At 40.1% G+C, this 72,089-nt stretch overlaps 3 protein-coding genes across 3 annotated transcripts; 1 reads left to right on the top strand and 2 right to left on the bottom strand.

The window, feature by feature from the left end:
- Positions 1-24,821: 24,821 nt before the first annotated feature.
- On the top strand, positions 24,822-25,637 carry LOC132651016 (zinc finger protein ZFP2-like; the record flags this gene model as incomplete). The annotated part of the gene is made up of 1 exon (XM_060376337.1): positions 24,822-25,637. A coding segment is annotated over one exon (816 nt), but the record flags the coding sequence as incomplete, so codon positions are not given.
- A 17,617-nt stretch (positions 25,638-43,254) lies between these two features.
- Positions 43,255-44,860, bottom strand: LOC132650944 (NEDD4-binding protein 1-like). Its single transcript, XM_060376267.1, has 3 exons — positions 44,458-44,860; positions 43,680-44,385; positions 43,255-43,609 (listed from the first exon to the last, which is right to left on the bottom strand). Exons 1-3 carry the CDS (start codon positions 44,858-44,860, stop codon positions 43,255-43,257), a joined length of 1,464 nt encoding a protein of 487 aa, XP_060232250.1.
- A 21,881-nt stretch (positions 44,861-66,741) lies between these two features.
- LOC132650973 (zinc finger protein 431-like) lies at positions 66,742-67,109 on the bottom strand (the record flags this gene model as incomplete). The annotated part of the gene is made up of 2 exons (XM_060376286.1): positions 66,742-66,806; positions 66,995-67,109. Coding segments are annotated over 2 exons (180 nt in total), but the record flags the coding sequence as incomplete, so codon positions are not given.
- Positions 67,110-72,089: the final 4,980 nt, after the last annotated feature.

Raw genomic sequence — 72,089 nt, 5'->3', positions numbered from 1 at the left:
GAAATATTACATCAGTAAAATATTGTCTTCTATCCAGATTATAAACCTGTTGTCATATAAGGATGGAAAAACATGAAATTAATAATAATAATAATAATAATTACTATGTACAAATTAAAATGATATAATACTGTCATTTTTTTGGGATGTGTTAGTTCATTCTTAGGAGTAAGGACTTGCTCATAACACTGTCTCAGATCTACAAGTGAATGTCAGAGAATTGTCTCAGTGGGAATAGTTGGTTGTTTCTAAGCCTGATGATTTGAGCTCAATTTCTAGATAGCTAATATTACTCCTATAGAATTTTTCTAATATTTCTATACTTGGGCCTTTATATATATAAATTCACACACTAGTACATACATAAATAATTTTTAAACCTAAATAAGGGCCAGTTTTTTCACTGGCCAAAACATTCTTTGGGTTTCATGTCAAAAACTCATATATGGGATGTAAACAGATAGTAAACAGCAATAAGTTGTCCTCTCATGGCACATACATACTCAAACATTTTTCAATGGATGAAATTAAAGCAAAGGAGAAAACCCACTTACTGACAACATCAGAAATGATTTTGCAATTGTAAATAAATATAGAATTTGAAGACTTATTACTGTTTGTTCATTAGAAGAAAAAATGTTACCTTTGTACATCTTATTTTATCCTTTCATTTCTTGATTCAAGAATAAGTCATTAAAAATATCTTAGCTTTGCTCAGAAGTGCATCCCTGTCATCCTAGACCTGGTAGTCCATGGCAACCTAATCTTTCTGAGATTATGGTCAGCTTGGTCCACACAGTGAGCTCTCTTTTGTGTTTGTTCGTTCATTTATTTGTTTGTTTTTTAGACAGAATTTCCTTGTGTAGTCTTGGCTGTCCTAGACTTACTTTGTAGACCTGGCTTGCCTCAAATTCAAGTCTCTTCTTCTCTGAGTGCTGGGATTACAGGTGTGTGCCACCATGCCCAGCTCCAAAGACTGAGTTCTAAAACAGGCATGGCTATGTAGAAATATCATGTATTTAAATGATCCCCCAAAATGTACTCTGTATCTCAAATTATAGGGTTTTTTTCCCCTCAGGGATAGTGTCCACAGAGCTGGGTCCTGGTACTGTTCCTGGTCCTGGTCCTGGTCCTGGTCCTCAGAGCCTAGCTCTTGGCCCAGCTGTGGCCCCAAAATTCTGCTGTCAAGCACTGGCCCTGTTGGGCTTTTTTTTCTGGGGCTCAATCTATCCCAGTAGACCCCCTGCGCACCAACTACACACCTGGCATCATCGTCTATAGATGGATGCACATGCCCAACTCGCAGGAAACTCTCAACAAAAACAGGCTCCATACCCCTTGGCTAAGCCACCCAATGTGGGCCGATGGGGAGGCCCCATCTCTGAATACATCACGTAAGTTGAGTAAGCAACACGTTTTAAATAATAATAATATGAAACCAACAACAATAACACAAGAGTGAAAAACAGCAATTTAAAAATATACAAAATTAAGGGAATCTTTTCTCTAAGGGGAGCAGGCGCTGGATGCAGCTCAGCCGGCAATTGTACGAACTATATGTCTACCTCGGGCAGCGGGGACAGGGGAATGGGTGCCCCCAAGTGCACTACAGTGGAGAGAAACAGTAGCTCATCCGCCAAGTCCACAAGGGCCTGTGCGTCCTCTGATGCTAAAGCCAGAGGTTGCACTGGTCCAGCTTCTGGCAAGACTGGGGATCCTGCAGCCATGGGATCCAGGATCTCAGCATCCTCTTTGGGCTTAGCATCTGCCTCCAAAACCAGGCTCCATTTCTCCTGTGCCACCAAGGTGTCTTGCATGGACAGCTCTGCAGTTGAGGCCCCAAGTAGCCCCGGATCTGGGCAAAGAAAGGGGTGAGCCGTCATCTGGGATAAGGGAGCAGCCTGAAGGCACGCAGAATGGGGTGAGCTAACCCAAGATGGCCTCTCCATGCCAGGGAAGGCACAGTCCCCTCTCCTACCCGCAGGACAGTCGATTTGACAGTCTTCCTCCTCTGCTTCCTTGGCCAGAGCTTCAGGACACTTCCCCTGTGGGACACGTGGTTGGAATCAGCTGCTACCTCACTAGGTGCCTCCCTCGGGTCCTCATCCTCCTCCTAATTCTCCTCCTCCTTCTCAGGCTTAAGCTTATCTAGGGCTTATCCATTGCCCGGAGGATCTCCCCAGATTGGCAGTCCGACTCTGCAGTGGGCACATGGATCCTTGCATAGTCCAGCAGCCGTCTCACGATGGCCAGGTCCGGGGGCCCAGAAAAATCCTGGGGGAATTTCTGCAGCCACTGGGACAAGAACGAGAAGATGGCACTGTGGGTGAGAGCAGGGCAAAGGGACACTGTGTCGGGAGTCTGGCCTCTCTTTGGAACTGCGGGGGGGCATTGGTATCCCCCAGGGCCTTTCCTTTTTTGTCTCTCCCTCTGCTGCTCAAAACCTAGGAGCCCAGTGGGAAACCTCTATCCTCTACCAGCAGGTTAGGTCGTGAGGACAGTCCCTAGGTAGAGAACCCCAAAGGTGAGGCTCCTGGCCAAAATTGGCCCTCCACCCTGGCCTTAAACGCCCCTTCCTGCTCACCTCCCCCTCCACCCCAAGCCTACTCATGTCTTTGTCTGCTTTTCCGCCTGAAGGATCTATACCTGTGACAGTTCATGGGGGTGATACCCCTACTGCCCCGTGTCCCCAAGCCACCCAGACATCTAGAAGGAACTGTTAGAATCTTCCCAGGGATGGGTGTGGGGGTGCTAGGGGCTCCATCCATAACAAACAGTGCAAATGGGGTCCAGAATCCTTTACACAAACGGGGAAAGGTCACTCAGGGCATGAGAAATGGTGGTGTGTGAGATTCCCTGGGGAAGGTGAATGGCACCTGTGAGAGCCCCACCCTGCCACAATCACCCATGTTTGGCCATGTCACTTTAAGGGGTCTGGCCTGGGACTCAGGCTGCTGGGACTCACACGTCCGGTTCTGTGAGGGCACAGGGCACTGGCCCTGGGAAACAGCAGGAGAAGATCTGAGAGCTGGCTAGATCCCCGGTGGAACCACTCTCCTGCCTTTTCAGCATCAGGTCCAGAACCAACCAGATGGTGGCAATCTTTGGATAAAGGGCCAGAAGGTGGGCAAATAGGGAATCATCTGCTTCACATAGTCCATGCGATCATTGCTGAGCATGAGGATGCCATGCAGTAAGGCTCACTACCTTTCGCTATGAGGAAGGACCAGGGAAGGAGGGATGCTTTAAGTGTGCAAACCCCGAGGGGCACCAATGACCACTTTCCCTACACCTAAGCGGGAAACAGGCATGAAAAGCGTTCCTCAGTGTCCCAAAGGAACACTCTTCCAGGCTGCGATCGCGGTGGATGGGGGGTGGGGTGGACCAGAAAGCTTCCCTGCTGCAGGACAGCCCTGGTTACCTTGGTCTCCCAGTGGGGAAAAGGCCAGGAATGTGTCATGGAGCGCACCACATGTCTCCAGCAGCGGCACAGGCGACCACCGCTGTCTTCTCTGAGACCTGAGCCCGTGGAGGTCTGGAAGCAGAACAGACTCATCTCTCCAGCTCCTCTGGACCAGCTGGTCTGTCCAGGCTGCTGTTGCTGCTGCTGGCCTCCCGTTACCTGGCAACCAGGGTTCCAAGTTCCATCCGGAACCGGGCTGAGGAAGCATGGTCACTTCCTGGAGTCACCCTGCCAGAGCCTCCCGTTCATGGGTTCTCCCTGGAGGCCATCAGCCCTGCAGGCTCTGCTGATTAAACAAACCATCAACAGTTCCAGATAGAAATGATGGAGAAGTTGCCTCCCGTCACCACTAGAGGGCATAGAGTCACATGAGAGGGTGCAAGGATGAAAAAAACAGCAGCAGCAGAGAGGGATGGCTACCATCCTTCTTTAATCTTTTATTATTATTATTATTATTATTATTATTATTATTATTATTATCATCATCATCATCATCATCATCATCATTCCATTCTTCTTCCCTAGTATACTGAAAACAAATTCACCTTCTTTCATTTCACCTACTGAACTAAAATGTTCTCATCTCTCAGCCTTTGAATATGTATGTTCTTTATCTTTTCTGGGGTGTTAGGTACCTCTTGCTTTCCTTTAGGTTTCATAGTGGAATTCATAGTGATGTATACATTTCTATGCATGGTCTATGGGTTTGTTTATGGTGGATTACCCCACAAGATTGTAAGCTTATAGAGAAAGTGGTGTTTACATCAATCATTTTTGTGTGTTCAGGACTTAGCAGAATATTGGGTACCTAATTCACAAAAACTATCTGTGGAAGGACAAATAACCTTTTAAAAAGTAAATTCCTTTAACAAAGTCTTCATAATCTGATAGTAAAACAGAATTCTCACCTAAAGGATGGGAGCATGTAGCATTTTATTTGTTAATGACAGCCATTATGCCATCTGTAAAAAACTTTTCCTGGAGTCTTTTTATCTTGTTCTGTTACTGCTGTTACTAGGACAGCCTACTCTATGCCTGTTGCCTTCTCTGTGTTCTCTTTAATTTATCCCATAACAAGTTACTTCCTTTAAGCTTTAGTGAGATTTAGCATCTGGCTTTATTATACTCAAAGACTATGTGTATCTGCCTGTTTTGTACAGAAGGCAGGAATACAACTCAGAGGTAGAACATTTGCTTCATATATAGGAGGTAAGGAAGGAGGGGGAAGGGGAGGAGAAAAAAAAAGAACAGGAGAATCGAAACATTGCTTTTCTTTATGCAGATGTACTTCCTTCAATACAGGAGTTAACAGTCTTCTTGTCTCTGCATTCCAAATAAGGTAGAAATTGCAGATACAGCAACAGTGATACTTATTTGGTGTTAGTTTTTAACCTGGTCCTTCTCCTGACATTTACCTGCTTTATATGTATTTGGTTTTATGTATATGTTCATTTTCTGGGATGAATCAATTTTTTCATTAGGTTTTATGAGAAGTCATATTCTCAGAAAGTGTCCTGAGCTTTGAATCCTACCATACTTATCCCTAGGAGCCCATATCTGCAAAGGTGATTATGTCCTCTCTGTACATCATTTGATGTTATGACTTCAGGATTCATCTTGAACCTTGTTTTCAAGAGAATGTTGTAAACAAGCCTTAAGCTTAGCAGGCATTTTGTGCCTCATGAAAAAAATTTCATCATAAAATGTCCTGTCTGAAAAGAGCATCTGAGATCATTGTACAATGCACTCAGTTATTTTCATTTTAGTCATTAACATTATTAGTACTATTTAATGTTTTTCATTACTTTGTTAGAGACACAAATATGATGACCCTGGTGTAAGGGACTGTGTACACACTGTTAACTAAGAAAATAAAACCACACATTTAAAACAAGTAAAACCTCCAAATATTGATAAGAATTAGGTTTAGATTTAGTGCCCAAAAATAATTCAGTTGAAATGTGGGAACGACATTGAAACACCATTATTCAGCAAACGTTTAGAGTATATATGTAAATATGATGAAAGGAATGTACACATAAACACAACTTAAAAATTCTTGGCACATGGTATATACTCACTCATATAGACATATAATATAGGATAAACCTACTAAAATCTGTACATCCAAAGAAACTAATCAAGAGGGAGGATCCTGACTAAAACGCTCAATCCCTACCCTGTAAGGCAAAGAGGATGGACATCAGAAGAAGAAGAAAACAGGAAACAAGTTCGGAACTTGCCACAGAGGCCCTCTAAAAGGCTCTGCCCTGCAGACTATCAAAGCAGATGCTGAGACTTATGGCCAAGTGTTGGGCAGAGTACATGGAATCTTATGAAAGAAGTGGGAAATAGGAAGATCTGGAGAGGACAGAAACTCCACAAGGAGAGCAACAGAATGAGAAAATTTGAACACCAGGGTCTTTCCAGATACTCATACTCCAACCAAGTACCATGCATGGAGATAACCTAGAACCCCTGCACAGATGTAGCCCATGACAGTTAGTGTCTAAGTGGGTTACATAGTAATGGGAAGAGGGACTGCCTGTAACATAAACTGATTGGCCTGCTCTTTGATCTCAGGCCACAGAGGAAGACAATGCAGCCACTCCTCATGAGACCTAACAGACTAAGATCAGAAGGAAGGAAAGGGAGACCTCCCCTATCAGTGGACTTGGGGAGGATCATTCATGAAGAAACGGAAAAGTAGGTGGGATTAGGAGGGGAGGAAGGAGGGGTTTATGGGGGGATACAAAGTGAATAAAGTGTAATTAATAAAAGTTTAAAAAATTAAAAAAAATATTTAACAGAAAAAATTAAATAAATAATGATAAAAAAATCTTGGGCACACATACAAAAAGTGGGACTTCATTAAGATTTTTTTTTCCTTTTTGTTTTCTTGACAGGAAAAGTTTGAACCTGTTTCTCCCCTGTCCTCCTTTTTATTCTCCTCCCTCCCCTTCCCTTCCCTGCCTTCCTTGCTCAGTGTGAATTTACAAACATTGCACTTGAATGGATGCAGTTCTTCCAAAGCATTGCCAAAAGGACCCCTGCAACCTCACTTCTAAACCTTGAACCTCAAATGCATTCTAGCTATTTTTTTTCTTGCATTGGTGATTAAGTAAAGCAACTCATTTTCTGGGGGGTAGGGGTAGATACCCAGACATGGTGAATTCCTCATCTACTCCTCCCCGTTCCCCATGCTTATGTCCTTTAGCACTTTGGGGAGGACATTGACAGAGGTTCCCCACCCATTCAAACCACAATCATACATGTGCTTTCTAAGATTTTCTAATAAAATTCTTTTAGTTGCCAGTATGAGACCTTAACTAAAAAAGAATTGTTTTCATTCTCAGGTGACAATCTCATAAGTACAGCCACACTAATAAGTGACATATCAAGATGCTCAGGTGGGTATTCTGTGAACAGTGCCAGTACACAGGCTCAGACCCAGGAACTCAGTGGAGCCAAGCCTTCCCTATTTGAGTTTGGTTCACTTCCTTGTTGAAGCCACCTATGGCTAAAAAAAAGAAGTTTGTGGGATTGGGAGTGTACCTCACTTGATACGAGGTGGAGTAGAAGGATCAGAAATTCAAGGTCATCTTATAGCTGTTTAGTTTAAGGCCGGGCTGGGCTACAGGGGACCCTAACCAAATAATAATAATAGTAATAACTACAATACCTTTCAACTAAGAGCATTATTTGGTGGTCATTGTTCCAAGCTAGAGCTAACCTCAGGTCACCGAACTTCCTCATAGAGATAGCAAGGAGGCAACAAGGTCAAGCCCAGAAAGACTATCTGCACACAGACCCCTCTCCAACTGAGCCTTCCTCGCCATATATGTGGAAATATGTGTTTCCACTGATGACCAGAGGTGCCCCAGCTTGTAGTGTTGGGAGCATGGGGAAGGCAAAGTCACAATGGAGCACAACTGTTTGATCACCAGCCCACTGAGACCATCACAAGCAAACAAAATCACAAAAGTACAACAAAGGAAAAAAAATGTACTGGGTATAATGCGCTCGAAGAGAATGGAAGAAAAAATACCAAAAACTCAGAACAGTGGCCTGTCTCTCTATGGGCCCTCTATCCTATTCCATTAGTGGTGACCTACCCCCAAATCAGGCTCCATCCAACTACACCCGAGTTTGGAATGATGACCTGCATTCAGCCAGACCAGAGAATGGAGCAGCAACATATTTGTTGATCTCTGTCTACCAGACCAGAGCCCAAAGCACCAGCCAAACTCTGCCAGACCAGAGACCACAGCAGCAGCAAATTTCTGCCAGATCAGAGGCCAGAGCAGGGGACACACTCTGCCAGACCCGAGGCCAGAGTAGTGGATAAGATCTGCCAGACCAGAGACCAGAGAACATTGGCAGAGGTGCCAATCCTGGGCTCCACATACTGTATCAATCCCTTGCCACATTCTTGCCACTCTCACTGGAGCCTGTGAAGCATGGCTCAAGCCTCCTGAAATGGGAAAAAAAATCAGGTCTAGGGGGATAGAAGGATTTTGTCCCATGTCCTCAGTCAGTCCCAGAGACAAAAAAATGACAGCGAGAGTCAAAACAGTTAAACAAGACACAGACTAGATCCCATTGCTTGTGCAGCAGAAAAATACACAGAGCCAGACAGCAGATCCCACCACTCCTGCAGTGGAAAAAGGAAAGTAGGATATCAGTGAATCTCTGCTGCAGGAGCTACCTGCATTATCCTTGTCCAAAGATCCAGAGATCAAAGAAAACTCGGTGCTCAACTCCCTGTACAGATGTGCCCTTTTGGGGGGGTCTTCCAGACCCCCTGTGGCCCACAGCTGTCCAGAGCATCAGCTCTAACCTTTCTGATGACACATATTACACATTTTGCTTTGAGTCCCAAAAATCAAACTAGAGAAACACAGAGAAAGACACAGACAGATATAGACAGAGTGCTCATTTACTGGCTGTTGTTCAGCTCCATGTGCCTGGGGTGCTTGGGAAACTTGGGGATCCAATATAAGAACCCATATGTTATGGCCAGATCTTAGGGTGACCAAAGATCATCAGGAGCCAGACCACATATGCAAGAGCAAAGAGTTTTATTTGGGCTTATGCTGGGTCTCTCCATTTTTACAAACACAGTGGATCAGAGAGAGCCCTGAGCAGGTGCATGGCAGGGTTTTGATTGGGGTTTTAGGAAGGACCAGGAAGTTCTGGTTTAATAGTTACAGGATTGGTTGACATTCAGCAAGGGCAAGCTTTTTACAAAGTGATTGGCTAGCTAACATAACTAACATTGAGGGAGCTATCTCTAGGCCTCAGGAATGTTGGGTATTTTCTTTGTCACTGAAGGTTCTACTACAAAGTTGGTAGACTGCTCAGCACAAATGCCCTACTTTGAGATAAAATACCTTCCCATTCTTGTTATCCTCAGGCTGTTCCTTGGGTAAGGAATCTTACGACCTTGTATTTGGAATTGGTGACCCATGGTCCAATTCCTGGTGGCTTTATAATAGAGTCACTATTCTGGTGAAATTTAAGTGCCCTTTTTTAGGCCTAGTTCCTGGTGACCTTTGAAGATGTCTCTCCATTCTAAAAGATCCATTTGGATTTTGTGGGGGTTATAAATTATATGTCCTGTGTCAGAGAGCACTCAAATATTAAGCTGTGATATAGAAGAGTAGAACTGATGATGTAAATGATTTACTATCACTGAGAAACTAGTGGTACCAGTTAGAATTTAGCTGAGGGAAGACTGCCTGTAAAACATTCCACAGATAAGCAGTATGCTAACCAGACCTGTTAGAGATTAGGATCCCGGGATACACATGTTTGCTCACCAGGATTGTGTAGAAATGTGTCAGGGTTATGTCTTTTTAATTTGTAAATTCCCAATGTGTATTTATTAATTCATGAATGCAAATGAAAGCTGACCGATTGGTGGGTGTACAATTTGGGTCAGGTATCTTGCTCCAGTAAATATTGAATTTCAAATTAAGGGACTGTCCTATGCCCATATGTACAATCCTCATTGACACAGTTCTGTCAGTTCAAATTTGAGACACAGGCTATGGGCTTAAGCTGTGTCTGTCAGGTTACAGGTCTCAGCAGCTAATATTGTACACAAGGATAACATCAAACAGTATCTTATTAATGGCTTTCCCTCTACAAGAGAATGGCCTGTGTTTTTCAAAGTCAGTATGCTATGTGTTTTTTTTTTTTCAACTCTGAGTTTAAGAGCACTGGCTGCTCTTCCAGAGGTCAGGAGTTTAAGTCCCACCAACCACATGGTGGCTTACAACATCTATAATGAGATCTGGTGCTCTTTTCTGGCATGCAAGTGTAGATGCATGCAGAACACTGTATCCACAATAAATAAATATATGAATAAATAAATAAAAAGTCAGTTGTTGGTATTATTAAATTTTATTTTGTTAATGCATTACTGCTCTAGTCTCTTATTAGTTAATATTCTTTGATAATCCAGTCATTAAGAATTTCATTCCTTTTCCCCTAGTGCTTTGATATTTGTTTTTGTTAAAGCAATGTCTCCTGTAGATCAGCCTTTCACATGCTATGTAGTTTACACTTTATTGGAACACTGAATGCTGCCCCTACTGTCTAGTGCCTAGAACATAGTCCTGCAGCTCTTTTTAGGTGGGCCCTGAATAGTGAGTATGAAGTAAAATAGAAGAGTGAATTAATGTCCCCTGAAGACCCTAAATTTTTAGAGGTGGGCAATTACAAATAAAGAGGGACCTGTGTAAGAATTGAGTTCACTAACCTACTTTGAAGCTGGTGTAGTCACAACACAGAAAGGGAGGGGGAGAAGGGAAGATGGTAATGAATCATGTAATCAATTTTAGATGGTCAATAAAAGTGAAAACTGTACATTTGGGGGGAGTCATACACAAAGGGAATCAAGAATATGGATTAGTTGCTGAACTTGTTTCTGGGAAGCAAATTTCTATAGTTGCATGAGTTCAAACAAAACAGAAGTTCTGGATAAACTGCTGTGGTAGTGACTAACAGGTATATTTCCCCTCCCCACATTTGAAAGTGCACAACCTGAGAAAAAAAGTTGTGAGTAATACTTGGTGTTCTCTAATACATATTCAAAGTCTCTGAAGAATATTGGACCATAAGGCCATTTTCAACTTTTAAAAATAATTTTAAGGTTATAATGAAATCATTTCAACCTTTTCATTCCTCTCTGCTCTTACATCTCAAATGCTGGGATGAATCGTTAAGGAGGCTACTTAACAATCAAAGCAGACCTGGCTGTCAGGTTCTCCCAGCATCCCTCAATCTTTTCCTGTTACCAGGTATGGGTGTCATACACAGATCTCTACCTCAGAAGTTGAGCTGCCCTCCTCCCAGCTCTCATTCCTTATGTATTCCAACCATTTTGGTTACCTGGTCTTTTTCATTTATCATTTACCTTCCCACCCTTTTCATCTGGCTCTCTTCTCCTCTCACATGGCTCAAGTTCATGTCAATCCTAGACTGTCCCAGATGTTCCTGTGTCTGACTATGTTCTCTCATATATCTATAATAAACTTTCTATTCCAACATTCCTAGGTACAGCCATATCCTTTTTGTTTTATTTCTCATTTTCATTGAGCTCCCATTACCTACTTCTTTCTTTCAAATTCATGGCCATTTGTTTCTTTAATGGTTGTTACTATTTAGCTTTGACTAAAGTTTGGCTGAAGGACTTCCCAAATATGAGGTAGAGATGACTGCGTTGGACACTGATCATGTAATGGAATGTGCAACATAAATGACCTGTATCTTGGAAGATGAGCAGATGCCCTGAGAAAGTAGAAGATTGTATTTTAAAACATTTCCAAGATGAGGATGTTGCAGGATATTTGATCCCAGTGTGATCCCATAGATTGTGAAAGTGTAAAAACCTGTGCTATGTTTGGTATGGTTGAGCCCTAACACAAACCTTAATTCCAAGAACTTTCTGTTTATTCTAAACAGGTGATTATGGTATGGTTCCGTCAGCCATGGAACATACCTTTTATTCAAAAGCTCTCTGTGCACGGGATTTAATAATGTTAACCCTAGATCAAGAGGCAAAGCAAGAAGCCAGCTGACAGGGATTAAAGAGTAAGTGGAACTTTCAGCTGAAATGTATTTAAGAAAGAGTGTAAAAGTGGAAGGAGCTTTAGCATAGTAGATTTTGGGCTTTTTGAGCTTTGAGCTAGAAAGCCTTTGGCCTTGGGTTCCTTTGGCCTATCCACCCTGATCTGTCATCTGAACTGGTGAGCTTTTGGGGCTTTTTACTCTTGGAGTTGAGGTGAGTAGGATGGTCAGATGGGTGCTTTCTCTGCCTCTCTTCACTGGAAGGTTTTAAAATAGAATAATTGGAATTTTCATTCTTTTATAACAACATTAGCATTCTGTGTGCCCATAGGGGTTAGGGCAAAGCTAGAATGCCTCTGCTATCAGCATCATTTGATCTTTGATCCACTGGTAGAGGAGCTACTACTGTCCTAAGACTCAGCTGTATTGTTCAAGCTAATGAGGGATTCTGGGTAGGCCTAGCAGTCAGGAGCAATAGTGGGAGGTAATTTATGGGTTTGTTTTGGGATTTTCCTCTGATATAGCTCTAAAGAGCTGTGAGTGAGACCAGAGGCCATGTCATGCTGAGTGTGGGGCCATTGTCCCCAGGCCAGGAATAGCAGGCTCCTGAGCTATCACAGTCTGATCTGCTTTGAATGAGATGGACTGTGGTTCAGGCTGTGGTTCTGTTGGTCTCCATGTGGTGATCTTGACAGAGACCCTTGGCCTCTGACCCTTCCTGAGTGTTGATTGTCCAGAGAAGTGAGGACTTTGCCGCCTGGGCAGTAGAAAATTGTGGTGCTTATAATATCACTATCTAGTGTACACACGCAAGCATTGGTTTTGCAGTGGACAGATTGGAAAACTGAAGGTCTCATTTCTAGAAATGATTAATGTTGTATTCCACATAGAGATTTGCATAACAAATTTTACAACTCGTTTTGAAACTGGAAGAAAAGAGGGGGTGGTGGTCATCTTTCAGCAATACTTGATTACATTTTTTTAACCTTTCAACTACCACCAGTCACAATGGCATGATTTAGGGAAATTCAATTCCAGGGTACAAAAGGAATTTCTGAGATGCAGAATTTTGTCAGGTGTGCCTGGTTTTAAATATGAGGATAGGAAAGATTCCACATATTGTGACATAAATCATGCTGAAGGAAACAGAAACTAAATTATTCTCCATCATTTTTTGTGTGTGAGTGTCTGCAAGGGCTGGGCTGTGCCTGAACCCACAAGGGGACATGAGGGACTGCAAGCCATAGCCCAGCTTATGATCACCTCCATTTTTTAAGAGACTTCTAAAGCAAAAGGACTCTCTGTAAAGGAGGTTAGTAGTAGCTGGAGGGTCAGGAAAATATAACTGTTTATGTGTCACTTTGAGTTTGTCTTCTAGCAGTTGTGAAATCTGTGTTTATTTAATTTGTATTAATTAGAAAATCAAAGGTATCTCTGGTTCCATGCCAATTTTTCATGCTAGAAGTTACTTATGTCTTTTCATGTTAGCTTGGCTATATTTTAGGCTTATTTTTTGGCTTTTTTTCTCACCCCCTTATTCTTTCACAAACACTGTACACATTCTTGATTATTGAAGTTTGTAGTAAGTACAAAAGTCACATCATGCCAGAAGATTATGAGATTCATGGCAATGGAATCATCCCTTATTTTTCTGTTTTCCTCTGTTTCTTACCAGGTGGCTTTTCTGATATGAGATAGAGACTTTGGATTGTTCTTTAGCAATCACATAAAGACAATTTGCACTTATGTCTGTAGAAGACAGAAGAGATAACATGAAGGTGAGTGATACCAGTTGGCCAGTTTACTCTTCTTTTCACATTTTTTTGGTGATCTGTCATTTTCTTCAGAAGTTTCATGTGTCCAGTGGTCTCCATATTCTTTAGTTGGATGATTTTATTCTCCTGAAAAGATTAAATCAAAACCCTGCCCCATCCCTAATTCTGGGGTGAGGGTTGTAGCTTTTTAGGCATGTTATATCTTTTATAGAGCAAAATGGTTTTTTCGAAATAGAAAAAGTATATCTCAATTAAAGTTAAAAAAAATCTTTGAAAGTTTCCAAATATACCTTAAAGTGTATTTATTTCTAGATAATAAAGGATATTCACTTTGATTTTCAGCCTGCCTTTTACAAGCAGCTTTTAAATAAAATCAGTGTAAATCCTGTGTGCCTGCCTCTGCCTCCCAGGTGGTATGAAAAGGCACGTGCCTCCCAAATGCTGGGATTAAGGCTATGAACCACCAACACCCTGTCATTGTAACTCCTGAATTTAGAAAACAACTAATTAATATAGAACTGCTTGTCTCTTCTGGGATTAAATGCATGGTCTATCACCATGCTGCTCAGATATGTTATAGTCACTTCAAATTATTCCAACTCAAAAAATTTATACCTTAGAATTTACTTAAAACTTTTTAAAGCTCTTAACTGTTTTTAATATGAAACAACAAAAGTATCTTTTTTTATTTAAGAAAAAAAAACTTCAGTCTTTATTAAGTTAGTTTGGAGTGAATGACCACACTGTCTGATGAAAAGTTACCTCTGCTTATTCAGGAGATCTCCACTATTAAAATCTAATCATTATCAATTTTGTTAGGATCCTCCTTTCTTTTCCTGTGCTAACATTTGGTTTTACCAGTGAAGACATAGTTCAGTAATTTCTCACTGTCTACTCCTTTTAGTTTTGTTTACTTCATTTTTTTTTCTAGAGTATTTAGGTGTGCTGTTAAGTTGCTACTAAGAGATCTTTCTGATTATTTTTTCTGAATGCACTTAGTGGTATGAACTGTCTTCTGGTCAACAATTCCGTTGTGTACTATGACTTTTGATATCGTATGTATTCATTTCATCGACTTTTAGAAAGTCTTTAATTTCTTTCTTTATTTCAGTTTTGATCCAATTTTTATTTAATAGACTGTTGTTCAATTTTTATGAGTTTGTAAGCTTTCTATTGTTTTTGTTATTGGTGATGTGCTGCTTTAAACCTTAGTGGTCTGATAGGATGCAGGAGGTTATTGAAAGTTTCTTATATCTTTTGAGACTTCCACAGTTCAAGTATATCATCCATTTTGGAGAACAATATATGTGTTGCTGAGAAGAGAGAACAATCTTTTTGTTTGGGTGGATGTTCTGTAAACATCATTTGGGTAGTGTTTTGATGTTAGTTATCTGGACCATTTCTCTGTTCAGTTTGGTCAGGAGGACCTTGTGTTTGAATTTAACAGCTCTAACTCAAGTCAAGTGTTGGGCTTAAATCTAGGCCAACATGCCTGGCATCAACATCACCATCATTGGCTGCTGAGCATGGAATATAGAGTTTTAGGTATTTATTTTCTTTTGTTTTGTATATGTAAGCATAGGTTATTGTGTTGATATCAACATCTTGCATTTGAAATTTGGCAGGGAGTATATTTAATTTCTTAGGATGCCCTTTATTCATGACACTAACACTATCTGAGCTTTCCGAGTCATTGAATTGTAGGTGTGTGACGCTCTTCTTACCAGTTGTATTTGTTTTATTTTAATTTTGTTTGTTTTATTTACATTTAATTTATTTTTAATTTAAATTTGTTTTTTTGTTTTTATTTATTCTCTGACATGAACTTGAGTCTTTGATCACCTCCTCCTGGGTGGTGTAACCTTGCAAGGCCACAGAGGAAGATGATGCAGCCATCCTTGATGAGACCTGATAATCTAGAAGGGAAGGAATCCCTCCCCAATTAGGAGACTAGAGAAAGGGCATAGGAGCAGAAGAAAGAGGGTGGGTGGGACTGGGAGGAGATGAGGGAGGGGGCTATGGCAATGATACAAAGTGAACACATTGTAATAAATAACTTAATTAAATTAAAAAAAATAATTTATCCACTTGACATCCCAATTGTAATCTTCTCCCTTGACTCTTCCTTGTCTCACCCTCCATTTTTTTCCTCCTTATCCCATTTCCTATATCTCAGATACAGGGAAACCTCCTCTCCTACCATCTGAACCCAGCCTATCAAGTCTCACTAGGACTTCCTGCATCCTCTTCCTCTGTGGCATAGCAATGCCCCTCCACCAAGGGGAAATGATCAAATAGCACACAACAGAGTCCATGTCAAAGCCAGCACCTTCTCCCCTTACTATGGATCAAACATGGAGACTGAGCTGCCTATCAGCTACATCTGTGCAGGGGTCTGTTTCCTCTTCATGAATGGTCTTTGGTGGGTCCACCAATCTCTGCAAGTCCCCATGGGCCCAGATTTGTTGTCCTTGTTGGTCTTCTTATGGAGGTCCTGCCAGCTCTGGGTCTTTCTACATTCTATCCTCTCACTCTTTCCTATGATTCCCTGTGCTCTACCCAAAGTTTGGCTGTGAATCTTAGCATCTGTTTCGAACCCCTGCTGGGCGTCTTTCGGAGGATATGTATGTTAGGCTCTCATCCTCTTCTCTCTCCTCAGTCACTTCTGGTGTCGATTTTATTTGCACTTTTGCATAAGAATTAAGCATCCTCCACAGGGTCCTCCTTTTTATTTAGCTCCTTTAGGTCTATAGATTGTAGTATGTTTATCCTATATTATGGCCATTATCCATTTACAAATGAGTATATACCATGCATGTCTTTCTGGTTTTGGAATAACTCACTTAGGATGATCATTTCTAGTTCCATCTACTTGCCTGAAAATTTTATAGTTTCCTTTTTTTTTTTAATACCCGAGGTGCATTCCATTGTGTAAATGTACCACAATTTCTGTAAAACAATGGTTTGGTTGAGAGACATATAGTTTGTTTCCCTATTATGGCTATTATGAATATAGATGTTATGAACACAGTTGAGCAAATATCTTTGTTGAATGGTGGAGCATCTTTTTGATATATGCCCAGAAATGGTATAGCTGGGTCTTGAAGTAACACTATTTCTAATTGTCTGAGAAAGTATCAGATTGATTTCTAAAGCGGTTGTATAAGTTTTCACTCCCACAGCAATGGAGGAGTGTTCCTTTCTTCACATTCTCACTAACTTGCTGTCACTTCAGGTTTTGACCTTAGCCATGATGGGTTTAAGATGGAATGTCATTTTCATTTCCATGATGACTACAGATATTGAGCATTTAATGTCCACCATTTGATATTCCTCTGTGGAGAAATCTTTGTATAGTTCTGTACCCCAGTTTTAAATTGGATTATTTGGATTATTGGAGTTTAATTTCTTCAGCTCTTTATATATATTGTTTATTAGCTCTTTCAGTTGTATGAAGGGTTGGTGAAGATCTTTTGTCAGTTGGTAGGCGGTCATTTTGTCCTATTGACAGAGTTCTTTGCTTCATAGAAGCTTTTTGTTTCATGAGATCCTATTCATTAATTCTTGATCTTAGAGCCACTGTTCTTGGTGTTCTGTTGAGGAAGTTACCTTCTATGCCAATGAGATCGAGGATCTTTCCCACTTTTTTTCTAACAGATTTAGTGTATCTGGTTTTATGTTGAGGTCTTTGAACAACTTGGACTGCAGTTTAGTGCAGGGTGATAAATATGGATCTATTTTCATTTTTCCACATGTAAACTTCAGGTTAGACCAGCACTGTTTGTTGAAGATGCTGTCCTTTTTCCATTGCATGGTTTTGGCTTCGTTGTCAAAAATCAAGTGGCCATAGGTGTGTGGGTTTATTTATGTGTCTTCACTTCAATTCCATTGATCCACTGATTGTTTTTATTATAGTACCATGCAGTTTTTATTACTATTGATTTATAATAGAGCTTGAGATGAAGAATGGTGATACCTCCTGAAGATCTCCTATTGTACAGGATTGTTTTACCTATTCTGGCTTTTTTATTTTTCCATATGAAGCTGAGAATTGTTCTTTCAAGTTCTTTAATGAATTGTGTTGATATTTTGATGGGAATATCATTGAATCTGTAGATTGTTTTGTTACGATGGCAATTTTTACTATGTTGGTCCTACTGATCCATGAGCACGAGAGAAATATTATCTTCTGGTTTCTTTTTCAATTTCTTTCTTCAGAGGCTTGAAGTTTTTAGTTTTGTTGTTGTTGTTGTTCATATAGGTTTTTTACTGGCTTGTTGAGGATAACACCAAAATACATTTTTTTTTTTACTGGCTATTCTGAAGGGTGTTATTTTCCTATTTTTTTCAGTCCATTTGTCTTTGGCATACAGGAGTGTATTTTTTGAGGTTCCCTACAGTAGAATTTTGGGGGTCATTTTTGTATACTGTCATATCATCTGTGAATAGAGGTACTTTGACTTCTTCCTTATCACTTTGTATCCCCTTAATCTCCTTTAGTTGTCTTATTGCCCTAGATAGGACTTTGAGTACTGTATTGAAGAGATTTGGAGAGAGTGTGTAGCCTTGTCTTTTCTCCAAGTCCAGTGGAATTAACTTAACAATCTTTTCATTTAGTTTGATGTTAGCTATATACTATTCTGTATATATTCTGTATATTTTCTGTATACTATCTTTACTCTTTTTAGATATGTGCCTTTGTCCCTGGTCTCTCCAAGACTTTAAACAAGAATAACTGTTGGATATTGTCAAATGCTTTTCCAGCATCTAACGAAATGGCTTTTTTTCAATTTGTTTATACAGTGGATTACATTGATGGATTCCATATACTTAACCACCCTTGCATGCCTGGGATGAAGCCTACTTGGTCATGGTGGATGATACCTTTGATATGTTCTTGGATTTGCTTTGCAAGTATTTTATTGAGTATTTTTACATCATTGTTCATAAAAGAGATTGGTCTGAAGTTCTCTTTCTTTTTGGGGATCTTTGAGGATTTATCAAGTTGACTGTGGTCTCACCAAAGGAATTTGGTCATGTTGCATCCATTTCTATTTTATGAAATAATTTGGAGAATATCAGTATTCACTCTTCTTTGAAGGTCTTGTAGAATTCTGCTCTGAAATTATCTGGCCCTTGGCTTTTTTTTTGGTTGGGAGTATTTTGATGGATGCCTCTATTGCCTTATTTACTATAAGACTATTTAATATCTTTACCTGATGTTGATTCAACTTTGCTAAGTGGATTTTAAAGAGAATTGTATATTTCATTTAGAATTTCAAATTTTGGGCATATAGGCTTTTGACATAAAAGGTAATGGTTCTTTGGATTTTCTCAGTGTCTATTATATCTTTTTCTTTCAGACTTTGTTGGTTTGGATAGTATCTTTCTACCATTTACTTAGTTTGGCTAAGAATTTGTCTGTGTTTTTTATTTTCTCAAAGAACTAGCTCTTGGTTTCATTGATTCTTTGAATTATTATCTTTGTTTCTAATTTATTGATATCAGCCCTGAGTTTGGTTTTTCCTAGTGGTCTACTCTTGCTGGGTGTGTCTGCTTCTTTTTTCCTAGGTCTTTCAGGTATACCATTAAGTTGCTTGTATGAGATGTCTCCAATAGCTTATGATGGCCTTTGTTGCTATTCAAACTCCTCTTAGGACTGCTTTCATTGCATCGCATATGAAGTTGAGAACTCTTCTATCAAGGTCTGTAAAGTATTCTGTTAGTATTTTGATGGAGATTGCATTGAATCTGTAGATTGTTTTTGGTAAGATGTCCATTTTTACTATGTTAACTCTGCCAAGCCATGAGTATCAGATAGTTCCATATTCTGATATCTTCTTCTAATCTTTCTTCAGAGACTTGAAGTTTTTTTCATACAAGTCTTTGACTTAATTGATTATGGTCACAACAAAGTACTTTATGTCCTTTGAGGCTATTGCAAAGGGTGTTGTTTCGCTATTTTCTTTCTCAGCCCTTTTATCTTTTGTATACAGGAGGGCTAAATTTTTTATGAATTAATTTTGTATCCAGCCACTTTGCTGATGCTGTTTATCATCTGTAGAAGTTCCCTAGTAGAAGTTTTGGAGTTATTCAGGTATACTATCATATCATCTGCAAATAGTGATACTTTGACTTCTCCCTTTCCAATTTGTATTCTTTTGATCTCCTTTAATTGTCTTATTGCTCTAGTAAGGACTTCAAGAACTATGTTGAAGAGATATGGAGAGAGTGGACAGCCTTGCCTTGTCCCTGAGTTCAGTGGGACTGCTTTAATTTTCTCTCCATTTAGCTTGATGTTGGCTATAGGCTTGTTGTATATTGCCTTTACTATGTTTAGGTATGTGCCCTTTATCCCTGATCTCTCCAATACTTTTAACATGAATGGATGCTGGATTTTTTCAAATGCTTTTTCAGCAACTAAGGAGATTATCATGTGTTTATTTTTCTTTCAATTTGTTAATATGGTGTATCATATCAATGGATTTTTGTATATTGAACCACCCCTGCATACCTGCCATGAAGCCTGCTTGGTTGTAATGGATGATATCTTTGATGTGTTCTTTTATTGGGTTTGCAAAGTATTTTGTTGAGTATGTTTGCATCAATGTTCATAAGGGAAATTGGCCTGAAATTGTTTTTTATGCTGTGGTATCCAGGGCTGCTTGCTCCTGGATAACTGGGTTCTGGAGATGCCATATTGCTCTGTCTTTTGTTGGTTGAGCTTTTATGCTGGCCTCTATCCATTTGGCTATCTTAGGTGTTGGGTGTTAGTTTCTGGTGGTTCCTAGAATCCTGTGCTGGGGAGAAGGAGAATCCCTTTGGCAGGAAGAAGATTTTTTCAAAGGAGGCTTCCTTAGCTTTTGGGGTACGGTCACTGAATGACAGGTGTTTTTCAGGAATTGTCACAGCTCACCTTAGGCATACAGACCTTAGTGGAAATTTTCCATGTTAGTCAAGGGGGCTCTCTTCTCACCCAGAGAAATCATGGAGACAGCTGCCCTGATGCTGGGGTTCTTGCTGTAAATTTAGTGAGCTGAAGCTGTAATCTGGGTACCCCATGGTTTGTTCAGTTTAGTTAGGGATAACTGGTTGTCCCTTGGAGCAGTATCTGGGGGTTGATCTCAGGGAACCCAGGCTTCTGTAGGTCTGAGTTTGGAGCTCTGTGCCCCAGTACCCAGGTGGTAATCAGTGGCAGGTGAGCACCACTCTCATGTGTGCAGCAGGAGGTTAGAATCTGGAGCCCGTGGATAACCAGAAACTTTTCCAGAGCTAGGTGTCCTGAGGTAGGGTGAAATGTTTCTCCCACCTTTGGGTTTTCTCCCAACAGGAAGACCCAGTCTGTACTGTTGGAGGTATGTAGAGTGTGTAGGCACTTGCTTGTGAGTGGTGGCTCCAAGCCGGTGACTGGACAAGAACCTGAGAACTTTTCCCAAGAACATTCCCATATGTGGTGGTCTTGTGGCGGTGGTGGGGTCAGCTGAGTGCTCTAAGCTGGGACCTGCTGTTTCCCTCCCTGTCGGGTTTTCTCCCTACACGGAAACCCATCCTTTAGTGCCCTGGCACACACAGTTCTATCTGTGATGGAGAGAGAGTTGCCTGGGTCTGGCAGCTGGAGCCCCACTCAGGGCTGGCTGCTATGCACCTGCAAGTCTACAGGACCTTTTCCAGGGATAGATTGGGTGACATTCGGTCAGTCCCACTTGCTTCCTTCCCTGTGAGGTTTTCTTGATAGTGCGACTCCCAGTCTCTGGTGCCCTGGGATGCACAGTTCAGCCTGGGAAGGTGATCAGGACATGCTTCTTGGGTCTATTTGCTTGAAAACCTTACTCCTGCCACAACAGCCCAGGAAATTTTCCAGGGATTAGCTCGGTGCTCTGAGGTTGAACCCAATTGTTTTTCTTATCAGTGTGTTTCTTATCACCTGGTAAACACAGTCAATGGTGTTTGGGGGCCAACAGTTCCAACAATTTGTCACTGTGCAGTCTCTGTTACCTGCTGATCAGTCACAGTGTGTGATCGGCCCTGCCATCTGGGATCTGTTTTTAATTTTTTCTGAATATGAGTATTTTGATTTTATGCATGAATATGAACCTCTTGTGTGCCTGATCCTCACAGTAGTCTGATGATGTGCTCAGAACTCATGAACTTATAGCAATTGATAGTAGTGGGTCCCAGTTAAACACTGACAATTGAGCCCAATTATTTGCAAGAGCAGCAAGAGCTCCTCACTGCTGAGCCATCTCTCCTGCATTATGTTGCTTATTTATGATCATCATTTACATTGCTAATATTTTCATCTTTTTATTTTTAGCTGTTTAAACATGCATTCCCTTTTAGTAAGATCTTATTAAAGTTGCAGTTTAAGCTAGGGCAGTACAGATTTCTGGAAAATGAATACAGAACTAGAGTGAATGCATAATTCCTTGTAGAAGCTTCAGTAAAGACCTCTGAGTTCTTTCAATATTTTGTGTTTGTTTGATTGACTTTTAGGGGAGGCTCTGTCTTACTATATAGGACTGGCTGTCCCGGAACTCTTTGCATAGATCATGCTGGCATCCAAATCAATAAGATACACCTGCCTCTGCCTCCTGATTGATGGAATTAAAGGCATGACAGAATACACCCAGCTTGTCCATCATTTTTTTGTCGTTAGTAACTCTTCATAAATTTATCTGATGTGTACTGAATACTGTTCATCTCTTAATTTCTCTCTGTGTGTCTCTGTCTCTCTCTTTCTATTTTGCTCTTTTCTCTCTGTCTTTGTCCATATTAATTACCATGACTATTCCAAAGCTATATCCTATTCAAAAAGTTCAGATATGACACAGTTAAACTTCTTCATTCAGTTTTCTTCTAAAATGAGTTAGTGATAACATTAACACTTCTTTTTTAATACAAAAGTTTAATCTTTATTTTTAAACTAAATTTAAATAAATTTAAAATAAATTTAAATTTATTTTAAATTTCTACATGATTTAGAAAGGAAAATATACAAAACAATGATCAAAGAATAATCCTATGTTGCATACCTTTTCTTTTGTCTGGTCACTCAAAATTTGATGTTATCCACTATGATTATTGTTGCTTGCCACTCACATTATTTTTATCCATGTATTCACTGTAGTACACTTTCCCTTCCATGAATATATGAGCCCCCATTTTCATATACTGATATGCCACATCTCTGATCACTGGTCAGAACATGATATTCAGTGCCATGTTGTCTTTTGACTGACGTCACCCATCTGTTCACTGTCCCCTGATAGCCACATCTCATTTGTTGCTAGATAAAATATCATGAATGTGTTTTTTCCTCCCACCTGTCTCATGACAGGGTCCTGACCTACTCACCCAAGTAACTGAAGATGATTCATAGATCACTCAAGAACCCAACTAATGACTACTTCATATTCATGCCTTACAAACTAATGAAACTCCTTTAACACAGGTTTCCAAAGCACACGTTTGGTTTTCCCTACAATCTAATCTTTAGGCTTTTTCTTTTCCCCTCCTTCACTTGTTGCACAGCACCCAACTGTCTAACACTTGCACTTCAGTTTCAGAAAATAAATAGAAGAAGCACTAGAATTATATGATTATATTGCAAATGAAGCATAAATTTATATTGTTGCCACTCTTTCTTTTGTACAAATGTATGGCATATTTTAGAATTCAGTGACCTTCAATGATGTGCATGTGAAATTCAGCCAAGAAGAGTGGGCTTTGCTGGAACCTTCCCAGAAGCAACTCTACAAAGATGTGATGCTAGAGACCTGTGAAAACCTCACTGCTATCGGTAAGACTGCAAATTTTCTTTCACTTTTAAAATAAAGAGACAACTCTTACTTTGTTATTGATCCTCTTCTATAATTCCAATTTTGAATGAGGAGGAGTGAGGTGAATAAATCAGGCATGGTTCTAAGGGTCACAGAAGATAGTGATTTAACTTTTGCCTTAATAATAACATGATATTTCCAATAATATATATTTTCTGGTACTATATTTTAGGCTACAATTGGGATGACCATAATATTGAAGAACATTTTCAATTTTTTACAAGTAATAAAAGGTAACTTTATGTGCATGTTGATACAGATATGAATCTTAAATTTTAATGTGTCCTGGAAGTTTGCTGTTTTTTTGTTTGTTTTTTGGCTGCTTTTTATTTTCTGTTTTTGAAATAGTTTTTTTTTCTGGGTATCTGTGACTTTCTTAGACTTGCTTGTTAGACCAACCTGACCTCAAAATCACACAGATCTGCCTGATTCTGCCTCCACAAGTGCTGGAATTAAGGACATGTACCAGCACACTTGGAAGTTTTAAAGAAAAGCAACAGTGTATAAACAGCACTGCTTTAAGTGTACTGATGATCATTAAAATCTCACAATTCCATGTACTTCAATGTTCGGTATCTGATTTGCGATTGCAAGGTACTCCCCTAAGATTGAAGAAAATAAAATAATGTTGTAACAGAATATACCAATTGAATCATATGGTCATTACAGCTACTGAGTTGAACTGCCAATCTGTTTAGTCTCATTCTATCTACTCAGATATTATAAAATGTATATACATTGAATAGGTGATGAGTATGTGTCCAAAACCTTCTAATAAGCAAATATGTCATAGTACAACCAGTGTTACTCATATTCATACAGAAACATTGTAAAGTTTAGTGAAAGGAGCAGCTTATGAGAGTCAAGATTATTGTTGTGGAGAAACCTTAATCTCTATATGACATGTCTATGATGAACAAAAAACAAACTGTCTTAATTGAATGTGGCCAATCTTTTATTACTCTTGTAATTTAATTATGTATATCATATATCACAATGTTTCTAAGACACATGAGCATAGGGATATTGAAAGAAGCAGTGTACCTGTCTTTCTCCAAGAACAATTGATTTTGTAGTAGTTTCCACTTTGAGTAGATTTTCTGAATGTGATAAATGGTTACTGTTAATTGGTTTTACAACTTCACTGAGAATTCATCAGCAAACTCATACTGCTGAAAATACCTATGAATACTAAGAATTTGGAACTTCTTATGCATGTCTTATTCACTTCTGAAATGAAGTGTCATTCATAGAGTACAAAAATTTGTGAATGGTATTGCTGTGGTAAAACTCTGAATTCTTACAATACTCTTCATATATTTGAGAAAAGCTCTTATAGAAAAATGATGCTATAAAAGTGAATCACATAACAAATGCTCTTAACATCACAGGGATCTTCAAAAATACCCATAATGAAGTGGAATACCATGAAAGTAAATAAAGTGATAAAACTTTAAAATTTGATTCTTTTTTACCATTAGACTGAATTATAAAATTTATTCACATAGATAAATATATTTATTAGTGTAATTAAATGACTGTGGTAAATCATTCACATGTTCCAATTATCTTTGCAGGCATGAAAGCAGTCATACCGGAGAGAAACCCTTTAAGTGCACTCTATGTGGTAAAGCCTTCCCCTATACCACTGTTCTCATATGGCATAAAAGAACACACACAGGAGAGAAGCCTTACAAATGTAATCAGTGTGGTAAAACCTTTGCAAAAAACAGTCATGTCGTGCGGCATAAAAGAACACACACTGGAGAGAAACCTTATGAGTGTAACCAGTGTGGTAAAGCCTTTGCACAAAACAGTCATCTCATAATCCATAAAAGAACACACACTGGAGAGAAACCTTATGAATGTAATGAGTGTGGCAAAGCCTTTGCAGAAAACAGTCATCTCATAAGCCATAAAAGAACACACACTGGAGAGAAACCTTATGAATGTAATGAGTGTGGCAAAGCCTTTGCAGAAAACAGTACTCTCTTAAGCCACAAAAGAACACACACTGGAGAGAAACCTTATGAATGTAAACAGTGTGGTAAAGCCTTTGCACAAAACAGTGCTCTCATAAGCCATAAAAGAACACACACTGGAGAGAAACCTTATGAATGTAATGAGTGTGGCAAAGCCTTTGCAGAAAACAGTACTCTCTTAAGCCACAAAAGAACACACACTGGAGAGAAACCTTATGAATGTAAACAGTGTGGTAAAGCCTTTGCACAAAACAGTGCTCTCATAAGCCATAAAAGAACACACACTGGAGAGAAACCTTATGAATGTAACCAGTGTGGTAAAGCCTTTGCAGAAAACAACACTCTCTTAAACCACAAAAGAACACACACTGGAGAGAAACCTTATGAATGTACCCAGTGTTGTAAAGCCTTTGCACAAAACAGTCATCTCATAAGCCATAAAAGAACACACACTGGAGAGAAACCTTATGAATGTGATGAGTGTGGTAAAGCCTTTGCACGAAACAGTAATCTCATAAGCCATAAAAGAACACATACTGGAAAGAAACCTTATAAATATATGCAATGTGATAAAGCGTTTGCACAGCAGAGTAGTCTCTGAAAACATGAAAAAAAAACAGTGGAGAGGAGCCTTGTGAGGGTAATTAGTGTGATAAAGCCTTTACATTTAACAATCATCTCCTAAGACAACCACACATTCTGGAGGGAAACCACACGAATATACCTACATGGCAAAGCCTTTGAACATAACATCTCCTAATACATAAAAGAACACATACTGGAAAGAAGCTGTCTGTCTGTAACCAATGTGAATAAAACTTTTGGATTTCAGAATCATCTTCACACTCATGAAAGAAATCCTAATGGAAAGAAAATCTGTGAGTGCTTTTAACATGTTGAAACCATTCCACATTTGTATAATCTTCATCATCATGAAAGGATTCATAATGGAGGAAAACTTATGAATGTGTTAAAATGGTGAGGCTTTTCACAAATCTAGAGTCATCATCATCATAAAAGTATCCTTACTGGAGAGGAATTCTGTGACTATAAGCAATATGGAAAGGCCTTTGTGTTCCTTGGTCTATTGAGATCCAGCAGAACTGAAAAACTAGCTCAATGGAAATGACCTCCCTTTTCTAAAGGGTAAAGGGAATATGGGGAATAGGAATGGAGGGTAGTACTAGGGGAGAGAAGGGAGAGGGACTACGAGTGGATTTTAAAGTAAATAAACTTATTTTTAAAAAGAATACAATGAATGGTGAATATCAATTACATGCAACAGTATTATATAATAAGGTGTTTATGGAAGACTTATTGATAATCCTGATTCTCAATATTTACTGTTTTCAATTGCCTCACTTTACACAAGAAACTTTTAGTCCAGTGGATGAATATGTAGGGAATGGTGAACTAACACCAGCCAGGAAGTTCTCTGAGAGTAACACAACAGTGGTAGCCTGTAGCAGTTTCTTTGTGTACACATACCTATTGTTCCAGGGGTTCTATTGAAAACCATCACAACCCACACTGAATTTTGAGATGTGAGGGAGGAGGCTTTCTTTTCCATGTATGACTCTGCTTCTGGCCTAGATGGGTAACCATGTCAAGGGTGAGTTTTCTCTGCCTGACTTCATCTGGAGAGTATCTTTAGACATGGACACCACCAATCAAATTTGATAGATGGCCTTTGACACAGATCCCTGATAACTCTCCCCTCCCTTCAAATATCGGATAATTTGGATCTGTGTCCTTGTTCTTATTCATATAATAGGAATGTACTGTTTAATGCAAATCAAGCATCCTTGAATTGCCTAGCATTAAACAATTATCTACACCTATGCTTGGAGCATCCCAGGCACTCCCCAAGGGATATAAGCCTCTGTTTTCTGTTTTCTGGAATTAAAGTTGAACTTACTTTCTGAGGTGGTTCCCAGAGTGGCTGACCACAGTTATGCTTGCGGGCTTTCCAAGCTTTATGCTAATCATCTTCTGCCCATTTTGCCTTCCTGGGCTGGTGGGAAACAGCCCTCCAGGCAGCAAGAAAATCACGATCTCTGTAATGCCTGTGATAAAATGTTTCAGACTTCATAGCATTTCAAATTTCACATGTTTCTGGATATGAGATGGTCAATCAAACAGTGTCTTGGAGTGGGACTCTTTAAAATGAGTTATACTTATTGTTTAGTTCACTGTAAGGTTGCAGGCAAGCTTCATGGTATGAAATCTTCTGAGTACAGTGGCCCATGGAAAATAAATAAGCACAGAAATTTTATTTCTTTGTTTTTAATAGCTGAGTACTGTTCTGATAATGTATGGGTGGATGGCAGAGGAGAGAAACTCCCCTTTTGAGTGGTCTAGGGAAAAGGGATGGGGGAAGATGGAGGAAGGGTGGGACCAGTAGGAGTTGAGGGAGTGACCTTTAATCAGCATATACAATGAATAAATTGTGAAAAATAAAAACAATTAATGAAATAAAATAAAATATAGTAAGGAAAACAAAACAAAAAAGCAAAAATTTGAGTCTAGTTTGGGTAATCGCCCTCCCTCAAAGAGAATAAAGAAGATATATAGAAAGAAAAGAAAAACAGAATCTTTGTCTTTGTCACCTTTCTTCCCCGTGGGCTCACTTGAAGATCATTATCCAATGGAGACCATGCTTCTCTCCCTGAAGTTTATGTTACCATGAAAGTAGGATTCAAACCTGGAACTAATGGCAGAGGTTCCTAGTTTCCTAGTTAACATATCAAATGAAATCTACCTGCCATTTTCTCCCAGCAATCCTTCAGTCCTTCCATGTTATCTGTTCCTCCAGGATAGTATAGCCCATGAAATGCCCTGAATTCTCCTTCCCAGGGCCTGAGCTAACCTTATTCCCCCCTCACCCATATATAGGAAAACTATTTTGGCTACCTGGTCCTGTCAAGAGCCATGCAGGAGCAACAGCAGAACAGCTGTAGAACTCATGGAATATGGCTCCCATTAGCATAGTCATGATGAGTTTGTCTTGGAGAAGCACAATCCCAAGAACTGCTTTTCCTGAGGACTTTGAGCTCTTATGTAGCTTATCTCTGCTTGTTGTCCTTATGATGCCCATATTCCTCAAAACATGAGGTGTATGAAAACTATAAGGAGTATATATGGGCACTATCACTGGCATTTAAAATTAACAATGCTTGATCTCTTTTCACATGTTTACTGGAGCAGATTAATGAATCTGCCCTTGAAAGGAGTCATAGATGTAGATTGTTAGCAATCACCATTATACCTAGAAAGAATTTAGAGAAATAGATTGTTTAACAAGATCAGGGAAAATGTTTTTGCTGATGACTCTGTTGTAAAAATCTTAGAGAACAATTTAAAGTTAATAAAAGTACACTATTAATAGTAAAGCCAGGAATGTTTTAAGGTTGGTGAGCTGAAACAATAGCCCAAGGTAGCATTGGCTGACTGGGTACCCTCAAAATGGGTCTAAAACTGAGACAGCAGTTGATTCCTCTATATTTGTTTTTTCCCTCAGCTTCTTGATATCATTTAATAAAAATTATTGAGTAGATGCACACCCCTTTAAGATTTAAAGTACAGGTGCCAGTACCATGCCATTTTTTTATTACTGTTGTGCTCTAGTACTACTAGAGATCTCGGAAGATGATACCTCCAGAAAATCTTTTATTGTACAGGCATTTTTTTTTATCAATTCTGGGTTTTTGTTTTTCCATATGAAACTGAGAGTTATTCTTTCAAGGTCTGTAATGAGTTGTGCTGGTATTTTGATTGGAATTGCATTGAGACTGTAGATTTCTTTTGGTAGAGTGGCCATTTTTTACTATGTTAATCCCACCAATCTTGGAGCATGGGAGATCTTTCCATCTTCTGATATCTTCCTTGAAGTTTTGTCTTTTGTATACAGGAGGGCTTCAGATATATTTTTTATTTAATTTTGTATCCAGCCACCGTACTGAAGGTGTTTATCAGTTGTAGGAGTTCCCTGGTTGAATTTTTAGGCTTATTCATTTGTACTATCACATCATCTGCAACACATGCTGGATTGGATATGGAGAAAAGGGAACCCTCCTCCATTGCTGGTGGAAATGTAAACTTGTACAACCACTTTGGAAATCAGACTGGTGCTTTCTCAGAAAATTATGAATAATGCTACCTCAGGATTCAGCTATACAACCTCTGGGCATACATTCAGAAAATTCTCAACCATACAACAAGGACATTTGCTCAACTATTCTCATAGCAGCTTTGTTCATTATAGCCAGAATCTGGAAACAACCTAGATGATGTCCCACAACTGAGGAGTGGATACAGAAATTGCGGCACATTTACACAGTGCAGTACTACTCAGTATTTAATAACAAGGAAATCAGCAGGCAAATGGATACAACTAGGAAAGATCATCGTCAGTGAGGTATCAGACTCAGAAAGACATGGTATATACTCACTTCTAAGTGGATATAAGTCATGTAATATAGAATGAAGCATACAAAAATCTATAGTCCTAAGGAAGCTATCCAACACAGAGGACCCTAGGGAAGATGCTTAATCCTCATTCAGAAAGGCAAATGGGATAGACATTGTTAACATGAGAAGACAGGGAATAGGGCAGGAACCTACCACAGAGGGCCTCTAAAAGAATCTACCAAGCAGGGTATTGAAGCAGATGCTTCGACTGATAGCAAAACTTTGGGTAGAGAGCACAGAATCATATGGAAGATTCAGGAGATAAAGATCTGGATGGGCCAGGCACTCCACAAGACCAACAGAGCAAAAATAAATATGGGCCCTGGGGTTCCTGCTCCAACCAAGGACCATGCATGGAGAACAACTAGAGCCCCTGTTCAGATGTAACCCATAAGTTTCTCAGTCTCCATGTAGATTTCCTAGTAAGGGTAGCAAGGGCTTTCTCTGACATGAACTCAGTGTCTGGCTCTTTGTTCACCTACTCCTGAGAGGTGCAGCCTTGCCAGACCATAGAAGAAGCAGGTGCAGCCATTCCTAGTGAGTTCTGATAAGATAGGCTAGTATAATATAGTAGGGGAGGAGGACTTCCCCTATAAGTGGACTAGGAGAGGGGTATAGAAAGAGAAGGAGGTAGGTTGTGACAGGCAGAAGGTGAGGGGCGGGCCTACATTCACTATACAAAGTGAATTAATTGTAATAATCAATAAAAATGTGTTTTTTTCCGTGATGACTGGACTTATGCAACTGTCTCCTAACAACAACTGAAAAGAATACTATTTCATTTCTACACATTTTCCTTTTCCTGTAATACTATTTATAATAAATACCCTTGATAAAATTCAGTGGCTTGTTATATATTCCTGGTATCATAATATAGCATAATATATTACAAATCAAAATTTGACATGTTAAGCATATAAAAAGTTTATGAAAAAGTGGCTTGAATTTTCAAAAGAACAAAGAGTATTTGCTTAAATCTCTGGAGGGTGAAAAATGGAAGAAAAATGATGTAAGAATAAATAATAATATATAAATAAATTAATATCTCTTACATAAATTAAAACATTTTGGTTATTGCAATTTAAAAAATATACACAGAACACTTTTTTCTTTATTTTTTATTACTATTATTAATTACACTTTATTCATTTTGTATCCCCCCATAAGCCCCACCCTCCTCCCCTCCCGATCCCACCCTTCCTCCTCTTTCTGCATGCATGCTCCTCCCCAAGTCCACTGATAGGGAAGATCCTCCTCTCCTTCCTTCTGATCTTAGTCTATCAGACCACATCAGGAATGGCTGCATTGTCATCTTCTGTGGCCTGGTAAGGCTGCTCCCCCCTCAAGGGGAGGTGATCAAAGGGCAGGCCAATCAGATTGTGTCAGAGGCAGTCCCTTTTCCCATTACTATGTAATCCACTTGAACACTGAACTGCCATGGGCTACATCTGTGCAGGAGTTCTAGGTTATCTCCATGAATAGTCCTTGGTTGGAGTATGAGTCTCTGGGAAGTTCCCTGTGTTCAAATTTTCTTGTTCTGTTGCTCTCCTTGTGGAGTTCCTGTCCTCTCCAGCTATTGCTATTTCCCACTTCTTACTTAAAATTCCATTCACTCTGCCTGACAGTTGGCCATCAGGCTCAGCATCTGCTTTGATAGTCTGTAGGGCAGAGGCTTTCAGAGGCCCTCTGTGGCAGGTTGGATACGTAAACAAAACCCAGTAATCTGTTGCATACAAGAAACACACCTAAGGCACAAAGAGAGACATTACCTGAGGGTAAAACGTTGGAAGATGACTTTCCAAGCAAATGGACCCAAGCAGCAAGCAAGAGTAGCCATTCTAATATCTGATAAAATAGACTTTCAACCAAAATTAATAAAAAGATTGGGGAAGGACACTTAATACTCATCAAAAGAAAATTTCACCAGGAAGACATCACAATTCTGAACATCTATGCCCCAAATACAAGAGCACCCACATTTGTTAAAGAAACATTGATAAAATTTAAACCACATATAGATCCCCACACATTAATAGTGGGAGACTTCAACACCCCACTCTCAACAAAGGACAGGTCAACAAAACAGAAATTAAACAAAGAAACAATGTCTCTAACAGAGGTCATGAATCAAATGGACCTAACAGACATTTACAGAACTTTACATCCAAACACAAAAGAATTTACCTTCTTCTTAGCACCTCATGGAACCTTCTCCAAAATAGAACATATAGTTGGTCACAAAGCAAGCCTCAACAGATACAAGAAGATTGACATAATCCCTTGTATCTTGTCTGATCACCATGGAATAAAGCTGGACCTCAACAATTACAGAAATAGCAAAAAGCCTACACACACATGGAAACTGAAAAACTTGTTACTACATGACAGCTGTGTCAGGGAAGAAATAAAGAAAGAAATTAAAGTCTTTCTAGAACTCAATGAAAATGAAGACACAACATACCCGAACTTGTGGGACACAATGAAGGCAGTGCTAAGAGGAAAGTTCATAGCACTAAATGCCTTCAAAAAGAAATGCGAGACAGCTCATTCAAGCAACTTAATGACTCACTTAAACACCCTAGAAAAAGAAGAAGCAGACACACCAAGAAGGAGTAGATGGCTGGAAATAACCAAACTCAGGGCTGATATAAATCAATTGGAAACAAATAAAACAATTCAAAGAATCAATGAAACCAGGAGCTGGTTCTTTGAGAAAATCAACAAGCTCGACAAACCCTTAGCCAAGCTAACTAAAAGGCAGAGAGATACCACAAAAATCAACAAAATCAGAAATGAAAAGGGGGACATAACTACAGACACTGAGGAAATCCTAACAATCATTAGGACTTACTTCAAAAGTCTATATGCCACCAAATTTGAAAATCTAAATGAAAATGGACAATTTTCTTGATCCATTTGACTTACCAAAGCTGAACCAGGACCAGGTAAATCAACTAAATAGACCTATATCCCTCAAAGAAATAGAAGAAGTCATCAAAAGTCTCCCATCCAAAAAAAGCCCAGGACCAGATGGCTTCAGTGCAGAATTCTACCAGACCTTCAAAGAAGAGCTAACACCAATTCTCTTCAAACTATTCCACAAAATAGAAACAGAAGGAACATTACCAAACTCATTCTATGAAGCCACAGTCACCTTGGTACCTAAACCTCACAAAGACTCAACAAAGAAACAGAATTTCAGGCCAATCTCCCTTATGAACATTGATGCAAAAATACTTAACAAAATACTTTCAAACAGAATCCAAGAACACATCAAAGATATTATCCACTATGACCAAGTCGGCTTCATCCGAGGTATGCATGGGTGGTTCAATATATGGAAATCCATCAATGTGATCCACCATATAAATAAACTGAAAGAAAAAAAAACACATGATAATCTCCCTAGATGCTGAAAAAGCATTTGACAAAATCCAACATCCATTCATGTTTAAAGTATTGGAGAAGTCAGGGATACAAGGCACATATCTAGACATAGAAAAGGCAATATACAACAAGACTATAGCCAACATCAAACTGAACGGAGAGAAACTTAAAGCAATCCCACTGAAATCAGGGACAAGACAAGGCTGCCCACTCTCTCCATATCTCTTCAATATAGTTCTGGAAGTCCTTGCTAGAGCAATTAGACAGTTGAAGGAGATCAAGGGGATACAAATTGGAAAGGAAGAAGGCAAATTATCACTATTTGCAGACGATATGATTGTATACCTGAGTGACCCCAAAAATTCTACAGAGAACACCTACAGCTGATAAACACCTTCAGCAAAGTGGCCGGATAGAAACATAACTCAAAAAAATCAGTAGCCCTGCTGTATACAAAAGAGAAAAGGGCTGAGAAAGAAATTAGGAAAACAACACCCTTCACAATCGCCATAAATGACATAAAGTACCTTGGTGTAAACCTAACCAAGCAAGTCAAGGCTTGTATGAAAAAAAAATTCAAGTTTCTGAAGAAAGAATTAGAAGAAGATATCAGAAGATGGAAATATCTCCCATGCTCATGGCTTGGCAGGTTTAACATAGTAAAAATGGCCATCTTACCAAAAGAAATCTACACATTCAATGCAATTCCCATCAAATTACCAACAAAATTCTTTACAGACATGGAAAGAGAAATTCTCAACTTTGCTACACCCTCTCCAGCATCATCGCTGTAACACATCAATAGATTTTGCTACTAGACGGTAGATACGTTTTCTTCAGAAATAAGCTCCCTGGAGGTCACTGGCAAGAACCCTAACATGGCCACCTAAGACTTATTCTGAGAGTCCCATGCTTACTCAATTACAGGGTTGGATTGATGAGCTTTTTTGCTGTTTCTCTATGATTCTTGGAATAGCACAGTTAACTATTCAAGGAAACACATTTCTGATAGATTACTAAAATATTTAGCAAATATGAGTAAAAGGAAAATAAAATCTTAGGAGAGGTAATTAATCAGATTCACCATCAGGAATTGCTTGTGGAAAAACCAAACATTGTAGGTAATAAAAGGACAAGAGTTTTAGGGCTTTTTAAGAAAATATTTAATCAGGATCTGTTAGGATGAATGCCCTGGATATTACCACTGCAGTAAAACTACTATAAAACCATTACCAAACACAAGTGTTTATGATGAAGCAGAAAGAAGATAGGCAATCATAGGACTTCAGAAGGTTTTATATTATACTATGGATGTTATGGACAGACTGGCTAGAGCGAGTACCCCTTGGTGCCTTATCTCTAAAGAGATTTTAAATCCTTAGCAAGACAAACAGGAGGAATTACTCCTGATGCTTATCTCTAGGAAGAATTGTAAATTTTTAGGCGACTTATCTTGGAGGACTATTAACAGCCCCTAGCTAATAACAATAAACTACATAAGCGAACCACAAGTTTAACAGCCCCTGGTCCTCTACTCACTAAATTAGCAGCAATAACTCTGTGTAAATAGTCACTAGTCCTATGTTTGCTCTGCTTAAGAGGCTTTTAGGCCAAGGTTTTTTGTAGACACTGCCTTTTACCAGATCGCCTTTCGGTTAAAATATAAACTTTGTAAATGTTCTGAGAAATATGTCAACTTCAGGTGCTTCTATATGTATTCACTATAAAAGTGTTGGCTTGATGTCAGTAGAGCACAGCAGATTCAAAACACTACTTGGTCTGGTCTCTGACTGTTAATCTGCCTACCTGTGCCTAACCTGAAAATCCAAACAACTGATTCCCCACAGTTGTGGGGCCCCAGCTGGGCCAGTCTGCTGCACAACTTCATATAAAATAACAAGAAACCCAGAATTGCTAAAACAATCCTCTACAATGAAAGATCTTCTGGAGATATCTCCATCCCTGATCTTAAGCTGTACTATATAGCAACAGTAATAAAACCTGCATGGTACTGGCGTAGAAACAGAATGGTGGATCAATAGAACTGAACAGAAGCCCCAGAAATAAACCCCCATACTTATGGACATCTGATCTTTGACAAAGATACCACAACCATAGAATGGAAAAAAAGATAGCATCTTTAAAAAATGGTGCTGGTCTAACTGGATGTCTACATGTAGAAAAATGCAAATAGATCGATACTTATCACACTGCACAAAACTAAAGTCCAAGTGGATCGAAGACCTCAACATAAAACCAGACACATTAAATCAGTTAGAAGAAAAAGTGGTGAAGACCCTAGAACTCATTGGTACAGGAGGCAACGTCCTGAACAGAACACCAACAGCACAGGACAATCAATAAATGTGACCTCATGAAACTGAAAAGCTTCTGTAAAACAAAGGACACCGTCATCAAAACAAAATGACTGCCTACAGATTGGGAAAGACTCTTCACCAACCCTTTATCTGACAGAGGGCTAATATCCATTATATATAAAGAACTAAAAAAGCTGAAAAGCAGCAAACCAAGCAATCCAATTAAAAAATGGGGAACAGAGCTAAACAGAGAATTCTCTGCATAAGAATATAGAATGGCAAAGAAACACTTAAAAAGATGCTCACCGTCCTTAGCCATTAGAGAGATGCAAGTCAAAATGACCTTGAGATATCACCTTACTCCCTCAGAATGGACAAGATGAAAAATTCAAGTGACAACACATGCTGGAGAGGCTGTAGAGAAAGAGGAGCCCTCCTCCACTGCTGGTGGGAATGGAAACTTGTACAATCACTCTGGAAATCACCCTGGCACTTTCTCAGACAACTAGGAATAGTGCTTCCTCAAGATCCAGCCATACCACCCCTAGGCATATAGCCAAAAGAGGCTCAAGTACACAATAAGGACATTTGGTCAACCATGTCTGAAGTAGCTTTATTTGTAATTGCCAAAAGCTGGAAAGAGCCAAGATGCCCCTCAACTAGAGAATGGATGCAAAATTTGTGGTACATCTACACAATGGAATGTTACTCAGTAATGAAAAATAAGGAAATCATGAAATTTGCAGGTAAATGGTGGGACCTGGATAGGATCATCCTGAGTGAATGTCCCAGAAGCAGAAGGACACACATGGTATATACTCACTCATATAGACATATAATATAGGATAAAACTACTAAAATCTGTATATCTAAAGAAACTAATCAAGAGAGAGGACCCTGACTAAAATGCTGAATCCCCATCCCTAAAGGCAAAGAGGAAGGACATCAGAAGAAGAAGAAAACAGGAATCAAGCTAGAAACCCGCCACAGAGGGCTTCTGAAAGGCTCTGCCCTGCAGATTATCAAAGTAGATGCTGAGACTTATGGGCAACCTTTGGGCAGAGTGCACTGAATTTATGTAAGAAGTGGGAAATATTAAGATCTGGAGAGGAGAGGAACTCCACAAGGAGAGCAATAGAACCAGAAATTTGAACATAGGGGTCTTCCCAGAGACTCATACTCCAATCAAGTACCGGGCATGAAGATAACCTAGAACCCCTGCACAGATGTAGCCCATGGCAATTCATTGTCCAAGTGGGTTACATAGTAATGGGAAGAGGGACTGTCTCTTTTATTACTTCCCCCTGAAGGGGGAGCAGCCTTACCAGGCCACAGAAGATGACAATGCAGCCACTCCTGATGAGATCTGATAGACTAAGATCAGAAGGAAGGAGAGGAGGGCCTCCCCTATCAGTGGACTTGGGGAGGGGCATTCGTGAAGAAGGGGGTGAGAGGTTGGGATGGGGAGGGGAGGAGGGAGGGGATTATGGGGGGATACAAAGTAAATAAAATGTGATTAATAAAAAAATAAAAAAAAAAACAATACCTACAATCAAACCTGGTAGGATTTCACAAACTACTTGACCAGTGACAACTCAGAAATACTAATATATTTTTAAATTATATCACAGACAATGAGTGTTTTCAACTTTATGATTCTAATTAGGTCAAAATTAAAAAAGTCCTAGTCTTTTTTATTGTTCAATTAAATGGATTCATTTTTTCAGATAAATGGTTAAATTTTATGTGAAAAAAGAGTAAGAATTAGAAAACTATTATGTAAAATATTTATATATAAGAATTTAATTTATACTTAAACTTAAGTAAAGTACATAAATATAAAAGGACTATAGCATATGTATACTTCAGCAAGATTTTGTAGCTTCATTTCCACAAAGCACTCATTAACATCTATAATAATAAACTATTTAAAAACATTTAAAATATGTTATATTGATTAAATTATATTCTAAAAATTCATGCATATGCATGTATTTATTTATGATGTATTTGTTTTAAATTCATTCTAAAGTATTGAGTACATTAGGCAAAGTGCAGTTAAATCAAGGCCCTATTTTGTTGCAGCCATTGTGCTTCCAACCCACCATGGATTCTGGCATTTTCTTGATCCCTTTGCTTGACTGGAGAATTAGTTATTAATATATCTTCTTGTGGCTTATAAAGGAAATGGACACTGATTGAAAAAAAAAAAAAGAACAGGTAAGAATTGATGAAAAATAGTCAGATAGGTTACAACCAACTATTCAAGATTTGTAGTTTGAGGTTAGTGAAGCGAAAAAGGAAGACAGTGGCAGAGCCAAGAAACAGTCTGAACTGAACATTAAACATGTGAAGACATGTGAATGCCTTAACAGAATACAGTACCATATGCATTAACTACACTTTCAGACACAATTTAAAGGAAGAAGTTGTTAGTTATGCCTCTTTTGAAAGGTATTTTTGTAAGTTTATGTGTTTGTCTGTGCCTGCATGAGATTATATGTACTATATCTATGCTTCTGCCTATGGAGACACAAGTTATGAGTCTCCAATTTTGGGTGTTGGGAATAGATTTTGGGTCTTCTGGATGGAGAACACATTTTTATATATTTTTTTATTTTTATATTAATCACAGGTTATTTACTTTGTATCCCAGCCATAACTCTCTCCCTAATTCCCTCCCAATCTCACCCTCCCTCCCTCATCTCCTCCTGAACCTCTCCAAGTCCACTGGTAGAGGAGGTCCTCCTCCCATTCCATCTGACCCTAGTTTAACAGGTTTCATCCGGAATGGCTGCAATGTCCTCCTCTGTGGCCTGGAAAGGCTACTCCTTCCCTGGGGGGGTGTCAAAGAGCCCTCCACTGAGTTCATGTGAAGGAGAACACTTTTAAAGTGCTTAGCCATCTCTATATTTTTCTTGGTTACAGATATTTCTGTCACTGGTTGCTTACTTCCATTGAGTGGACAGAGCCTATCAGTGGGATCAAGAAAGTGGAGTTTCTTCACCTCAAGAAACACTGGGAGCAGAGTGGAATGGCAACAAAGAAGACCCACACTGGCTCTAGCCCTGGATGGCTCATCTCCATCTACCCAATTCCTCTAACCTGCTCCCTCTAATATAATTCCACAGACTCTCAACAGTCTGTTCAAATTTTGAATCACTCAATGGATTAAACTATGCATGGGTTAATGCCTTGTTAATCTAATTACTTCTAGAAATAGCCTTTGAACACACCAAAGGGTGTGTTTTCTACCCAACCGTGTTAACAGTAAAGACTAAGCAATGCACTGAGGAGTTCCCTCATGAATGTTCCTGAATTATATTAATTTGCATTATTTGCATTGTCTTGAGAGTGACCATGTCATGGAAATTCCCAAAGTAAAATGTGGGAACATTCAATAGGTCAGAAAATATAAGTTGAAATTACAGGGAGGACATGTTTAAAAACTGCTTTTTTGTGGCATAGAATTTGAATCACCTTTTTTATTCATTCAAATATTACAATGAAAAACTCTTCTATATAAGTGTTGGCTGCTGTATTATTTTCATATATTTCTAAACAGTTGCCAAGATTTAGAAATTCAGTTGTGTAGATTATATTTCAAAATACCTGGACTGGACTTGAGAACTAATCTTCAACCAATAAACATAAAAATCATAACCATATGACCAACCCCAAATTGTTTGCTAGAGTAGAATAAAAGCCAAGCACATAAGAGCAGTTATCTATCCCAGGTAAAAAGAGTCAAGTTAAAACAATGTAAGAAAAACATACTTGCATATAAAATTAAAATTTTCAACCTTATGAAAATTTACCAAGATTTTCTCACAAAATTATGAACTAGAATGTAGTTTTTTTCACTGCATTTTTTTTTCATGGAGATTCAGGTTCATTTAAAATCAATGCATTTCCTTTCCTTCCTTCCTTCCTTCCTTCCTTCCTTCCTTTCTTTCTTTCTTTCTTTCTTTCTTTCTAAATATATTCTTCTCTCATATGTCCTGACTACAGTTTCCCCTCCCTCATCTCCTCTGACTTCCTCCTTGTTATTTTCCCTTTCCCCAGATTCACTTCTACATTTACCTTCATAAAATAGCAGGCATCCCAGGGATAGCAACCAAACATGGTGTAACAAATTACAATAAAACTCAACACATGCCATCAAATCAAGGCTGGATGGATGGGGCACTCTGGTAGGGGAAAAAGGGATCCAAGAACAAGCAAAAGTGTCAGACACTGCACCCACTGTTAGGAGTCCCACAAGAATATGGAAGCAGTCTAAGTTTATGTGTACTGCTGTAAAACAAAACAAAACATACAAACAAAAACCTTCTAGATACTGCATCACTTACAAAGAGCGGGATTTTACTGTTCATAGTTCTGAGGAGGGGAAACCTAGACTCAAGGGTCAGCAGATTTGATGTAAATAGTTTCTACTTCCAAGATAATAATTTACCATTGCTCTCTCATGTGCTAAAAAGCAAAGGGCAAAAGTACCTTCACTATATGATAAAAAGTTAAATTCATAATTCTATGGGAACAGGTGGGTGCTTTAGTATCTATTTGGAATGAACAGTTTAAGACTGGAGTAGAAGATATGGTGGATATGTTTGTGGCAAGATTGACTTAGAATGAAGAATTAGTAAATTTGATGACAATTTTCTCAAGAATATTGATTTTATCAAGTCAGTCTCTAACTTGGAAATACAGTATAGATTCAGGCAGTTATAAATGAAAGAAACATTGGTCCCTTCTTGAAATCAGACTTTGCCCAGTGAATTTCTTTTTTGTGTACACAGATATATCACATTTCACTGAACTCTCCTTCTCAAAGCCATCCAGAAGGAGAGCTGAAAACCACAGCGAATGACTCTTTATCTGTGTTAGTCTAAGTTGCAGGTGAAATCAGTAAATCATTTGCTGCATGGATTTTAGCTACAATGGGAGAAACATTTTGCTTGAGAAAACTCAATAATTTGGTGCTCATATCTTTCACTTTAATATGGAGCTCTATGTAAATTCACTACTTTAAAAAGAAAAATAATCTGAGGTATATAAAATCCCTTTAGTGAGGATTTCATCAGCAACTAATTTCCTCTCCAAATTCCAAGTCAGCTTAGACATAAAATAAAAGTAGAGATATGTAGGAGCCAAAATACCTCTTTAATAATTGAGAGGTCAATAATGATGAGGAAAAAATTTGTTCACAGGAAGCTGAACTTCTAACGACCATGTCCTCAGACCCATACAGTCAACAGCAATGGAGCCTGAAAGTCTAGCTCAGTGTTTCTCAACTTGTGGATTGCAATAGCTTTGGGGTATGAAAGAACTTTTCTCAGAGGTCACATATCAGATATTCTGCATTTTAGATATTCACTTGATTCATAACAGCAGCAAAATTTCAGCTGTTAAGTAGCAATGAAAATAATTTTATGATCGAGGGTCTCCAAATCATGAGGGTAGCAACATTAGGAAGATTTAGAATCACTGGTAGCTGAAAGTACGCTCTCAGTGAACAGCTCAATTTCAAGGCATAAGGTCACTATGCTTTGGTCCTTTATTTTCTTTTTTTAAATTTTAATTATTTTTTTTACAATTAATTCACTATATACCCTGATTGAAGCCCCCTGCCTAAACTCCTCCCAGGCCCACTGAAAGGTGGAGTCCCCTGCCATCTGCCCATAGCTTATCAAGTCTCATCAGCACCACCTGGATCCTCTTCCTTTGTGGCCTACCGAGGCCACATCAATAAGGGCAAGTGATCACAGAGTAGGCAACAAAGTTCATGAGAGAGGCAGCCTCTGCTCCCCTTACTCAGGAAGCCACATAGATACTGAGCTACCAATCAGCTACATCAGAGCAGGGGGTCTAGGTCATCTACATGCTTGGACCCTGGAGGTGCACCATTCCCTGCAGGACCACCTGGGCTGAAACTTTTTATATTTGTTGGTCTCAGCATACAAAATGGGGAAAAATAATCTTCACCACCTCTATATCTGAAAAGGGCTGATATAGAAAATATATTAATAACTCTAGAAATTAAAAAACAACAAATCAGGTAATTAAAAAAATAAGGTACAGAGCTAAATAGAGGATTCTCTGTAGAGGAATATAGAATGGCAGAGAAACATTTAAAGAAATGCTCAATGTCTTTAGTCATCAGAGAGAAGCAAAACAAAACAACGCTGAGATTTCACCCTATACCCAGCAAAATGGCTAAGATCAAAATCTCAAATGACAACACATGCTGGAGAGGTTGTGGAAAAAGGGTATACCTCCTAAACTGCTGGTGGGAATGTAAACTTGTACAAAACTTTGAAAATCAATCTGGTGCTTTCTCACACAATTATGAATAGTGCTTCCTCACGTTCCAGCTAATATTGCATAGAAATAAATACAAAATATACTCAAGAATGCAACAAGGAAATTTGTTCAACCACATTAGTAGCAGCTTCATTCATAATAGCCACAACCTGAAAGCAACCCAGATGTATCAGAGGAACAGATACAGAAATTGTGGTACATTTACACAATGGAATACAACTAAGCAATTAAAAAAAAGGAAATCATGAAATTTGCGGACAAATGGTGGAATCTAGAAAAGCTCCACTCTGTGACTCCTGTAGACGAGTCCTTCTCTGATTGGCTCTTGGTCTGCTCCTCAAATAGACCTCACTTCCAATCACGGCCCTTGCCCTCTCCAAACAAGACTTCCCTACATTGCTTGGGATTAAGGTTGAGTCCTAAGGGTGTGTCAACATTTCAGCCAGGGGGCTTTTCAGGGGTGTCTGCGTTCCAGCCCCAGCAGGCAGCCCATGAAGATCTCTATGTGTGACCCCCCATTGCCAGGTTGCAGGACTAAAATTCCTCTAAAACTGCCTCCCTCCACCAATCCTTGTTGCTTTTTACCAAGGAAGACTCAAGAGCCACCTGCTCGGGGGAAATCCCACTAGCTCAGAGAGACAGGGAGAGCACTCAGCTGACCTTGTACTCAACTGAGGACACAGGAGGAGCGAACCCTCCCCCCACCCCCTTCACCAGGCTGTCCTAAGGACCCTCTGATTCAGTCTCTCTCCTTCCTGGCATCTCTTTCAGCCGAATAGAAACATTGTGCTGGGCTTCAGTCTTCCATCACAGACTATCACCCACTCCCCTAAACTAAACAGTGGAAAAATCCACCTGAAGATTAATGCCTTCATGCCACCTTCCCCTCGAACATCAGTAACCTCAGAAAAAGTCCATTTCAGGATCTAGGTCTTCCCATCTGTCTGTTTCAGGAACTCACTGTCCTCTTTCAGTCAGGTCGATGAGCTCTTCCTGCACCAGGGCATGGCCGTTGTGGAGCTGGCGGTGGTGTTGGTGTTGTGTGTGCATTTGTGCGGGGGCTGTGGGTGGTATCAACTTTCCCGGTGGGACCATGGCTCCGGGTTGCCCTCTATCTGCCTCCTTTCCTTCCTTGAGTAGAGGCCTTCATGGGGAATCCTCTCTCACTGGGGATGGGCTCCTTTGCAATTTGATGGAACCCTTAGGCTCTGCTGACCTGTGGAAATATAGGCAAAAGCTGCTTCTCTGAGCGTCCCATTACCTGAAACCCATCCCACTGTTTTGAAAATCCCATTGAAGAATGGAAGCTCACACTCATTATCACGTTCTCCTACAATCCAGGGACTTTAAACAGCAGTAGTCTGCCTGGTTGCCAATCAGGAAATTTCAACTTAAAAAACAAAACAAAACAAAACAAAACAAAACACAATGGTCTGTATTTGTGGGAGTTCCTGCTCCCTGTTTCTATTTATTTAGAATCTCCATTTTGTGTACACCAAACATCTGTCACTCCTTTCTCCCATATCATACAGCAATGTTCCCTCAGGGAAGGATCTACCAACAGGTGGCAGATCCTAGTGCCCTCCCCTGCCCCGTCCCCACCACACTGTGAGTGCAGTCTCAGCCCAGCTTTGCATCCAACACGAGGCCAGAGAGGGCATTCAGGTCCATCGTGGATGGATGAGCTAGCAGAATCTGGTCAATCTTCTGTTTCTGCTCAGAGTCCGGGAAGATGCTCATCAGCGCCTCCCTCAACTCGCTGGTCTCTGCCCAAGATCTCTGTGCGGGCCTGCCCAGTTTCTGCTGCATCCTGGACAGTGTGACCGGGGCAGTGAAGAGCTGTTGCTGAGGAAGCCCAGGGCTTGGAGAGGCTCCGTGGTTCTGGGGTGGTGGCCAGTGGCTGGGGCTGGGGCTGGGGCTGGAGCTGGGGCTGGGGCTGGGGCCGGGGCTGGGGCTGGGGCTGGGGCTAGGGCTCCTGAGGACAGAGTCCAAACTCATGCCTGAGTCTGCTCATGCCTGGCGGGCCGCTGTCATCAACCAGCTGCTTCTCTGGAGGAAAGAGGTCCTTTTGAAGAAATTTATCCAGCTGAGGTCCTTGTCTTCCCAGAGGGTCATCGGGAATCATAAATATGTCTCCCATGAACGTGTATTGAAGCAGTCTCCTGGCAACGATTTCTCTCCAGGACGCCGACTCAGTCACAAACTCTCTCAGGTTATCATTGGTCATGATGATCCCCCCCCCCCCGGTGTTCTCTGCCAGGTGCAGTAGGAACCTGTCATCATGAGAAGAGATTCTTTCTCGGGAGACCATCCGGGCAGGAGTCAGAGCCACTATGCCGAGCTCCTGGAGCTGGCCCAACAGGTGCTGTTCAGTGACGTGAGGATCCCGTCTCGTTCTCCACTTCGGGACAAACACGGTGATGTTTCTGTTACCAAGCTTCCAGAAATACTCCACGGCGAGGGCTATTCCGCGGCAACTGAAGAACTTTTTCAGGCTGTGGGCCATGGCCACGTTACTCCCGTCTATCACCACATGCTTCAGATCTGCTCTGCTGGGCTCATTTCTCAAGGCCAGACTGTATGGGGTCTTGAGGGCCTCTTGAAATCTCTGAACCCCTGTGACCGAAGCAGTGGGTTCCTCAGAGGATCCGCCCAATGCTGCGGATCCTGTCCCTGAAGGAAACAGCCGGGGCTGCTGAAGGAGAGGCTCAGAAAGTGGGGGACACCTCGGCTTAGGCTCAGGCGAGTCCCCTGAGCAGGAATGCTTTCCATGGGGAGACTCCTTAGATTATGTAAGCACAGGTCCCGCGGAATGTTGAAAACCCTTGTCAGGTGTTCCTCCCTGGGCCAATGGGAAAGGTGGTGGGGGTCGCTGCCCCTGTTTGGTTTCCTTCAGAGCCAGCGGCGACTGAGGTTCCACGGGCTGTCCATCCCGGCCCCCTGACCCATCACGTAAACTAGTTTCTTCTTTGAGGGCCCTCGGTTCTCTCACTTCCCCTTTCTCGTGTCTCTGCAGCCTCAGTAACATCACAGCTAATTTCGCTTGTTGCACGACTACCACTTCTTGCAGTAGTTCTGCTTTTCCAAAGGCTGTTGAGGTGCATTCTTGTTGGGCACATATTGGTCCAAGCTTCTTGGAGAGAAAGTAGAGAAGGACGGCTGCAAGTACAAGTACAAGCAGGCTGGTGATCGTGATGGTGATCAAGGCCCAAAGAACTGCCGCCATGGCTTTCCCAAGGAACCCCTCTAGGCCTTCAGTTTTTCCCCTCTCCAAAATGGAGCCTCCTATGTGTTCTCCAGCAGGAGCCGGGTGAAACAGATGCATCCTCTGCAGAGGATCCCAGGGAATTTCTCCTCCTCCGAGGCTCTCCCTCAGACGTCTGCTCTCCTCTGAGACCTTTCTGTCAGATGTCCTCTGCCTCCTGCAATCTTGGTGGGTTCTCTCCTTCCCGATCAGGTTGGGTTCCACTGCAAACACTTCTGGTCCCTTCTGACTCTCGGAATTCACGTGCCTCTCTTCACCAGCACAGAACCGCACTCAGAAAATCAACAATGGGTGGTGGGTTGCTGGAGGGAAGGGGGTGGGGTGGCGATCTAGCACTCAGCTTCACCTCACTGCACAGTGAGAACTCAACTGAGCTGCTGTAGTGTGTTGCACTCTCTTTAAGAAGCCTCCCTTTCCTGGTGGGCGGATCCTATCTCTGATGCTTGCTGAGGAGTCCTTCTCTGATTGGCTCTTTGTCTGCCCCTCCACTAGACCTCACTTCCAATCAAGGCCCTCTCTCTTTCCAAACTAGAGTTCCTTACATTGTTTGGGAATAAGGTATGTCCTAAGGGTGTGTCAGCCTTTCAGAAAGGGGGATTTTCAGGTGTGTCAGTCCCAGCAGGCAGCCCATGAAGATCTCTTGGTGTAACCCCTTGCTAGAGCAGCCAGGTAGCATGATTGAAATTCCTTTGCAACTGCCTCCCTCCTCCAGCAAACAAACAGACCAAAACCAATAAAAAACACAAAAACAAACAAACAACCAAACCAGGCTAATTCCTTTTGCTTTTTGCCAAGTTGGACTCAAGTTCCATATGCTATTTATTGGATGATGATGCTGTAGGGTGTTCGAAGTTTACAATGATTTGATCATTTTAGGTGAGCAGTACATCTAGTCCTGCCCCTATCTGATTTGGTGAGCTATGATTTTCTGGACTGGTTGTTGGGCAATGTTTTCTCATACTGCATATCTGGACATTCCTCTGCATCAGGGTGGAGAACTTTGGTATTCCTTTGCAACAGTGTGTGTCTTTTCTCAATTCACCTGCTTTTCCTTTTGTCCTTCTGCTTTCTGGAAAAGTACTGATTGAAGTTAGTTTATTATGGGGTATAGATTTCATAAAGAGCCCTGTAGAGCCAACTTGTTCCTTTCATTTATCTGTATTTTTAAATATGTTTATGTCATGTATTGTGTATGTCATGTGTATAGCATTGTTGAGGCATGCACATATGAATAAGCTGCCCATCAGGATTGAAAAGGATGATCAAATCATGAGGCAGACAATGATGCTGGAAATTGATCTGGGCAACAGACATTCAACTGCTAACTCATTGTCTTTCTCCAACTTATCTAAGTTTCTTTCCACTTCCGTTTCAAAATCATTGCTAAAACCCCACAGAAAACCCCACTGTTTTTCCAGGAGCTCATTTTGAGATAATTATAATTCCCATGAACTAGTCTCATTAGTATTAATATATTATATAATAGTATTAATATATTTTAAATAAATTTTAATAAAGTATAAATAGTCCATCATTCATTATTTTGACACATATTAAGTGAAGGTATTCCTGCTATATGATACATTTCTTCATTATTTACAGTTGCTTTGACAGCATCAAAGGTGGTAATACTTTAGAATAAAATAGACAGCTGCACCCTGCTGTCTAGAACCATTTCAGTGGTACCCAGAACACCAAGTATTTGTTCAAAAAGTCATGTACTGAAGGCAGTTATTTTGATCTGTGGGTACAGAGTCAGGAGTGGTGAGAGGATGGAATGATCCTTACATTAGATATAGAATGCATGACTACCTGATTTGCATGGATGTCTCAGAATGAAAGAAAAAAATGGTAAGTAGCTTCAAGTAGCTATTTCAATATAATAACAACACACACACACAGACATACACACAGGAACACACAGACACAACCACACACATATACACAGACACACACATGAGTCTATGAAGTCACGGTTCCTCACCAGGAACTCACATAACAGTTATAGCTAATCCAAAACTATTTTGAAAACAAATAAAATATCATGGCTTTATCTGTATTCTCTGTTTATGCCACTCAGGTACAATATTCCTCCGCAACAGTTTTGATGTGGTTTTTCAGAGGCTTTCTCATTGTCTGTATAGTAACTGTACAGTAACTGAAGGAAGTCTTTTTAATATCTAAAATTGTGAGAGGAGAAAGGAATGAAGGTCAACCTGGACTATAAGAAACTCTGTCTCAAAAACAAAACAGCAGCAACAACAACAAAACAGCACAAGAATCTGAGTGCTTGGGATGTTTTGGGGCATTCAAGTTTTTTATCTTAATTCTTGGCTCCATAGGAAGCTATTGAGGAGTGTAGTGCTTTGAATGAAAATGACCCCTACAGTCTCATATGTTTGAAAATATGGTCCCCCCCCATTGGTGGAAAACTTAGGAAGTGTGATCTTGTTGAATAGGTGTGTCACTGTGGGTGGGCTCTGAGGTTTTTTAAATCCCACACCATTCTCAGCTCTTTGCCTCATACTTGTAGATCAGGATGTAAGCTCTCAGCCACTGTTCTCTCTGGTGCTCCGTCTGCTATTCCTGTCTGCCACCATGGTCCCTGCCATGATGGTCAGGGAATTACCCTCTGAAACTCCAGGTACCCAACCAACTGTTTCTTGTATTAGCAGCCTTGGTCATGATATCTTAGCACAGTGATAGAAAAGTAGCTAAGGCAAGGGGTTTGAAAACAGAAGAGAAATGCTTTGATGTACACTTATCTCAAAGATCCTTTTGTCCTGTAAAACTAATAGCAAGATATCAGAAATTTCAAGCCTCAGAGCGCCCGGACCCAGAAGGCAGAGCCCTTGCGGGTGGGGCGGGGGAGGGGCTCGCGCTAGGCGCGGCGCAGGTGCAGTGCGCGCTTCCATTGTCAAGCGTGGCCTAAGCGCCGTTGCTATGGCTACAGACGCTGAAGGGAAAATGCTGAGCTCGCCCTGGCCTGGTGGGCGGCGGTGGCGAGCATTGGCGACGGGAACCCGCTTCCCGGGCGCGGTGGCGGTGGTTGCGGCTCAGCTAGTGGACTACTTCATCTTGGTAGGCTCAGACCAGAAGCCAAGTAAGGGTGTGGGGCAGGCGCCACCTGGGCTCCGCCTCCGCCCCAGGCTCCGCCTCCTTTCCCTCTAGGCTCCGACTCCAGGCCCCGGACTCCGCCTCCGCCCTCCCTGGGCTCCGCCTCAATGCCCGGGTTCCTCCCTCCGCCCCAGGACTCTGCCTCCTCTCGGCACCCGGTTCTGCCTCCATTTCCCTGGGTGCCGCCTCCACCCCCTTGGGCTCCGCCTCCGCCCATGGGCTCCGCCTCCGCCCATGGGCTCCGCCTCCGCTTCCAATAGGCTCTGCCTTTGCTCCCCCGGGCTCCGCCTCCTTCCTTTCCTGGGCTCCGCCTCCGACCTGGGCTCCGCCTCCGACCTCAGGCTCCGCCTCCGTCTCCAGGGTTCCTCTCCGGTCTCCGCCTCTGTGCCCCGCCTCCTCCGCCAGCAGCCTTCCAGTGGGCTAAGTGGTCCTGGGCCTGGCGTCATGGCTGGGAAACGGGGAGGAGAGAATGTTGGGTCCCGCGGTGGAGGAACCGCGGGTCCACGGATGTAGGCCATCGCGGAGCGGTTGAGTCTGGCTGGCTGTGGGCGTGTGTGAGGGACCCGCAGGACGGCAGTCGCGGGGCAAAGCCATAGCTTTGCAACCCGGAGCTGAAGGGCTGTGTGAGTCGGGAGAGCCTGCACGAGTTTAGCCAAAAACTTCTATGGAGGCTGCTGGTACCGGGGACCGCGCCCTCGGGCCACAGGGGTTGGGAGGGCGGAAGCACACTGTACAGAGTTCCTAGGGATACACTTGTGCCCTGCATCCTGAGTAAGAGTGACTCTGGGGCCAGTTCTCCAGGAAATGATGTGCAGAGAGTCGGGTGCTGCCACAGCCTTCATGTGGGTTCCTGCAATTAAACTTAAGTCATGAGGCCTGACAGCAAGTGCCTTTTTCTGTGGAACCATCTTGCTGTTACATATTTTCAGTTACATTTTTCTTCTTCTTTTCTTTTCTTTTATTTCTTTTTCTTCCGTTTTTTCTTTCTCTTTCATTTTTCTGAGACAAGGTCTTACTATATGGTCCTGGATGTACTGGAATTATCTATATAGATGACACTGACTCTCATAGTGACCCACTTAGTTTCTGCTTTCCAAATACTGCAATTAAAGGTGAGCTCGTGTGTGCACACACATAAAACGGGAAAATCTGAATAAGAATGGTGGCTTCTTATATGATACCAGCATCCTAACAGTGATACTGTACTGTAAGGATGCAGCTTGTCTGGTGAAGATAATGTGGTAAAGGGATCCATGGTGTCTCTTATTCCTTCAACTGTTGGTAAATATACAACTTTATCAACATAAAAGCTCCAGAAACCCACCATTAATCCCAGCACTCAGAGTGGCAGAGGCAAGCGGATCTCTGAGAGCTCAAGGCCAGCCTGGCCTACAAAGCGAGTCTAGGACAGCAAGGCTACGCACACACACACACACACACACACACACACACAATGTTTTCTTGAAAAACAGAGTTTAGAAACCGTAAAGATAAAATGTAATTTAAGTATCTTGATTTCTCCTCGACACTGATGAGATAAGGAAGTTATTAGTCTATACAATTTTGAAAAAAACATACTTTTTAATGATAGAATTATATTTCTGATGATCAGCTTCATTGACTTTATTACTATTGAATACTGCTTTCAGTTTTGTGCTTTTTATGCTAATGTTATTATTTACAAATTTACAAATTTACAAAATTTACAAAATTGTGACTCAAGAAGGACCTGTGTGAAGAAAGTCAGGAGTACTTGCTGTGGAAATGATGGTGTGGATGCTAGAGTTAGAAAGCTGAAGTTAGTAAAGCTTCATGATAAATTAATGTGAGGGCTGTAGTAGGAAAAGTGGTTGAGAGCAACAAAGATTCTAAGCTGGGTAACTGGTATATAAATTCAAGCAAAGGTAGAAATAACTGAATTTAATTTTGGACGTGTTAAATATGATTGTTTTTAATAAAGATGGAACTGTTATTTGTGTGTTCAAATACATGAGCCAGGAGTAAAGACAAGTGATGATTAGAGATTTATTTAGCAGTTATCAATACCCAGTTGTTGTTTTTTTTGTCAGATAGCAAGAAAGGAATGTGTAACTTAGCAGAATTACAGGCAGGGTGCAGGGAAGTGGTTATAATTTCAGTTGAGGATCTAATGATGTTCTCCTGACCCTTTTGTGGGTAATCATAGCTGCTGTCATTAAGAAGGTAACAGTCACATCATGCCCTGAATTGTTATCATCACCATCCAAGTGAACTGTGAAAAGATAGAGCAAATAGCGACTAACCATGAAGATCTGGGAGTCATCAGCACAGACAGAGCTGTGGTTTGTGTAGATGTCCTCAGAATGTTGTCACAGAGATAGGAAAATAAACGACCAGGGCCCAGGCTTTGGGGTACACCATTGCTTAGGGGATGAAAGAAGAGGAACAGCAAAAGGATTTGGTGGACCTTGATGAGACCTTCAACTCTCCCTAATAGATATTATTCTTCTTATAGGTGATATGTGCCCTATTTTTCTCTAGTTACATGGCTGTGCAGAAGAGAAAGATTGCTTTCAAATTAAAACTATTTTTTAGATTCCTTTTTTTCTTTTCTTTTTTCTTCTTTTTGGAGGGGGCAGGGATTCCTCAAGGCAGGTTTTCTCTGTGTGTGTAGCCCTGGCTATTCTGGAACTCTGAAGACCAGTCTGGCCTCATACTCACAGAGGTCTGCTTACCTCTGTCTCCCAAGTGCTGAGATTAAAGGTACACACCACCTGATAAGCAGTCAGTACTCTTAACCACTGAGCCAACTCCAGCTCTCTTTAAAAATTTAACAGATATAATCATGTGACTATGTCTACATTAGTTGAATATAAATGGAATGACAAATTCAATGTTTCAAAAATGTTCTAAGGAGAAGAGGGTGTGTATTCCCAGCTTTTCTGTACCTGAGACTGGAGATAAGCTGGGAAGTGGTGGCTCAGGCCTTTAATCCCAGAGTTTGGGAGGCAAGGCAGAAGCATTTGGATCTCTGAATTAAAGGCCAGTCTGGTTTATAGATCTAGTTTCAGGACAGCCAGGAAACCTACAGAGAAACCCAAACCAAGCAATCAAGCAAGCAAAGGACTAGAAATCTAGCAGCCATCTTGGGTAGGAGTAAGAGAGCAAAGAGCTAGAAAGAACTTGGATGACGAATGACTAACAGTAGGGTTGCTATAGCAGGTCTAGATTGCTGCTTTGTGTTTGTTTGTTTGTTTGTTTGTTTGTTTTTAACATGATAATTAATAACATATGTTTAAGTCACTATAGATCTGAGTTTTTAGTTCCATGATGGCAAAACAGGTATAAGGTGACAGGATGGGGTTATTAGGATCTACGGTCATAGATAGTGAAGGAATGTTTCCCAGTGTCCTGGTTAGCCAATTGAGACTGTTGAAAGGAACAGTTTTTGAAGAACTTTGTGGTTGAACATACAAATGATCTAGTAATATACAATGTACAGTTAAGGAGAAAGGAAAGTCTCCCTCCTCCCTGTGGCCTCCTATTTTTTCTTCTGAGTATTTAACTCCATCATTGAATGGCAAATCATAAATGGCAAGTTTACTCCAGTGGATGATGTATTCTTTTGAGAATTTTTACAGGCTTTTCTTTTCCGTTTTTGCTGTTTGTTTGTTTCCCCAAGACAGGGTTTCTCCATGAAGTCCTGACTATACTGCAACTTCCTCTGTAAATTGAGACTGCTCTCAACTCAGAGATCTGCCTTTCTGCTGGGATTAAACGTATGTACCAGCACTGGCTGGAATATAAGATCATTTTTAACTCTGATTTATCTTAGTTAATTGTTGTTTTATTAGCCAAATTGCAGAATATTGGTAGAAGAAATGATAAGAATTGAGGTTAGCTGATTAAACACCCCATGTGAGTAATCTCATTGTTTTAGGTATGAATATATGTTTGGAAAACTTTGAATGTATTTTATTAAAACTTAAAAAGACCAGCTCCATGTACTAGTGTGGTCTGGCTTTTTTCTTTCTTTCCTTCCTTCCTTTCTTCCTTCCTTCCTTTTTACTTTTGAGACAGGATCTCTGTAGTCTAGTCTGTCCTGTAACTCATTAGGTAGTTGCCACCAGTACTTGCAAACTTTACAATTTAAGAGGAAAATACAAAGGAAGTAATTTTTTTGAGACAGGATAATTTTTTTTGAGACAGGATTTCTCTGTGTACCCTTGGCTGTCCTGGTCTCACTTTGTAGACCAGGCTGGCCTGGAACTCACAGAGTCTGCCTGCCTCTGCCACCCTGAGTTGCTGGAATTATAGGCTTGCACCAAGATGCCCGGCTTCTAATCTTTATTTTTTTAAAAAATATTTTATATCCCTCTCTCTCAGTTTATTTTATTTTCACTTTTTATATTTCAGGTTTTTGAGATGGGGTTTCTCTGTGTAGTCCTAGTTGTCTTGGAACTCAGATCTGCTGGCTTCTGCCTCCCAAATTCTGGAATTAAAGACATTGGCCTAATTCTGTTTCTTAATGATGTATTACATAAGAGTTACAAGTTAATTTTCCAGCATTGGAGCTGCTATAACAAAGTGTCATAAATTTGAGGGCTTAAAACAACAGGTGGTTATTGCATAATTTTGGTGGGTAGCTCTGAAATTTATGTGTTAGGAGATAACTCCTTTGGGGGCTGCTAGGGAAGAATAGTCATCCTCTCTGGTTTAGGGGGATCCACAGTGTTCTACCACTTACGGCACCATAATTCTATTTTTGCCCTCTCTTCATATGGCTTTCTTTGAATATTTTTTTTCATAAAAACAATTTCGTTGTTTAGCCTGTTGCATTTCTATAATCCCAGCTATTTTGAGGGCAGATGCTAGAAGATGGCAAGTTCAAGGCTTTTATGAGTTACAGAATGAGTTCAAGGCCTGACTGGGCAAGCCAGAGCCTGCCAACAGAGTTGAACAGTACCTGAGTGGGGAGTGAGAACAAATCACACTACACACGGGATGGTTTGAGGGGGCTGTCATTCTGGCTGAAGCAGCGCAGGTTTATTCCATGGTTCATTATTTATAGGCAAATCAAAAACAAGTCACATCAATACAAAAAGAAAAAGATAAGGAAATGCCTAACTTCTTTTCAAAAACTACTTCCCCAGAAGAGTAGCCAAGGCGAGGGGTTTGAAAACAGGAGAGAAATGCTTTGATGCACACTTGTCTCTAAGATCCTTTTGTCTTGTAAAATTAATAACAAGATTTCAGAAATTTCAGGCTTCACAGCGCCCCTACCCAGAAGGCAGATCCTACTCGGGTGGGGCGGGGGAGGGGCTTGCGCGAGGCACAGCGAAGGAACAGTGCGTGCCTCCATTTTCCAGCGTGACAGAAGCGCTGTTGCTATGGCTGCAGACGCTGAAGGGAAAAACGCTGAGCTCGTCCAGGGCCTGGTGGATGGCGTCGGCGAGGGTTGGCGAGGGGAACCCGTTTCCTGGACGCGGTGGCAGCTGTTATGGCTCGGCTAGTGGATTACTTCAATGTGGTAGGTTGAGACCAGGGGAAGCCAGGTAAGGCTGTGGGATGGGCGCCGCCTGGGCTCCGCCTTCGCCTCAGGCTCCGCCCCCGGACTCCGCCTCCGCCCACCCAGGCTCTGCCTCCACACCTGGGCTCTGCTTCCGACCCCCAGGCTCCGCCTCCATCCCCCCTCCGCTCCTGGGCTCCGCCTCCGCACCCTGGCCCCTCCCCCGTCCACACCCTGGGCTCCACCTCAGCCCTTGAGCTCTGCCTCCTCTCCCCGGGCTCCGCCCCCCGGCTGGGCTCCTCCCCTGCCTCTCCCTCTGGGCTCTGCCTCAGCCCCCAGCAGCCATTCAGTAGGCTAGGTTGGCGCCGGGCCTGGCATCCCGGCTGGGAGGCGGGGAGGAGAGAGGGTTCTGTCCCGCGGTGGAAGAGCGGCAGGTCCACAGGTGTTGGCCATCACGGAGTGGCCGAGCCTGGCTGGCTGTGAGCGTGTGTGAGGGACCCGCAGGACGGCGGTCGCTGGGAGAGGCCTTGGCTGTACAGTTGGGGGCTGGCAGGCTGGGCGGGTTGGGAGAGCCTCCTTGAGTTCTGCCAAGAGCTTCTGTGGAGGCTGCTGGTTTCCGGGACTGCGCCCTAGGGCCCCAGGGGTTGGGAGGGTGGGAGCACAGTTTGTGGAGTTCATAGGGATTCACTTGTGCCCTGCATCCTGAGGAAGAGTGATGCAGGGCCAGGCCTCCTGGAAAGGAAGTGCAGAGAGTCTGGTTCTGCCTCCTGCCTGCACTGGGGCTCGTGGGGTGGGGGAGCTTGGACATCCAGATTGAGAGAAAGCAGGGTACTTGGAAAGGCTACAGGATCCGTGCACATTTCTGGGAACATTGTTTCAGGACGTATGTGCAGGCATTCCAGAATGAAATGATTCTTCTTAAGTAAAGACAGCCACTGCAAGTGCTCTCTCTCACTTAGCTTCCATGAGATTTTATTATTCTCTTTATTCGTCAGAAAATTCTGCATAAGGAACAGTTTGTCAGATACACTGCTGTTTATACTTTGATGGACTTGCACAACCATATACAGGGAGTATACAGGGTTCACACAGGCTTATTTTCTTATTTTTATATCTTTGTGTTGTTATGTATAGATAAGTGAGATGTAATAACAAGGTTACTGTAGAGCTGGGAAAGGTCTTTTATTTCAGGGTAATGCCAGTTTTACCCTTGCAAGGAATTTTAGCTAACAGCCATGCAGCCTTTGTCTCAGGAAGTGCTTAGGTTGTGTTTGGATGATTGTTGGTCGTTGGTAGCACTAGAGTACAAATGTTCTACTCATCTCTTTTTATTATTTATTCATCCCTAAGAAATTGTTTAAGAGAAGGGACCCTTCACATTTTTTTTCTCACTATTACCTAATTGAGGTCATTTAAGAGAATCACTTGCAGGTCGGTAAGATGGCTTAGCAGATAAATGCTCTTGCTGGGTAAGCCTGGAGACCTGGGATTGATCCCTGAATTCATGAAAAGGTGAAGGCAAAAATGATTGCACAGAGTTGTCATCTAACCTTCTCATGTGTTCACTAGTATTCATCCTTTACCCACATCATGAACACTCCCCCCCCACACACACATACACAATAACAAAAGTAGACTGTGGGCTGTATTTAGAGAATCTTCTTGCTGCTCCAAAATGTCATGTAATTTCATTTTTCAGTCTCTTACAGACAAAGTCTTACCCAGACTGCCAGTGGGGAGAATCAGCTTTGTTTTTAATCTTGTTCAGTTTTCAGTTACATTGTTCTCCTTACAACAATTTTATTTAGTTAGTTTGTTTGTTTTTGACACAAATTCTCTCTACAGAGAACTGGTTGTCCTGGGCTTCCCTATGTAGACCAGGCTGGCCTTGAACCTACAGAGATCTGCCTTCCTCTGCCTCCCAAGTGCTGGAGTTAAAGACAACGCGCAACTTCCCCACAACAATTTTGAAATAATAAAAAAATTTGAAGATAGTTCCAAGTATGTACAGTTAATTGCTGTTTTACTTTGCACATTTTGAGAGGAAGTTGCTGACCTTATGCCCTGTCACTCATAATAGTTTAGTGTTAATTTTATACAAACAAGATCTTTGTCTTACATAATGACAGTGCAGTTATCAAAATTGGTAATTCACGCTGACACAGTATTACATTTAATTTGGGTTGTGTTGACTATGTTATTACTCACATAATTGTCAATGAAGTTGGTACATTTAAGTGTTGCGTTGTTTCCTTATCTCTTTAGTCTCTTTCAATATGGAATAGTTCCATCATCTTTTTCATGATCTTGTCACTTTTGATGACTGTGGATCAATTGTATTTTGTCTTCATTAATTTATTTATTTGTTCATTTTACATCCCACTCACAACCCCACTTCCTCCTCTCCTCCCATTCCTGCCCTCATCCCACTCACCCATTTTCCCCAGATAGCCCCCAACCAACCCACCCTGGAACATCAAGTTACATCAGTATTAAGTACCTCCTCTTTCACTGAGGCAAGACAAGGCAGCCCTGATAGGAAAATGGGATCCAGAGGGAGGCCACAGAGATAGGAGCCCAAGTCAGAGACAGCTCCTGATCTAGTTGTTAGGGGACCTACTTGAGGACAAACAGCCCCATCAATTTCATATGTAGAGGGGTCCTAGGAATAGTCCAGGCATGTTCTTTTGTTGGTGGTTCAGTCTCTATGAGGCCCCATAGTCCCAGGTGAGCTGGCTATGTAAGTCTTGTAGTGTACTACCCCCCTCCCAGCTCCCTAAATCTTTCCTCTAACTGTTCCACAAGACTTTCCAAATTCTGCCTAATGCTTGATTGGCTGTGGGTCTCTGTAACTGTTTCCATTATCTGTTGGATGAAGCCTCTCAGATGATAGTTATGCTAGTCCCATGTCTACAAGCATATCAGAGTATTATTAATAGTGTCAGAACTTGAGTCTTTCCCATGGGTTGGGTCTTAAGTTGTGCCCGTCATTGGTTGGCCATTTCCTTAATCTCTGTTCCATCTTTTATTCCTGCATATCTTGTAGGTGACAAATTTGGGTCAAGGGTTTTGTGTGTTGGTTGGTGTTCCCCTCCCTCCACTGGCTACAAGATGTGTCCACTTCAGTCTCAATATCCCTGCTGCTAGGCATCTCAGCCAGGCTCAAACCCCCATATTTTCCTAGGTACCTCCAGAATTCCAGGTCTTCATTTTATTTCAGAGATCCTGCAACAATTTCTCTTCTCTCCTAGCCCTCTCACCCCCATCCTCACTTTTCCCACACCTGATCTCCTGTCCTGTTCCTCTCACCTCCTCTCCCACCCACTTCCTCTTTCCCTCAACTTTCTGTCTGTCCCCTTCTTAGTGGGATTCAAGTATCCTCTCTTCTACCCTCATGTTACTTAGTTTATTTAGGTCTGTGGGTTGTACCATGATTATCCTGTACTATATGGCTAATATCCCACGTTATTTTCATAGATTCTCTCTAAGCATTGTGTTCTCATGAATCAATACATAAACTGGGACAAGGGTATCACAAAAGTGTAACACATTGTGTCCTATCAGGTGGGACATACTTTCACTTTGATTACTGGTAATCATTGTTTTCCAAGCTTTTCTGCTACTCAGTTAATACCCTGCACCCCCATGAGTACCTTGACATTCATCAGAATGTTAGTGCATTTGCCATACACTTACATCAATATGGATTCATGATTTATGTGTCTTCTGTAGTGGACTGGACTGTTACTGTTTGTTTTAGTCTACTGGACCTAAGTGACAAATGATTTATAAACAAAGGCTTTACTTTTCACAGTTGTGAACTCTGGAAAGTCTAAAGTTAAATTATAAGGTCTACTTGGAGGCATGCTTGTCTACAGTCCTGTTCTCACTTTAAACTCAGTGTTCTAAAGGGCCACATAATTTTATAAGATCTCTTCAATAAGATTATGAACCTATTTATAAGGGCTTCACTCCCAGACCCAAATACCTCCCAAGGATCTCATGCAGTTCTATTAGTGTGGGTCTCAAGACTTCAACATAGGAATTTTAGGAGGACATAGATATGTAGATCATTTTGATGTTTAAATTGTTTTGTCATTTGACCAATGAGGGCTTATAAATCTGGCTTCTGTTTTTATTTTCTTTCCATTTTTTAATCTTAATTTTTATTAATAACACTTTATTCACTTTGAATCCCTCTGTGCTCCTTCCCTCCTCCTCTCCCAATCCCATCCTCCCTCCCCCTTCTCCACACATGTGCCTCCCCAAGTCCACTGATAGGGGAAGTCCTCCTCTCCCTCACTCTGAACATTGTTTATCAGGGCTCATCACAAATAACTTCACTGTCTTCCTCTGTGGCCTGGTAATGTTGCTTCCCTCTCAGGGGGAGGTTATCAAAGAGCAGGCCAATCAGTTCATGTCAGAGACACTCCCTATTCCCATTACAATGGAACCCACTTGGACACTGAACTGCCATGAGCAACATCTGTGAATGGTTCTAGTTTATCTCCATCAGTGTTCCTTGGTTGAATTATCAGTCTCAGAAAAGACCCCTCTGCCCAGATTGTTTTGGTTCTGTTGCTCTCCTTGTGGAGCCCTTGTCCTCTCCATGTCTCATTATTTCCTAATTCTTTCTTGAAGTTCTCAGCACTCTGCCCAAAATTTGGCTACACGTCTCAGCATCTTCTCTGATATCCTGCAGGGTAGAGCCTTTCAGATTCTCTCTGTGGTAGGCTCCTGTCCTGTTCCCTGTTTTCTCCCTCTTCTGATGTCCATCCTCTTTGCCTTTCTGAATAAGGATTCAGCATCTTAGCCAGAGTCCTCCTCCTTCATAAATTTCTTTAGTTGTACAGATTTTAGTATGTTTATCCTATACTATATTTATAATATCCACTTAAGAGTAGTATATACCCTGTGTGTCTTTCTGCTTCTGGGATACCTCACTAAGGTGATCTTTTCCAGTTCCCACCATTTGCCTGCAATTTTCATGATTTTCTTGTTTTTTATTGCTGAGTAATATTCCATTAAGTAGATGTACCACAATTTCTGTGCCCATTCCGCAGTTGAGGGGCATCTGGATTGTTTCCAAGTTCTGACCATTACAAATAAAGCTGCTACAAACATGGTTGAGCAAATGTCTTTGTTGTATACTTGAGCATCTTTTGGATATATGCTTAGGAGTGGTATAGCTGAATCTTGAGGAAGCAGTATTCCTAATTGTCTGAGAAAGTGCCAGATTGATTTCCAATGTGATGTACAAGTTTACATTCCCACCAGGTGTGGAAGTTTCCTCTTTCTCAACATCCTCTTCAGCATGTATTGTCACTTCAGCTTTAGATCTTAGCTATTCTGATGGATGTAAGGTGAAATCTCGCAATTGTTTTGATTTGCATTCCCCTGATAACTAAGGGCATTGAACATTTCTTTAAGTGTTTCTCTGCCATTCCTGTATTGAGAATTCTCTGTTTAGCTCTGTATCCCATTTTTTAATTGGATTACTTGATTTGTTGCTGTTTAACTTCTTGAGTTTTCTATATATTCTGGATATTAGCTCTCTTGTCAGATATAGGGTTAGTGAACATCCTTTCCAAATCTGTAGACAGTGTCCTTTGCTTACAGAAGCTTTTCAGCTTCATGAGGTCCCATTTATCGAGTTTTGCCCTTAGAGCCAGTGCTGTTGGTGTTTTGTTACACCAGCCAAAAAACAAGACCTGAGAAAGATATTTTCCTGATACAGGCAAGAAGAGCATAAGGGTCCTTTCCAAAGCAATGGTTTTCTTCAACAAAGCAAGCACCGGGATTTAACTTAGGGCATATGGATATGTTCAAATGTGGGTTTCCTACTCAGAGCCATGCTAAATTAAGTCCTATTCTGAATGTGATCATAATGTAAAATCAGAGATAAAAAGACACTTTTGGCTCAAAGTCATGCAGAAATATGTGTAAATTTTTTTTTTAAATTGGACAGAAATGCCCCTGAGATTTTTAATTGTGACCACAAGTTCTTAACTGAAAATTAAGTAAATGAGGCCATGAAACTATATTGCACAGGAGGCAATACCATCTGGTAGTCATGATGTCTGATCTATGAGGGGGATGTTTCTCACACAAAGGACAGAGAGCACAAATTCAGAAAACTTCTAACATCCCTGTGTACACTATACCTCAGGAAAAAAAAATCTATAACTTGAAATATAGTATGCATTTTGAAATCATTTTGATACATGACATTTCTACATAGCTATGGCTGTCTTAGAACTGTCCATGGAGCTGGGCATGGTGGCACATACCTGTAATCCCCGCACTCAGGGAGGAAGAGGCATGGATTTATGTGATTTTGAGGATGACTGGGTCTACAAAGTGAGTCCATAACAGCCAATTCTACACAAGAAAATTGTGTCTCAAAAACAACCAGAGAAGACACTCTGTGGAACAATATGGCCTCAGTCTCAGAGAGATCAGCCTGCCACTGAATCCTAGGTTTAGGATGATAGGGATGCACTTCTGAGCCAAGCTTTGATTTTTAAGTGGTCTATCCTTGAATCAAGGAATTAAAGGATAAAATAAGATGTACAAAGGAACCATTTTCCTTTTAATGAGCAGCAATAAGTCTTCAAATTCTACGAATAGTTTGTCTTCTCTAAGTGGCTACATTGCTTTGTTAATTTCATCATTTATAACTGGATATTAGACATATAATATAGAATAATCATACTAAAATCTGTACAGCTAAAGAAGCTAATCAAGAAGGAGGTCCCTGGGTAAGATGCTCAATCTTCATTCAAATAGGCAAACGGATGGACATCAGAAGAGGGAGAAAATAGGGAACTGGACAGGAGCCTACCACAGAGGGCCTCTGAAAGACTATCCAGCAGGGTATCAAAACAGATGCTGAGACTCATAACCAACCTTTGGGCAGAGTGCAGGTAATCTTATGAAAGAAGGGGGAGATAGAAAGACCTGAGGGGAATGGAGCTCCACAAGGAGAACAATAGAATCAAAAATCTGGGCACAGTGATTTTTGGAGACTCATACTCCAAGCAAGGACCACAAATGGAGATAATGTAGTACCCCTGACAGATTCAGCTCATTGCAGCTTAGTGTCTCTAGTAATGGAAAAAAGGACTGTCTCTGACATGAACTCAGTGCCTGGCTCTTTGATCACCTCTGCCTGTGGGGGGAACAGCCTTACCAGTCCACAGAGGAAGACAATGAAGACAGTCCAGATGAGACCTGATAAACTAGGTTCAGATGGAAGGAGAGAAGTACCTCCCCTATCAGTGGACTGGGGGAGGAACATAGGAGAAGAGGGAGAGAGGGTAAGATTGGGAGGGGATGAAGAGGGATCTATAGCAGGGATACAAAGTGAATAAACTGTAATCAATAAAAATAATGTAAAAATGCTGGAGTGTGTTTGTGTGTACATACATAAGTTATGGTGTATACATGCTACTAAGAGTACAGCTTATTGCTATTTATTATCTACATCCCATATATAAGTTCTTCACATGGAACACAAAGAGTCTTTTGGCCAGTGACTACACTGGCCCTTATTTAGCGTGAAAATATATTTACATATCTGCTAGTGTGTGAATTTGCATACACAATAGCTCAACTATAAAAACATTAGAAAAATCTCTAACAGTGATATGGACTACTCAGGGATTGAGCACAAATCACGCTTAGCAATAACTAAATTTACCCACTGAGACAATTCTCTGACCTTCACTTGCAGTTTTGAGAAATTCTTAAGAATAAGTCTTTACTCCTAAGAAAGAACTAACACATTCCAAAACAAGACAGGAGTGTATAATTTTCATTTGCAAGTAGCATTTATTATTAGAATAATTTCATTTTTTCCCATCCTCAGATGACAATATATTCATAATCAGAATACAAGACAATATTGTACTGATGAAATTTTTCAAGTAAGGTTTATGAGTCTCAATGAGCTTAGTGGGGAGTGTTTGTGGTGTGCAAGAGAGACAACATAACTTGAAGATCATAGAACCATGACGAATATAGACCCCACACTCTTCATATATCTGTCATAGCCTAAGAATGAATAGTCCATCACACACATAACATGTCTTTTTGAAATAAATCTTGTTGCTGTTACATTAACTATCACTTCTAGATAAATCTCTAAGAAGGCAATACTTCAAGATGATGTGCCATATAGTAAATATGGGAACATGTAGAAGCATGAAACTTCAAACAATATATACATACATATGTACACATACTATTAAGCATCAATTAATTATTTATATCCAAGAAAGGCTTAAAAACAAACATCTTAAATGAATTTGTGAAAACATAAAAAAAGTACAAGTTCTCATAGACCCTTCCTTGAAAACTATGATTTCACACTGTCTGATATAAATAAGCAATGGGCCACATAGAGGATGTGGATTCCATTCTATGCATTGCAGCAGAAAAATACCTATAACCAAGTGGAAATGCATTCGAATATGAACAGCCACCACAGAAGGAATATCAGAACAACATAATAAACTTCTGTGAATGGATTTGCTACACACACAGCCAATTCAATACCTACTCTAATGTTTCAAAATTCAGTCCACAACCACAATTGGGGATCTCCTCCATTATAATGAAGTGAACATGATAAATAATTACTTCCTCTGTGGCTCTGATAAAAACAGATTCAAAATATTTTCTTTTCTTGGAAATAAATACATTTATTATGTCCAAAGTAATAAACACTTTTGCATAAATAACATTTCTCTCTTCTATGAATATTTTTCTACTTCCTGCCATCAAGATGATATATTAAGATTTAAAATATTTACAGTACTAGATACATGGATTTGCAGTTAAGACAAGTTCATTCCCAGGGCCTAGTTCAGGATTTGGACAACTTTCTATAATTCTTGGTATGAGAAAATCAGTGGGTCTAGTCTACTTGGAAACTAGAATGGACAGGCACATAAACACACAAAGAAAAACAGTTATCACGTAAGGGAAATTAAAACAAATTCTTAAATATATGTTTACTCATGAATGTTTACTTGTATAAGCATTCACTACTGAATTCAGGTGTTGAAATAACTACAGGCTTATCTACAAATGTCTTCATCATGAATTCCTTCATGTAAAAGAAATCAAACATGTAGGTTTGAAATCAGAGAAATGAATCCTTTTCAGTTGGTGGTATCATTTGGGAATGTTTAAAAAATGTATCCCTGCTGGAGAAAGTATGTTACTTGGGGTGGGCTCGATAGTTTTCAGTTGCATACCATCTGTAGTCCCCATTCTCTGCTTCATGCTGCAGGTGGTGTTTGTAAGCTCCAAGCTTCCTACTTTAGCTGCCACTATGACACTTGTCTTGCCCGATTTATAGTGATCCCATAACCTCTCAGGTCATAAGGCAAAGTAAAAACATTTGCAAGTTGACTTGGATATTGTGTATGGTCACAGAAAATGCAATAATATGCACACATAAATTTTACAACTAGATAATTTATTTCATGTAATTGAAGTGAACTGTGAAATAAAAAAGGATTATCGTATTGTTTACATTCATCTTTGGTCCTTATGAGATTTCAATTGGAAACAAAATAAGGATGGATGTCATAAATGCATGCATACACTGTTGACACTTGTTAGAATTTTCCTCCAAAATAATCTAGTGTAATTGAATGCAACTGGTGGGTCAAAGAACTTAACAAATCTTTTATTCTAATAGATGTTCTACAGAATGAGTTCTTTTAGGTTCTCAAAGACTACCCTGATATGCAAAGGCTTTAAGATGTAGCCCACACAGTAAGGCTTTTACTCTTATATAATGGTAGCATGAAGCAGAAAACCTTACCATACTGACTACATTCATGGGGTTTCTCTGCAGCATGACATTTTCTCATGATTTCAAAGAAAACCCTATGAAAAGGATTTACCACATTGCTTATTCAGAGGGTTTCACTGCAGTGTATGTTCTTTTATGTATTTGGAGATGACTGTATTAAGAAAAGGCATTATCACATTGAAGACGTGTAAGGTTTCTCTCTACTATCTGCTCATTTGTATACTTGAAGATGATTTTATATGCAAAACATGTAAATGCAAATTGTATGTGGGAATATGAGAAAGCAATTTGTCCTAAGTATTTCCTTTTAGTTACCAGCATTCATTGATTTATAGGATTTAAGTTCATAGTCCCTAGGAAAGCTGTAGACTTCTCAATAGCTGACCAGCTTTAATTACTTAGCTTTTGTTGCCCAAAACATGACTGTTCCATACCATGATTTCTGGTCCCCTAACATAATGACTGACCCAAACCACACATTCTCTTTACTAAAACATAATACCTTTTCCTAACCACAAAAGAACAAATGGATATGAATGTTTTGACTGTTAAACCTACATTTTGCATCAGGTGACTTCCTCAAAGACATAAACAAATCCCATATGCCTAAACCATGACTGATGGAAATAATTCAGTTGTAAAACGCTAAAGATGTTTATGATTTTCAAGCTCAGAACCTCTGTAACTTTCTGGCTCATTGGATGGGTAGGCATCACAGTTCAACATTATATGTCCTTCATCAAACTTGATGACAATATTTTTTTTTCATCTGTATTGACCTGTTTGAGTTGTATTGGATTCAGTGAACAGAAGAACACAAAAGCCTTACCATATTGATTATATTCTCAGATTTTTCTCTCCATTTTGAAACTTTTATGAGGATGTAGAATATAGATATGTGTAAAGGTCTCCCATTTTAACACATTCATAAATTTTCTCTCTGTATGAATTCTTTCATGATGACAAAGATTATACAAATGTGGAGTAGCTTCACCATGTAAATACACTCATAGTCTTTTGTTCCAGTATGAATTCTTTCATGATGTTGAAGATGATCGTGAACAGCACATTTTCATTAGATGACAGTTATGTGAAAAGGCTTTACCACATAGGTTACATTAATAAGGTTTCTCTCGAGTGTGAGCTCTTTTATGTATTAGGAGATGACTGTTACAAACAAAGGCTTTCACACATTGATTACATCCATAAGAGTTCTCTCCAGTGTTAGTTCTTTTTTGTATTAGGAGACTACTGTTACATGCAATGGCTTCACCACCTTAGTTACATTCATAAGGTTTCTCTCTAGTATGCGTTATGTCATAGGAGATTACTATTACATCAAAATGCTTTATCACATTGGTTTCATTCAAAAAGTTTCTATCCAGTGTGCTTCTTATAGGTACATGGAGATTATTATGGCATGCAAACTTTTTCACACATTGGTCATATTCATAGGGTTTCACTTCAATAAGTGTTCTTGTTCAAGATAAGTCTTACATGAAAAGACTTCATGACATTAGTTATATTCATAAGGATTTATGCAACATGGATTTTTATGTCTTTGGAGAACACTGGTATCTACGAAGGTTTTACAACATTGGTTACATTCATAAGGTTTCTCTCCAGTGTGAGTTCTTTTATGTATTAGGAATTGACTGTTCTGTGAAAAGGTTTTACCACATTGGTTACATTCATGAGGTTTTTCTCCAGTGTGAATTCTTTTATGTACTCGTAGATTACTGTTAGATACAAAGGCTTTACCACATTGGATACATTCATAAGGTTTCTCTCCAGTGTGAGTTCTTTTATGTATTAGGAGATGACTGTTACATACAAAGGCTTCACCACATTGGTTACATTCATAAGGTTTCTCTCCAGTGTGAGTTCTTTTATGTCTTAGGAGATCACTGTTAGATGCATAGGCTTTACCACATCGGTTACATTCATGAGGTTTCTCTCCTATATGTATCCTTTTATGTCTTAGGATATGACTTTTATTTGCAAAGGCATTACTATATAGGCTACATTCATAGTGGTCCGCACCAGTATGCATGCTTTTACATGTGTGGGGACTACTGTGATGTGCAAAGACTTCATATTGAGTATCTTCAGGGAGTTTATCTCCACATTGATTGTTTTCATACCTGCAAAGATAATTGGCACATATGACAGCTTTTCCACATCCATTACACTAATGGATGTTTTTGCCACATGACTTAATTTTGCAGTTTGAATTAAAAGTAAAGAATAATTACATTTTGAGTTTTCATCATTATTTTTACATTCACAGTGTTCTCCTCTACTGGTTGTTTTGCTGAGCCAGCAATCAGATAAGTACTGATGAAATCATAGTGTTGTTAGTTCTATGGCTGATCACCTGTCGTATATTTTGTAAACCTTTGCCCTTCCTTACTTATCTATTGGAAATAATAAAGAGCTAACAAGTGATAGCAGGGCGCAAAATGCAGGACAGAACTTCTGAGTGAGAAAGGGTTGCTGGGAAGTAGAAAGCAAATGACACACCAGCATGACAGTGAGGTTAACAGATGGACATGACCATGAACAAAGAAGTAGAGCTGGCCATGCATCCGGACACTGTGCTAGGTTTGTGTTAGGGGAAAAAAAAGGTTCAGAATCTGCCCAGTAATTTGCCTAAGCTTTAAAATATTAAAAAGCCTCTGCATCATTATTTGTACTGCTGGAAGCTCTAAATAGCCCATATAAAGCATAATAGGTATCAATTTTTAAACATCTACTCAAAATGGGGACTACTATACCTTTTAGTTGTTCTGGGTGGTACATTGTTTCTTTCAATATACACATATTAAAATGACTTGTACTCATTGTGATATATGATATAATTATTAAAAGAATAATAATAAATGACATGGTTCCATGATGCATTCACACATTTGATTTTTGTTCATCACAGACATGTGATATAGGGATTATGGTTTTTCCACAACAACATTCCTGACTAAAAAAACTGCCCTTCTCACAAAACTTAGCAACATTACTACAAGTATATGAGTAACCCTATTTTACTATGGATGAGTTGATTAGTATAATCTTTTGGATATAGTTTCATCACCTATTTACTGTGAATACATTTAGCAATATCTGAGTTGTAGGATACTAAACAAATTGCAGTTTTACCTCAGCGCTAATGAGTAAACAATTTAAACATTGATCTTGTGTGAGTATTATTTCCTTGCATTCTTTCTTAGAGGAGTGCCCTGCAAACACACATCAAATACCTAACTTGGATGTCCATAGTTTAGTAACAAGTTAGTCATCATCAATAAATACACTTAAAACAAATCATTTACACTGTCCCTTCTCTTTCAAACTTCCAGAACATATTAAAATTTTTTTCAGAACCATATTCATATCAGCTTACAATGAAAATTACCTTGTATGTCTTCTAGAATTTTGACAATGCTCTTCTATATTATGACTTTCCCAATTGTAGCCTAAAATACAGTAACAGAAAATGTATGCTTTATTATTGGAAATAATACAAAGTTTAAGTCGTGATCTATGGTCAATCAAAGATCGATTCATCTATTCTTCCTCATCCTCAAGAGAAATTACAGAAGCACATCAATAATGAACAGTGTTTCCCCATATTTTAAGAAGTAAAGAAAATTTATTGCCCTACCTATTGCAGTGAGGTTTCTGTAGGTCTCTAGCATCACATCTTTGTAGAGATTCCTTTGGGAAGGATCCAGCAAAGCCCACTCTTCTTGAGTGAAGTTCACATGCACATCATTGTAGGTCAATGCAGTCTAAAATATCCACACACATGTACAACAGAAAGTATGATACTTAGAATACTGGAAATGTATCCTTCTTTTACAATATTTTCAATGTATTCTGGTGGTTCTTCTACTTATTTTCTCACACACAAGTTGTAATGTAATCCCCAACTCTTTTTTGGAGTAAACTCAACAGTGAGGTTCACCTCTCTAATTTCTGCATCCTTTTAGTAGGATATAGGCTTACAAGAGAAATGTCAATTAACAGATAAAGAGAGAGAGAGAGTAAAGAGAAAAACAGTACAGAGCCCACATGAGAAAAATAGTATAAATGATTCCTGACTCTTATAAGAATGGGCAGGCTGGGTGTATTATCTGATGACTTTAATTCCAAAATCCCTCAGGAAACAGAGGCTGGTGTATTTCACAGAGGTGGACGGTAAACGGCTCTTTGCAATAAATTCCAGGACACTCAGGGGTACATAATAAGATCCTGAACAATATGCAAAAATTAATCAAACCAACAAGATAAAAAACCTTAAAGATCTTTCTCAACTTTTTATAAAGAGTTACACATTCACTCCAGTTCTGCATACATGTCTAGAAACCTGAAGTACCTCATTTTAAACTGTAATATTAATATGATCTTCTTAAAAATGAAATGTATGTTTGAACAATTACAAAAGGAGAGATGAAAATATTAGCAATGTAAATTTTGATCATAAATAAGCAACATGGGGATGGAGGTATGGCTCAGTAGTTAAGAACATTGTCTGTTCTTCCAGAGGACATGGGTTAAATTCCCAGCACACATATGACAGCTAATAGCTGTCTGTAACACAAATATATTCAATAAAATACTCGTAAAACATATGCAAGAACACATCAAAGATATACACGATGAAAAAATTGGCTTAATCTCAGGAATACAGGGATAGTTCAATATATGAAAATCCATCTGTAATCCATCATATAAACTGACTGAAAGACCAAGATCACATGATCATCTCATTAGATGAAAAAAAAAAGGCTTTGACAAAATTCAACAACCCTTCATGTTAAAAGACTTGGAGAAATCAAGCATACAAGGATTCAGGCACACACTTAACATAATAAAGGTAGTAAAAAGTGAACTGAGGGCCAACATCAAATTATTTGGAGAGAAACTTAAAGAAATTCCACTCATATGAGGTACATATCTCCATATCTCTTCAATATACTCCTTAAGTCCTAGCCAAAACTATAAGACAACTGAAGGTTATAAAGGAGATACGAATTGGAAAGGAAGAATTCAAAGTATCACTATTCGTAGATGATTTCTTAGTATACCTAGGTGACCCAAGAAATCCTACCAGGGAATTCCTACAGTTGAAATACACTTTCCACAAAGTGGCTGGGAGCACAACTAAAATTTTCATTATTCCTTCTGTATACAAATAAAAAATGGGCTGAGAATAAAATTTGGGAAACAACACCCTGAACAGTAGCCACAAACAAGATGAAGTGAAAGACCTCTATGACTAGAATTTGAAGTCTTTAAAGAAAGAAACTGAAGAAAATATCAAAAGATGGAAAGATCTCCCAAACTCATGGATATATAGGATTAACATAGAAAAACAGCATTCTTTTTAAAATATTTTATTAATTACAGTTTATTCACTTTGCATCCGTCCTCCTTCTCCCCTCCCAAATGCTCCCTTTATTCCTTTTCTCTAAAGCAGCATTCTTAAAAATGGAGTCTACAGATTCAATCCATTTCCCAACAACATTCCAACACAGTTCTTTACAGACCTTGAAAGAGCAAACATTAAATTTAAGTGGAAAAATAAAATACCCTTGATAACAGTACAATCCTATAAAATTGGAATAATGACACAGAAATAAACCCATACTCCTATTGGAACTTTACTTTCAACAAAGAAGCCAAAATTATACAATGGAAAAAAGACAGCATCTTAAACAAATTGTGGTAGATGTCTGCACATAGAAAAATGAAAATAGACCCTTTGTATGACCCTGCAGAAACTGAAGTCCAAGGGAATCAAAGACCGTCACATAAACCCAGAGACTCTAAATCATATAGAAGACAAGGTGGAGAAAATTCTGGAACTAATTAACACAGGAGAACAACACCAGCACAGGCTCTGAGATCAACAATAAATGGCATCTCAAACTGAAAAGCTTCTGTAAGTCAAAGGACACTATCAATAGAACAAAACAGCAGTCAACAGATTGGGAAAATATGTACATCAACCCTACATCAGACAGAAAAGTAATATCCAAAATATACAAAGAACTTAAGAAATTAAACACCAACAAATCAAATAAACCAATTTAAAAATGGGGTTCAGAGCTAAACTGAGAAGTCATAAGAGAGAAAAGTCAAATGGCTGAGAAACACTTAAAGAAAAGATCAAAGTCCTTAGCCATTAGACAAATGGAAATCAAAATGACTCTAAGATTCCATCGTACACCAATGAAGTTGCTAAGATAAAAAAACTCAAGTGACAACACATTCTGGTGAGGATGTAGAGAAAAGGGAAATTTCCTCCAGGTCTGATGGGAGTGCAAACTTGTACTACTTCTCTGGTAATCAAACTGGTGCATTCTCAGAAAATTGGGCATATTTCTACTCAATACCCATCTATACCACTCCAGGGAATACATCCCAAAAATGTTCCATTATAGAACAAGGACATTTGTTCTACTATGTTCATAGCTGTTTTATTCATAACATCCAGAAAGTGAAGAATGGATAAAGAACTACTAATACATTTATACAATGGAATACACCTCAGTTATTAAAAATAAATCATGGAAATTGCAGGCAAATGGATCAAACTAGAAAAGATCATCCTGAGAGAGGTAACCCAGACACAGAAAGAAACACATTGCTTATAAGCAGATATTAGACCTATAGTACAGCATACACATTCTACAATCCATACACCCAAAGAAGCTAAGTAAGAAGGGTCCATGGGAGGTTGGCAGAATATCACTCAGAATAAAAAAAAGAGAACAGACAGCAGAAGTAGATGAATAGAGGGAATTGTGCAGAAGTTAGAATGGGGAGGGAAACAAATGTGGGTAGCAGATGTGGGGAGAATTGTAGTAGGATGTGAGAGGCCTGAGAACAAGAAGGGTAACTGAGGGGGCTTCTCCTTGGAGTCATTTGACAGGGAAGTTTCATGAGAGGACCTGGGTGTGACTGGGTGTGACTCTAGCTGAGAATCCTAATGGAGGGGCAGGAGAAGAAAGACATGGAAAATTAAGTATGAAATGACCACCTCTTAGCCAGTCAGGACTAGTGGAGAGAGGGAACAACAACTGGACAACAAAACCCACTATCCAAAAATTACCCTGACTGCAATAAGTTTAGGGATAATGATGGAACAAAGATTGAGGGAATGTCCAACCAATAATTGGGCCAACCTGAGACCCACACTACACTAGAGAGCCAGCCAATGAAACTGTAAATGTTGCATTGCTGATCTTGTAGAAAAGAGCCTAATTATGCCTGTTACCTCAGAGGCTCCACCCAATAGCCAATGGAGACAGATGCTGGAACTTGCAACTAAGCATGGGGAGGATCTCTGGGTGTCTTATGGAAGTACTGGGGGAAACATGGAAGAACCCGAAAGGGATAGAAAGCCACAAGAAGACCAACAGAGAAAAGTAACCCAGACCTGGGGGGGGTTAAGAAAATGAGACATCAGCTAAGGAGCATGCATGTTCTAGACCTAGGCTTCTTGAACTTATCTGTACTAAGGGTGGTTGGGTCCATGTGGGTTGAGTGGTAAGTTGAGGGGACTGTTTCTAAAAGGAACTCTACTGCCCGCTTTTAGAAAATCTCCCCCTGTCAAGTGTGCCTTGAATGGCCTTAGTAGATGAGGATATGCTCAGTCCTGATGTGACTTGATGTGCTGCAATGGGGTGATACAGGAAGACTAAGGCTCTATTTTTGTGAGAGGGGAGGAAGAAGGGTGAGGGTGGACTGAGAGCAGAGGAAGGAAGGATCACTCTTTGGATGTAAAGTCAAAAAACAAACTAATCTCTCTAAAAAATTTAATACACTCAGAGAGAGAGACAATGGAATTGAAAGGTGATAACGGAGGGGGCTGTAGGTGGGACATGAAATAAACATAATAAATAAAAATGAAAAAGAATAATATTAATACATTCTCTGAAATATCCAGAGGGAAAACTGGCAACATGACCTTGCCCATCAAATTAGAATTCGTCCAAATAAACCTCCAAAACTGTCATCAAATCTTCATATATCTGTCATAGTCTAAGAACACAGTCATATTATACATCTATAACATGCTTTTTTGAAATTAATTTAATTATTGTGTCATTATATAGAATCTGTAGGAAATTCTCTTACAAGGCAGAACTTCAGCACGATGTGACATAAAGAAGTATGTAACTTCAAACAATACATATATACATACATACATACATTTTATTAAACATTTTAATGTTAATGTCCAGGAGCAAAGTCACTTTTAGCATACTTTTTTTTCTTCTAACCTGCTACTGTGCTGCTCTGATTGAATCCCCTAACCACCAACATCTCAGGTCATGAATGGGTTTACTTTTTTGGCCCATCATTTTGAAAACCTAGGATAGAAACTCAAATTTCAAGAAAACTAAGGAAAAAAATCAGGGCAAATATTGTTTCCTGTCTTGCTCTCATTTCTTCATTGTCTCAGGCTCAGCTAGCTTTTTTATGCAGCCCAGGGCCACTTAATTAGGGATACTGCCATCCTCAATTGAAGAACCTTCTATAGAAATCATCAGTCAATGCAATCTCTCGTTTACATAGAAACCAGCCATTTTCTCATTAGTTTACTTACTTTTTCACCTTATAGCCTGCTCAAAGCTCTGTACCTCCTCTCCTGCTGTTATCATCCCCACCATCATCCTTCACTCCTCCTCCCCTTCTTCTCAGGAAAGGGGAGACTCCCCATAACAAATCTCAGCACATCAAGTTGC

This window comes from Meriones unguiculatus (assembly GCF_030254825.1).
Source record: "Meriones unguiculatus strain TT.TT164.6M chromosome 13 unlocalized genomic scaffold, Bangor_MerUng_6.1 Chr13_unordered_Scaffold_37, whole genome shotgun sequence".
NCBI lineage: Eukaryota > Metazoa > Chordata > Mammalia > Rodentia > Muridae > Meriones > Meriones unguiculatus.
The sequence above is the reverse complement of the archived record's forward strand: the minus strand, read 5'-3'. Positions and strand labels throughout refer to the sequence as shown.

Excerpts from the sequence above, each read along its gene's own strand:
- LOC132650944 (XM_060376267.1), bottom strand. The coding sequence starts at position 44,860 with ATGGCGGCAGTTCTTTGGGCCTTGATCACCATCACGATCACCAGCCTG. Across the intron at positions 44,386-44,457 it reads GGGAGGAACACCTGACAAGG|GGGACTCGCCTGAGCCTAAG; the intron begins GTTTTCAACATT and ends ATTCCTGCTCAG. Across the intron at positions 43,610-43,679 it reads GACCTCTTTCCTCCAGAGAA|GAGCCCTAGCCCCAGCCCCA; the intron begins GCAGCTGGTTGA and ends CTCTGTCCTCAG.